This window comes from Bufo bufo, chromosome 9 (genome assembly GCF_905171765.1).
Source record: "Bufo bufo chromosome 9, aBufBuf1.1, whole genome shotgun sequence".
NCBI lineage: Eukaryota > Metazoa > Chordata > Amphibia > Anura > Bufonidae > Bufo > Bufo bufo.
The window spans coordinates 68,372,896-68,444,984 of NC_053397.1; the positions used below are offsets into that span (position 1 = coordinate 68,372,896).

General features: G+C 46.3%; 1 protein-coding gene across 4 annotated transcripts; it reads right to left on the minus strand.

Annotated features, from left to right (window-relative positions):
• Positions 1-23,878: 23,878 nt before the first annotated feature.
• Positions 23,879-51,686, minus strand: LOC120978716 (flavin-containing monooxygenase 5-like). 4 transcript variants are annotated; one of them, XM_040407014.1, is made up of 9 exons: positions 51,661-51,686; positions 48,968-49,116; positions 43,085-43,273; positions 38,688-38,850; positions 35,943-36,085; positions 34,220-34,419; positions 27,699-28,048; positions 26,627-26,699; positions 23,879-24,541 (listed from the first exon to the last, which is right to left on the minus strand). In XM_040407014.1, the coding sequence occupies exons 2-9, from the start codon at positions 49,097-49,099 to the stop codon at positions 24,208-24,210; spliced, it is 1,584 nt and encodes a 527-aa protein (XP_040262948.1). In that variant the 5' UTR covers positions 49,100-49,116; positions 51,661-51,686; the 3' UTR covers positions 23,879-24,207. The 4 variants fall into 4 exon arrangements, with proteins under 4 accessions (XP_040262948.1, XP_040262945.1, XP_040262947.1 ...); XM_040407011.1 differs by lacking the exon at positions 51,661-51,686 and adding an exon at positions 50,288-50,369; XM_040407013.1 differs by lacking the exon at positions 51,661-51,686 and adding an exon at positions 50,285-50,303.
• Positions 51,687-72,089: the final 20,403 nt, after the last annotated feature.

Here is a 72,089-nt window from a genome sequence, read left to right on the forward strand (position 1 = left end):
CATCAGAGAGATAGCAAAAACATTAGGCGTGGCAAAAACAACTGTTTGGAACATTCTTAAAAATAAGGAACGCACCGGTGAGCTCAGCAACACTAAAAGACCACGGAAAACAACTGTGGTGGACGACGAAGAATTCTTTCCCTAGTGAAGAAAACACCCTTCACAACAGTTGGCCAGATAAAGAACACTCTCCAGGAGGTAGGTGTATGTGTGTCAAAGTCAACAATCAAGAGAAGACTTCACCAGAGTGATTACAGAGGGTTCACCACAAGATGTAAACCATTGGTGAGCCTCAAAAACAGGAAGGCCAGATTAGAGTTTGCCAAACGACATCTAAAAAAGCTTTCACAGTTCTGGAACAACATCCTATGGACAGAGGAGACCAAGATCAACTTGTACCAGAGTGATGGGAAGAGAAGAGTATGGAGAAGGAAAGGAACTGCTCATGATCCTAAGCATACCACCTCATCAGTGAAGCATGGTGGTGGTAGTGTCATGGCGTGGGCATGTATGGCTGCCAATGGAACTGGTTCTCTTGTATTTATTGATGATGTGACTGCTGACAAAAGCAGCAGGATGAATTCTGAAGTGTTTCGGGCAATATTATCTGCTCATATTCAGCCAAATGCTTCAGAACTCATTGGACGGCGCTTCACAGTGCAACTGGACAATGACCCAAAGCATACTGCTAAAAGCAACCAAAGAGTTTTTTAAGGGAAAGAAGTTGTATGTTATGCAATGGCCAAGTCAATCACCTGACCTGAATCCGATTGAGCATGCATTTCACTTGCTGAAGACAAAACTGAAGGGAAAATGCCCCAAGAACAAACAGGAACTGAAGACAGTTGCAGTAGAGGCCTGGCAGAGCATCACCAGGGATGAAACCCAGCGTCTGGTGATGTCTATGCGTTCCAGACTTCAGGCTGTAATTGACTGCAAAGGATTTGCAACTAAGTATTAACCACCTCAGCCCCTATAGCTTAAACACCCTGAAAGACCAGGCCACTTTTTACACTTCTGACCTACACTACTTTCACCGTTTATTGCTCGGTCATGCAACTTACCACCCAAATGAATTTTACCTCCTTTTCTTCTCACTAATAGAGCTTTCATTTGGTGGTATTTCATTGCTGCTGACATCTTTACTTTTTTTGTTATTAATCGAAATTTAACGATTTTTTAGCAAAAAAATGACTTTTTTCACTTTCAGTTGTAAAATTTTGCAAAAAAAACGACATCCATATATAAATTTTGCTCTAAATTTATTGTTCTACATGTCTTTGATAAAAAAAAAAATGTTTGGGTAAAAAAAAAAATGGTTTGGGTAAAAGTTATAGCGTTTACAAACTATGGTACAAAAATGTGAATTTCCGCTTTTTGAAACAGCTCTGACTTTCTGAGCACCTGTCATGTTTCCTGAGGTTCTACAATGGCCAGACAGTACAAACACCCCACAAATGACCCCATTTCGGAAAGTAGACACCCTAAGGCATGGGTGTCAAACATGCGGCCCGCAATGAATATCTTTGCGGCCCGGCAGTCTAGTATCTCTGAACATGAGCGCGCTGCTATCGGCGCGCTCATGTTCTCTCAGCAGCACGGGGAGAAGGAAGCTGTCCTCCCTCCCCCCTGTGCTGCTGCCGCTGCTGCCACCAATGAGAAGAGAGGGGGGGAGGAGGGGCGGGCGCACTGCGCCACCAATGAGAGGGGCGGAGGAGGGGCGGGCGCACTGAGCCACCAATGATAGGACTATTCCCATTTCCCACACAGAGCGGCGCCCAGCGATGTCTCAGCACTCACCATTAGTCCTGGGCGCCGCTCCTTTCGCCCGCAGTGCCCCATTACTGTCTCCTCTCCTGCTCCACATGCTGCTGATTACTATCGGAGCGATGGGAGGAGACATCAGCTTCACTAGTGGGCGTTCCTTCCCCCTGCGCTGCGATTGGACAGCTCTACAGCCAGAAAGAAGGAATGCCCACTAGTGAAGCTGATGTCTCCTCCCATCGCTCCGATAGTAATCAGCAGCATGTGGAGCAGGAGGGGAGACAGTAATGGAGCACTGCAGGCGAACAGAGCGGCGCCCAGGACTAATGGTGAGTGCTGAGACATCGCTGGGCGCCGCTCTGTGTGGCCTGATAGTGAAAGTCAGTCTTTAACACAATACAGGAGGCGGGTGCCGGCAGCAGAATCGCATTGCCGTCACCCTGCCGCTGACAGGGAGCTGCGATCAGAGGCAGTTAACCCCTTAGGTGCCGCACCTGAGGGGTTAACTGCTGATCTGCCAGTACCAGCCTCCTGTATAAAGGGGTAATTTATCATTGGTGGTGCAGTGTGCCCCCCCCCCTCTACCCCCCATCCTATTAAAATCATTGGTGGCACAGTGCGCCAGCCCCTCTCAACCCCCCCAGTATTAAAATCATTGGTGGCAGTGGCCACAGGGACCTCTCCCCTCCCCCTCATTGGTGGTGCAGTGGCAGCTTCTGATCGGAGCCCCAGCTGTGTAAGCCTGGGGCTCCGATCAGTTACCATGGCAGCCAGGACGCTACAGAAGCCCTGGTTGCCATGGTAACATCCCTGATGCTGTGTGCACAAGGCACAGAGCAGCAGGGACAGTGTGAAGTCCTATTCACCCTGATAGAGCTGAATAGGACAAGGGATGAAAGATCCCAGGTTCTCACCCCTAAGGCTACTTTCACACTTGCGTTCAGAGCGGATCCGTCTGAGACGAATCCGCTCATATAATGCAGACGGTGGATCCGTTCAGAACGGATCCGTCTGCATTATATTGTAAAAAAAAAAAAATTTTTTTTTGATGCGGCCCACATAAACTTAAATTTTGTTTTTTTTGGCCCATGTTAGCCTTTGAGTTTGACATGCTTGCCCTAAGGTATTCGCTGATGGGCATAGTGAGTTCATAGAACTTTTTAATTTTTGTCACAAGTTAGCGGAAAATGATGATTTTTTCTTTTTTTTTCTTACAAAGTCTCATATTCCACTAACTTGTGACAAAAAATAAAAAGTTCTATGAACTCACTATGCCCATCAGCGAATACCTTGGGGTGTCTTCTTTCCAAAATGGGGTCACTTGTGGGGTAGTTATACTGCCCTGGCATTCTAGGGGCCCAAATGTGTGGTAAGGAGTTTGAAATCAAATTCTGTAAAAAATGGCCAGTGAAATCCGAAAGGTGCTCTTTGGAATGTGGGCCCCTTTGCCCACCTAGGCTGCATAAAAGTGTCACACATGTGGTATTTCCGTATTCAGGAGAAGTTGGGGAATGTGTTTTGGGGTGTCATTTTACATATACCCATGCTGGGTGAGATAAATATCTTGGTCAAATGTCAACTTTGTATAAAAAAATGGGAAAAGTTGTCTTTTGCCAAGATATTTCTCTCACCCAGCATGGGTATATGTAAAATGACACCCCAAAACACATTGCCCAACTTCTCCTGAGTACGGAGATACCAGATGTGTGACACTTTTTTGCAGCCTAGGTGGGCAAAGGGGCCCATATTCCAAAGAGCACCTTTCGGATTTCACCGGTCATTTTTTACACATTTTGATTTCAAACTTCTTACCACACATTTGGGCCCCTAGCATGCCAGGGCAATATAACTACCCCACAAGTGACCCCATTTTGGAAAGAAGACACCCCAAGGTATTTCGTGATGGGCATAGTGAGTTCATGGAAGTTTTTATTTTTTGTCACAAGTTAGTGGAATATGAGACTTTGTAAGGGAATTTTTTTTTTTAAAAAATCAGCATTTTCCGCTAACTTGTGACAAAAAATATAAAATTCTAGGAACTCGCCATGCCCCTCACGGAATACCTTGGGGTGTCTTCTTTCCAAAATGGGGTCACTTGTGGGGTAGTTATACTGCCCTGGCATTTTCCAGGGGCCCTAATGTGTGGTAAGTAGGTAAATGACCTGTGAAATCCTAAAGGTGCTCTTTGGAATGTGGGCCCCTTTGCCCACCTAGGCTGCAAAAAAGTGTCACACATGTGGTATCACCGTATTCAGGAGAAGTTGGGGAATGTGTTTTGGGGTGTCTTTTTACATATACTCATGCTGGGTGAGAGAAATATCTCGGCAAAAGACAACTTTTCCCATTTTTTTATACAAAGTTGGCATTTGACCAAGATATTTATCTCACCCAGCATGGGTATATGTAAAATGACACCCCAAAACACATTGCCCAACTTCTCCTGAGTACGTCGATACCACATGTGTGACACTTTTTTGCAGCCTAGATGCGCAAAGGGGCCCACATTCATTTTATGAGGGCATTTTTAGACATTTGGATACCAGACTTCTTCTCACGCTTTAGGGCCCCTAGAATGCCAGGGCAGTATAAATACCCCACATGTGACCCCATTTTGGAAAGAAGACACCCCAAGGTATTCAATGAGGGGCATGGCGAGTTCATAGAAATTTTTTTTTTTTGGCACAAGTTAGCAGAAATTGATATATATATTTTTTTTCTCACAAAGTCTCCCTTTCCGCTAACTTGGGACAAAAATTTCAATCTTTCATGGACTCAATATGCCCCTCACGGAATACCTTGGGGTGTCTTCTTTCCGAAATGGGGTCACATGTGGGGTATTTATACTGCCCTGGCATTCTAGGGGCCCTAAAGCGTGAGAAGAAGTCTGGAATATAAATGTCTAAAAAATTTTACGCATTTGGATTCCGTGAGGGGTATGGTGAGTTCATGTGAGATTTTATTTTTTGACACAAGTTAGTGGAATATGAGACTTTCTAAGAAAAAAAAATAAAAATTCCGCTAACTTGGACCAAAAAAAATTCTGAATGGAGCCTTACAGGGGGGTGATCAATGACAGGGGGGTGATCAATGACAGGGGGGTGATCAGAGAGTCTATATGGGGTGATCACCACAGTCATTGATTACCCCCCTGTCATTGATCACACCCCTGTAAAGCTCCATTCAGACGTCCGCATGATTTTTACGGATCCACTGATAGATGGATCGGATCCGCAAAACGCATACGGACGTCTGAATGGAGCCTTACAGGGGCGTGATCAATGACTGTGGTGATCACCCCATATAGACTCCCTGATCACCCCCCTGTCATTGATCACCCCCCTATAAGGCTCCATTCAGACGTCCGTATGCGTTTTGCGGATCCGATCCATCTATCAGTGGATCCGTAAAAATCATGCGGACGTCTGAATGGAGCTTTACAGGGGTGTGATCAATGACAGGGGGGTAATCAATGACAGGGGGGTGATCAGGGAGTCTATATGGGGTGATCACCACAGTCATTGATCACGCCCCTGTAAGGCTCCATTCAGACGTCCGTATGCGTTTTGCGGATCCGATCCATCTATCAGTGGATCCGTAAAAATCATGCGGACGTCTGAATGGAGCTTTACAGGGGTGTGATCAATGACAGGGGGGTAATCAATGACAGGGGGGTGATCAGGGAGTCTATATGGGGTGATCACCACAGTCATTGATCACGCCCCTGTAAGGCTCCATTCAGACGTCCGTATGCGTTTTGCGGATCCGATCCATCTATCAGTGGATCCGTAAAAATCATGCGGACGTCTAAATGGAGCTTTACAGGGGGGTGATCAATGACAGGGGGGTAATCAGGGAGTCTATATGGGGTGATCAGGGGTTATCAGGGGCTAATAAGGGGTTAATAAGTGACAGGGGGGGTGTAGTGTAGTGTGGTGCTTGGTGCTACATATTGATGAGCTATCTGTGTCCTCTGGTGGTCGATCCAAACAAAAGGGACCACCAGAGGACCAGGTAGCAGGTATATTAGACGCTGTTATCAAAACAGCGTCTAATATACCTGTTAGGGGTTAAAAAAATCACATCTCCAGCCTGCCAGCGAACTATCGCCGCTGGCAGGCTGGAGATCCACTCTCTTACCTTCCGTTCCTGTGAGCGCGCGCGCCTGTGTTCGCGCATTCACAGGAAATCTCGCGTCTCGCGAGAGGACGCGCCGGCGCGTCCAGGCGGAATCAATCAACCACCTCCAGGACGCGTCGCTGCATACGGCGGTCCGGAGGTGGTTAAAAAGTGAAAGTTTAGGGCGTGGCCTGGACGTCGTCAGGAATGGCCGCGTGAAGACAGAGCTCCGCCGCCATTAGCTGCTAAAGGAGACTCTCCTACCGCGCCATCGCAGCACATGGGGAAAAAATTGTTGGGCAAGCCCTCCACCTCGTCCCGATCATCCGCCTGGGGGAATAAGACGCTCGATTCCTACCTCAGCCGTCCACTCCGCGCGGTTCCGTCCGGTTGCGGCCTGCTTCCATCTCAGGCCTCCGGCGCGTGTGAGGGTGAAGAGACGAGCGCACAGCCGCCGACAGGTACGAGCAGTAATCCAGCCTTACGGCTTCCTACCTCCTACCTGTCCCCACTAGCAAGGACTTTCCTACCCACTAACGCTGTAGGGACACAGCTAAATCCCACAGGGGCAGGAGAGGGGCTACATCTAGCAGGAGGCACAGCCGCCATTATGCCGCCAAAATCGGCAGCTAAACAAGCCAAACAAATGGCCACTCCGTCCCAGAGGCGGCGAGATTGGGCCGAATCCTCTGAAGATCCCCCTAACCAGCAGCATCATAGAAGAAGAGAGGGGGGAGAAGCTGTTACTTGGGAGCAGGGGAGTGAATATGAGGACGAGGGAGAGGGAGATCTTCTGCAACCGTCCCAGGGCCCTACAATACTTCAGCAGACATTACAACATTTGCCTACTAAGGATGATTTTAAAATGCTGGTCTCAGAAGTCAGAAATGCCTGTAAATCGGAAATCTCATCTTTAAGGCAGGATCTGAAGCACTTAGCAGACCGCATGGACACTATTGAAATAGACCATGATGACACCCGTAGAAGTGTGGCACATTTACAATCTGTTATTGCTTCTCAATCCCAAGTTATCAGGGACAATGCACGTCATCTGGAAGACCTAGATAACAGAGGGCGCAGAAATAACATCCGTGTACGGGGTTTGCCTGAAGCTAATGCGGAAGAAAATCTGCAGGAAATATTATCTGAACTTTTTAATGCTTTATTAGGCACACAGCCACCCCAGTTTATCAAGCTTGATCGAGCTCATAGAGCGCTGCGGCCTAAGTCCTCATCCACGCAGCCCAGAGACGTAATTTGCTGCGTACATGATTTCCAGGTGAAGGAAAGCATTATGTCCAAAGCCAGGGAAGCACGCTCCATTGATTTCCATGGCGCTTCTGTTCATTTATATCAGGACTTATCTTGGTGCACACTCCAAAAAAGAAGAGTATTACAGCCTTTATTGCAACTGCTGAAGGAAAAGAAGATCCCTTATAGATGGGGGTTCCCGTTTGCATTAATAGTCACGAAAAATGGCAGATCCTCCATCTTGCGTCAGCATTCAGACCTCCCTGATTTTTGTGCTGCTTTGGGCATTGAGATTCCATCCATCACGGACTGGGAACTACCGGATCCACAGCCTGCCCTGGGTCCAATTTGGCAACCTGCCAGACAAAAGAGAAGAAGATCTTCCCCCGCTGGAGGGACCCCTCTACGTGAGCCACAAGATGAACCCCCATGATTGCTGCATGGACTTCATTAGCTTAATTTGTATCTCCTACTGTTCTTATTCGCCAGGAGGCGACGGCCTTATGGTTCTCTGTTAAGATCCTATGTTAGTAGAATTGGTTTATTGTTCAATTCTCTGGTTATTTCATGTTCTAATAAGCTTTGAAACCTGGCCCATCCTGTGCCAGTCCAGTCATGCTTCCAATAAGCAGACCAGTAGTTTCGCCCTCCCCCCCCCAGCTTCTGTTGGTTGGGCTGGAGGGGCGGCAGTTTACTGATATTAATATCACTAGTTGCTGCTCACTGATCTGTATCTGGGTGGCAACACCCAATGTTCTGATACTAAATGGTGTATTCTTTATGTTTGTATGGTCTTGTGTCTCCCCCCCTTCCCTTTTGTGTCTCTTTTTATTGTTTCTTATACTCAGGTCTCCAGAACCCAAATCACAATCGACTGAATGCCTTAAGGTGTTTTCATCTGTGACAGTGTCCTTGAGAAGGATCCATAGCAGCCACATAGCAAGTACATATATTCCATGCTTTGAAAATGATTAAATATGTCTCGCTTAATGTAAAAGGTCTTAACTCTAATGTGAAGAGACGCCTGGCACTTACTGAGTGCAAGTCTCAGAAAGCTGACATAGTCTTTCTTCAGGAGACCCACTTTGATCACCAGGGCTCTTTCAAGTTTGCGCAATATTTATTCCCTCGTATATATTCTGCTTCCTCTGGGAGAAAGAGAGCAGGTGTTGCCATTCTCATGTCTGCTGATTGCCCTTTACAGGTGGAAGATGCTATTATTGATCCAGCTGGCAGGTATATTATACTGAAAGCCACACTCAATGGTAGCCCACACGTACTGTGCAATTTATACGCTCCGAATACTGCTCAAATCCCTTTTCTTAATAAGGTGTTTTTGAAATTATCGAAGTTGCTCCCAGCTGCATTGCTAGTAGGAGGAGACTTTAATCTCTCCTTCTCCGAGCGTCTAGATAGATTAACCCTTCAGAATAGACCGCCTACTAAGGATCAGTGTCGAAACTCACGTCTTTTTAGGCGTCTTATTAGAAAATTCGAATTATATGACCTCTGGAGAATTAACTATCCCACTGCAAAAACGTTTTCTTTCTTCTCACATCCACATAATACACATTCCCGTATAGATTACTTTTTTGGTAATATCCCAATTTTAAGGATGCTTGCAGATGCCGACATAGGACCAATTTCCTGGTCGGACCATGCTCCAGTGTCAATTAACATTAAAACATCAGGTTACTACCCTAGAGTATGTCATTGGCGCCTTAATGAATCCTTCCTACACCAGCTGCCGCTTAGGCAGGAGTTACGTGAGGGCCTTACAGAATACTTCACCTTAAATCAGTCCTCAGGACCCCCTATATCTATGATATGGGAAGCCCACAAGGCAGTCTTTAGAGGTACATGTATAGCTATGGGGTCTCGACTGAAAAAAGACCGTACTATGCAACAACACAATATCACCTCACAGCTGAAGGATTTAGAAAAGATGCTAGAGTCCCGTTGCTCGCGGCCTCTGCTTAGGCGCATTATAACCCTGCGTGCTAGATTGAAGGAATTGTTGTTTTATAAAACTGAGAAAAAATTACTATATTCGCGTCAAAGATTTTATATGTGGGTAAACAAACCGCATACCCTTCTGGCTCGACAGCTTCGGGACTCTGGCACTATAAACACTCCGACTGCAATGAGGCGAGGGGATGGGGCAATAGTGTATGACCCAGAGGTCATTTCCAACTTATTTCAAGATTATTATAAGGCACTTTACTCTATCCCTCAACAACTCCCATCTGACCCAGGGCGCAGTAGACTCCTCCTGGATTCCTTTCTTTCTAAGTGTGATCTTCCTCAGTTGTCAGGAGAAGCTCTTGCCTCATTAAACGCTCCCATTACTGTGGAGGAACTACAGGAAGTACTGAAACAGCTGCCCAATAATAAAGCCCCTGGGCCAGATGGTCTACCATACATCTATTACGCAACATTTTCTGATATTCTTTTGCCACATATGACGCTGTTGTTCAACTCCTTCCTACAAGGGTCACCAATACCCACTTCAATGTCACACTCCTATATAACTTTAATACCTAAACCGGGTAAATCCCCTAGAATGTGGAAATTATAGGCCCATTGCACTTCTTAATTCGGATCTGAAAATTTTCACGAAAACTCTGGCTAACCGACTTTCAGACTGGCTACCCCAACTGATCCATAAAGATCAAGTGGGCTTTGTTCGAAACCGACAGGGCGGAGATAATACAAGGCGCACCATTGACTTAATTGATATCACAAATAAACGCAGAGACTCGGCGTTGTTGCTAAGTCTTGACGCAGAGAAAGCGTTTGATCGCTTAGGGTGGCCTTTTATGTTCTCTACCATGGAGGCCTTCGGTCTGAAAGGCCCTTTCCTTACAGCCCTCCATGTTCTATATGCCCAACCCACAGCGATAGTGAAAATGAAGCATGCTCATTCTTTGCCTTTTCCTATAAAAAATGGTACGCGACAGGCATGTCCACTGTCCCCCCTGCTCTTCGTTCTATGCATAGAACCCCTAGCGGCGGCCATTAGGTCTCATCCTGATATTCATGGGATTAAAGTGAATGCAGTAGAATTCAAACTTTCACTATTCGCAGATGATATCCTGCTAACATTAACTGACTTACATATTTCGCTTCCCAACCTCTTTAAATTACTAGAGACTTATGGTAGGTTGTCCGGTTATAAAATTAATACCACAAAAACTGAGGCTCTCCCTCTTAACCTAGCCCCTGATATTTTGACCACCTTAAAATCCAGCTTTAATTTTCAATGGACGGAAACGTCCTTGAGGTATTTGGGGGTCAACTTAACCCCTACAAATTCCTCGTTATACGCTCAAAATTTTCCATCTATGTTCCGAGAACTCAAGGCCTTATTGATTAAATGGATGCCTTTTCCCATTTCCCTTTTGGGCCGTATAGCTTCAGTTAAGATGAATATTTTGCCTAAATTACTGTATTTGTTTGAAACTCTCCCAATTCCTGTCCCTGAGAAGGAGCTGCATGATTTTCAGTCATCCATATTCAGGTTCATCTGGAATGGAAAGAGGCATCGTATAGCTTGCTCAATTTTAATGTCACCCAAAACTCAAGGTGGATTAGCAGTTCCAAATATTAAAAAATATTACTGGGCTACACACCTTAGAAGACTGCCAGCCTGGTCCAATATGTACGCGTACTCCAGGTGGATGGAAATAGAGAAGTTGTGGATAGCCCCTGTACATCCGAACTCACTCATTTGGTACTCTCTACAACCCTCACTTAGACCTGAGCTACTGGGCCCTATGTCTTTTACATGTAACATATGGTCGAGATGTAACAGACTGTTTTCACTTGCATCGGAAAAATCTTCTATGGTCTCCTTTCTGTATAACCCACTATTTAAGTTGGGAATGAGCACAGCTTTTCTTAAAACATGGTTTCCCAGGAAGTTGTTCAGATTTGCGGATGTTGTAAACTATAGGACTCTGGGCTTTTTCTCATTTGACGAGGTACGATCCTTGCATCAATTGCCGGAGTCCTCTGGGTATCAATATCTGCAGATTTGCCATTTTTTTTCGGACCTCTTTCACTCAACGAAGGTGTCAACCCCCACGCCGTTTGAGAAACTTTGTAAATTGACTGTTACAACGAAGGGTCTCATTTCAGACATTTATCTTATCCTATCATCCTCCTCTGTCACTCACTCCTACATGTCTAAATGGGAAGTAATTCTAGGCCATCCTATAACGTATGCAGAATGGAAACAGATATGGGAGCGAGCAGCGAAGTCGTCCTCATGTATCACATATAGGGAAAACACATATAAAGTGCTTATGTTTTGGTATCATACCCCACAGCTATTAAAACACTTTAGCCAAGATATCTCTGATAGATGTTGGAGGTGTATGATAGGTGAGGGGACCCACCTTCACATTTTCTGGGAATGTCCTGTGATTGTGCCCTTTTGGAGAATGGTGGAGTCTGTCTTTTTTCAACTCCTCGCAATTCGTTTTCCTTTTACACCTTTTTTTTACTTATTGAATATGCCAAAAATGTCATTAAAAAAACAATTCCTCCTACTAGTCCTTCAGGTGTTAACGGCGGCCAGACGCCTAATTGCGAGGTTTTGGTTGAGGGCAGACGCGCCTACCCGAATGGACCTTATACATAGTGTAAGGGAAGTTAGGAAAATGGAATACTTAACTGCATATATTACTAACTCAGTCGATAGATTTACAAAGATCTGGCAAACATGGGATGACGCTTTTGATCACTTACAATAAAAGACCTTTGATTACCAGTTAGATTATTATTTTTCCCCCTTCCTCTAATTTCCCCCATGTGTCGTGTCATTGTAATTGTCTTATGTCCTTTTGTGGTTTCAGCCCTTAGTGCGTTTATTGGCCTCAGATGCAAAATGTATGTTTTGTATACTAATGTACATTTGTTGGTATTGACGTTATGCAACATAGTAATGTACCTGTATTGCCTCTTACGATTGTGCAATGAGACAATGTACCTGTACTATTTTTTCATTGATAAAAAAATCAATAAAATAAACAAAAACAAAAAAAAGTGAAAGTTTGATTTATGATTATTATTCTGTCCCATTACTTTTGGTCCCTTAACAAGTGGGAGGCACATATGCAAACTGTTGTAATTCCTACACCGTTCACCTGATTTGGATGTAAATACCCTCAAATTAAAGCTGACAGTCTGCAGTTAAAGCACATCTTGTTCGTTTCATTTCAAATCCATTATGGTGGTGTATAGAGCCAAAAATGTTAGAATTTAAAGAATTATTAGGAACACCATACTAATACGGTGTTGGACCCCCTTTTGCCTTCAGAACTGCCTTAATTCTACGTGGCATTGATTCAACAAGGTGCTGATAGCATTCTTTAGAAAGGTTGGCCCATATTGATAGGATAGCATCTTGCAGTTGATGGAGATTTGAGGGATGCAAATCCAGGGCACGAAGCTCCCGTTCCACCACATCCCAAAGATGCTCTATTGGGTTGAGATCTGGTGACTGTGGGGGCCATTTTAGTACAGTGAACTCATTGTCATGTTCAAGAAAACAATTTGAAATGATTCGAGCTTTGTGACATGGTGCATTATCCTGCTGGAAGTAGCCATCAGAGGATGGATACATGTTCTCATTCTGTTTACGCCAAATTCGGACTCTACCATTTGAATGTCTCAACAGAAATCGAGACTCATTAGACCAGGCAACATTTTTCCAGTCTTCAACAGTCCAATTTTGGTGAGCTTGTGCAAATTGTAGCCTCTTTTTCCTAATTGTAGTGGAGATGAGTGGTACCCGGTGGGGTCTTCTGCTGTTGTAGCCTATCCGCCTCAAGGTTGTGCGTGTTGTGGCTTCACAAATGCTTTGTTGCAAACCTCGGTTGTAACGAGTGGTTATTTCAGTCAACGTTGCTCTACTATCAGCTTGAATCAGTCGGCCCATTCTCCTCTGACCTCTAGCATCCACAAGGCATTTTTGCCCACAGGACTGCCGCATACTGGATGTTTTTCCCTTTTCACACCATTCTTTGCAAACCCTAGAAATGGTTGTGCGTGAAAATCCCAGTAACTGAGCAGATTGTGAAATACTCAGACCGGCCCGTCTGGCACCAACAACCATGCCACGCTCAAAATTGCTTAAATCACCTTTCTTTCCCATTCTGACATTCAGTTTGGAGTTCAGGAGATTGTCTTGACCAGGACCACCCCCCTAAATGCATTGAAGCAACTGCCATGTGATTGGTTGACTAGATAATTGCATTAATGAGAAATAGAACAGGTGTTCCTAATAATTCTTTAGGTTAGTGTAATATATATATATATATATATACACACACACACACTGCTCAAAAAAATAAAGGGAACACATAAACAACACAATGTAACTCCAAGTCAATCACACTTCTGTGAAATCAAACTGTCCACTTAGGAAGCAACACTGAGTGACAATCAATTTCACATGCTGTTGTGCAAATGGGATAGACAACAGGTGGAAATCATAGGCAATTAGCAAGACACCCCCAATAAAGGAGTGGTTCCACAGGTGGTGACCACAGACCACTTCTCAGTTCCTATGCTTCCTGGCTGATGTTTTGGTCACTTTTGAATGCTGGCGGTGCTTTCACTCTAGTGGTAGCATGAGACGGAGTCTACAACCCACACAAGTGGCTCAGGTAGTGCAGCTTATCCAGGATGGCACATCAATGCGAGCTGTGGCAAGAAGGTTTGCTGTGTCTGTCAGCGTAGTGTCCAGAGCATGGAGGCACTACCAGGAGACAGGCCAGTACATCAGGAGACGTGGAGGAGGCCTTAGGAGGGCAACAACCCAGCAGCAGGACCGCTACCTCCGCCTTTGTGCAATGAGGAACAGGAGGCGCACTGCCAGAGCCCTGCAAAATGACCTCCAGCAGGCCACAAATGTGCATGTGTCTGCTCAAACGGTCAGAAACAGACTCCATGAGGGTGATATGAGGGCCCGACGTCCACAGCTGGGGGTTGTGCTTATAGCCCAACACCGTGCAGGAAGTTTGGCATTTGCCAGAGAACACCAAGATTGGCAAATTCGCCACTGGCGCCCTGTGCTCTTCACAGATGAAAGCAGGTTCACACTGAGCACATATGACAGACGTGACAGAGTCTGGAGACGCCGTGGAGAACGTTCTGCTGCCTGCAACATCCTCCAGCATGACCGGTTTGGTATTGGGTCATTAATGGTGTGGGGGGGAATTTCTTTGGAGGGCCACACAGCCCTCCATGTGCTCGCCAGAGGTAGCCTGACTGCCATTAGGTACTGAGATGAGATCCTCAGACCCGTTGTGAGACCATATGCTGGTGCGGTTGGCCCTGGGTTCCTCCTAATGCAAGACAATGCTAGACCTCATGTGGCTGAAGTGTGTCAGCAGTTCCTGCAAGACAAAGTCATTGATGCAATGGACTGGCCCACCCGTTCCCCAGACCTGAATCCAATTGAGCACATCTGGGACATCATGTCTCGCTCTATCCACCAACGTCACGTTGCACCACAGACTGTCCAGGAGTTGGCAGATGCTTTAGTCCAGGTCTGGGAGGAGATCCCTCAGGAGACCGTCCGCCACCTCATCAGGAGCATGCACAGGCGTTGTAGGGAGGTCATACAGGCACGTGGATGCCACACACACTACTGAGCCTCATTTTGACTTTTTTTTTAAGGACATTACATCAAAGTTGGATCAGCCTGTAGTGTGTTTTTCCACTTTAGTTTTGAGTGTGACTCCAAATTCAGACCTCCATGGGTTGAAAAATTTGATTTCCATTTTTTAATTTTTGTGTGATTTTGTTGTCAGCACATTCAACTATGTAAAGAACAAAGTATTTCAGAAGAATATTTAATTAATTCAGATCTAGGATGTGTTATTTTTGTGTTCCCTTTGTTTTTGAGAATATATTATATATATATATATATATATTTGTGTAAGGGGCTTACGGTAGTACAGTGAAGAGCCCTGGGAAAGCAGGGAATGAGTGCAGTCGGTTGTGGTGTGCCGAAACCGAGGATGAGGTAGGCCTGAGAAAGAAGAGGGCCTACCCAAGGAAAAGATATGGAAGAAATGAGTTGTAAATGAGTGGAGTGGTGGGAGGGTCAAAAGCTCAGACCTCAATGATGCAGGAGCCAGGTAAGGGGAGTGCCCTAAATAGGCTGGAGGCGGACCTCAGCCCCTCCCACAAATCCAGGCAATCTGCCTTAATACTTGTGTAAGGGGCTTACGGTAGTACAGTGAAGAGCCCTGGGAAAGCAGGGAATGAGTGCAGTCGGTTGTGGTGTGCCGAAACCGAGGATGAGGTAGGCCTGAGAAAGAAGAGGGCAAAAATGGAAATAAACCAGTTTATTGTAGCCAATTGATGTATCAATAGCTTAACCCGACATGTTTTGGAAAGCCACTCTTAAACTCTTGTGTTGGATTGGGGAATGTATTGCGCGTAAGCGGATGACTCCCAGCGCCCCAATCCCCTGATGCCATGAGTGAGGATGTTGGCACTGGAGGCCGTGGACGTGGCTCCAATGCGAAAGGAGTGCCCTGAGTAGTTGGCTGCGTTGAGGCCTAGTTGTGTGAGGGATGACCCGACATGGGTCATGAAGGTGGTGGTGGTGAGTACCGAACCATGTAGTTGAAGTAGCGGTTGAGAGGGTAGAACTTGTGACGCTGATTGTGAGCATCCAGGACCAGGACCCTGACTGGACACCATCTGTTGTGCGTGGGGTAATATGAAAGTGCTGACTATTCTTGGAGTGAGGTAAGGACAGGATGTAGTGACCCATGTGTTTTGACAAGTGGGAGACAAGAAGACAAGGTGAGGTTCGGGTCGTGGAGGCTGTAATGAATTTCCCGGAACTCAGGAATCCGTAGAAGGTCAAGTAAATGCCGTATTGATGATGGAGTTGGTATCTGTTTCAAGAGGCGTGGCGTCCAGTAAGTCGGATAATGCTTTGAAAATATGATTGATTATGGGTAGCCTCTGGGCTGGACGTGCGGGTTCCGTTTCCTGAATACTTCTGAGTATGGATTTGATCTGGTGCGAGGACATGAAGCTGATGTTATTGGGGTGTATGATTAGCATATGATGTTGAAATGCCAGTGAGATATGGTTTGATGGTGTTGTATGACATGAGTTTGAGGTGGCAAAAAGAAGCCAAACCCGGAAGAGACGTCATGACAAAAAGGGGTGCGTGATGTTGTGTTCCAACAGGACCTGTTGAATAGTGTGAACGCTCTGTCGTATGTTCTATGTGTATCGTCTGATAGTGCTAAGCGGGACAAAGACTGGCTATGCCGCATGATGCCTTCTAATCCAGAATGAGCTGTTTGAAATAATGGAGTGATGGAGGCCGTGGGTAACGCTGATGGGAGAGCTTGATGAAATGCCTGAAATTTGACGCGAGACAGACTGTCAGCTGCCGTATTGCCCACCCCCGGGACATGGAAACAATGCAAGAAGAAAATATTGCAAGCGGCCAACCAAGGAAGTCTCCGCAGAAACCTCACGATTGTGAGAGATTTGGAACAATCCTGTTGATGAACTGGCAGGTCGTATGGTTGTCTGAATAGCACCGGACCGACATGTTGCCCATGAATGACCCCATGCTACGGCCGCCGCCACGATGGGGTAGATCTTGAAAAGCGCTGAGGCAGTGGAGAATCCTTCCAAACCCCGGACCGCAGGAGGCCAGCTGCCCCACAGCCAATCGTTCCCAAAAATGGCCGCGAAGCCTGTGGTAGATGCCGCATCTGACCAGATAGAGGGGGAAGAGTCCGACGGCTGAGGGAGAAACAAGCTCCCGCCATTCCAGGTGGACAGAAATCTCCCCCACATGCCCAGACCTGCCTGCAGCGTGGGCATCCAGGGACAACCTGTGCGAGTCGTGTAGGAAAAGGGGAGAGGTGCAGGAGCCGTGATATAAATGAGCAACACTGAGGTGGATGCGCATAGCAAAGATCAGGGAGCCCAGCAGGGACTGCAGTTCTTTGCGGTTGCCGGTGCGGAGTTGAAGGTAGTTGCCTATGTGGGCGAGAATGTCCTGGATCTTCCCGGATGGCAAACTGGCTGAATCCAACTGGGTACCCAGGAAAGGTGATGACCGTGTCTGGCCCTTCTGTCTTCTTGGTGGCGATGGGTACCCCCGGTTCCTCCTCCGGTATTATGTGTGTCGGGCTGACTTCTTGGTCCTCCAGGCTAACGGTCGACGTGATCACTGGCAATCCGGCCGGTGACGCTGCCGGTGGTGGCCCCGCCAAGGAGAGGGTCGCAGTGACCGATTCCAGCCTCTCCAACCTGGCGTTGACTTTAGACATGGATGACATTTAGGGAGGACAGCATGGTATGTATATCCCCTGTGCTGGACTGGCTAGGTCCTCCCCTGCCTCCCTGTTATCGATTGGCGTGCGCAGCAGCCGGAAAAGCTCTGCTTCCCTCGCCGTGGCGGGCAAGGGAACATGCCGTCACCTTGACTCAATCGTTATGCGCGGGATTGCCCAGGATCTGATGGGTGCTGGACTGGCTAGACCGTCTCCCTGGGTAGCAGTGACGGATCTAGCAGGGGTGCCAGGTAGGGAGAAGTTCTCTTTCCCTTCCAGAGACATAGTAAAACAAAACAGTTGATTAGCTTGGGGAAACACAGGATCGTGCTGGCTAGCTAGGCCGGACGGCGAAAAAATTATACTTGCATGGTGACAGATGAGGCCCTGCTAATTGCCAAGCGGCTTGAGAGGCTCTACCTATGATTTGGCGCGAGGGGTTAATGAGGCCACTTGTGGTAGTGGCAGGAGCGTTGGCCTCTCGGTGACTGTAAGACAGGACTAGGGGAAGGGAGTGACAGGTGAGGCCCTCTCTATGCAACACGCGAGGCGGCTTACTAACGAGGTGGCGCGTTGGGCGGGTGCCTCTGTACGTTTGAGGCGGGGTGTCGGCCTCGCGGGACCACTAACTGCTGGCGAAGCCAAGAAGGGGGTAACCTAGTGGGATGATGGTGCCCCTAAAGCCAGCACGCTGACCCTAACGGGATCATTCGAAATGTAAGGAAGACTTTTGTTAAATGAGCAGGTGAACGTACCTGGTGGTATTTTCCGGATACACGGTAGTGCAAAATACAATATAGGTTGACCGCCTGAAAAAGAGGGGGAGGGGAGACATAAAATAGTGTAATGAAATGTGACAATGTACATGGTACATATGCATGACCCGGAGGATCATGACGGTTGTTCATGAAATGATAGCTTGCGCCTGGTGTGAGAAGAGACCAGCGCGTGGCGCCTGGCCATGCACAAGTGGAAATGCGCGTTTGCAATCCAATGGAACGTATTGGTCTGTGTCCTTTAATTCGGTTTTTTTTTTTTTTTTTTTTTCTTTATTAGTAACCAGACGATAACTCCTCCCCCCAGTTTTTTTTTTTTTTTTTTTTTTTTTAGTAACGGGACCATCCGAAATGTAAGGAGAAAATCGTTTAAGAGCAGGTGTACGTACCTGGTAACAGAAAGTAGTATGACGAGAGTGGACTGTGGTATAAACATTAGCATGACCCGAGAGGATCATAACGTGAATATGCAATAATGCAGCGCCTGTGATGTGCGAAATGAGGCCTGTGATTTATTACGTGGCGGAGCGTGTGATCGTGCGGCCTGTATGGATTTCCCGTTTTTTTTTTTTTTTTTTTTTTTTTTTTTTATGGTGGAACGTATGGCCATGGACTATATGGCGGGTTTCCCTTTATATATATATATATATATATATATATTATTTATTATTTATTTATTTATTTATTTATTTTTGGCCCTGGGGCAAAGTGGTGGGTTTATGTTTATGTGTGGGGGCTGTTTGACCTGATGGCGGTGGGGTGTTTTAACAAGGAGGGTTTGTGTGCAAGGCAAAACAGGCTGGATGCCCCCTGGACTGTGCAGCCTGTGTGGGTGGGGGCATGACGCTGAACTACTGGCCCAGGGCTCCGCCGGCCAGTCAGGAGGTCGGACAGACCCGGCGGCGGCACCCTGCAACAGCCACAACAGCGGACGGCCGCCGGGACACAGCGCATGCGCCGACGGCACCGCCGCGCATGCGCAGTACCCCGGCCGCGCGTGCGCAGACCAAACGCAGAGACGCGGCCGGCCGCCATCGGCAGCACGGCAGGAGGATCGGCGGAATGGGACCGGATGCAGCGGGGGGGGTCGCCTTGAAGCAGCGTGCGTGCCCGGCGGTGCTGACCATGAGGGAGGGTGTGAGCAGTGTGGCCTTTTCAGCTGCGCAAGGTCATGTGAGCAAGTGTGTGATTTTTTGGCCCTGCTGTGACATGAAACGGGGGGGGGGGGGGGGCATGAATGTAAGTGAGTGCAGGGTGGTTTGTTGAACTGGAATGGGAGGAAAACCCAGGAACAATAACCTGGGCTGGCTTGAATGAATGTTGGATGTTGAGTGGTGAACTGAAATAAACCAGAAATGGGGAATGGGGCTGGAACCATCAGGGAGCTGACCGGAGTGACGGTCCTGTGGGGAGACGCCAGAATAGGCATGAGCAATGAGCTGCCGGTGATTGCTGCGAGCAGCCGTGACATGGGTGCAGTGTGTGAAAGAACAACAGAAAAGGGGGATTTAATCCAGGAACCATTGGTCGCATGCTGCCAGAGCTGTTGACCGGAATGGTGGTGCGGTTTGTGAATAAATACGCATGAAACAGGTGTGACAGAAATGAATGCTGGTGACTTGTATGAACCTGTGATATTGGTGCGCATTGATGACATGAAATGAACCGGTACAGGGGCAACCGTGAGGCCCTGCTGTACCGTATGAATGACTCATACGCATTTGTGCTCCTGCAGCCGTGCACATGAACATGAGGAGGGGGGGGCATGAATGTGGGTGATTGTGGGGTGATATGGACTGAAAAAGAAATGGGGAACGAGCCTGGACCCCAGGGGTGCTGACCGCAGTGTTGTTTCTGTGGGATTGCTTGAACGAGACATGACAAAATGAGATGCTGGTGACTGAGAAATCCGTGATATTGGCGCAGCGTCCATGAATGAAATGAAACAGAAATGGCGGATTAGGCCAGAAACCATGCCGCATGTTGCAGAGGTGTTGACCGGAATCGTAGTACGGTGTGGACAAATTGCGCATGAACAAGGCGTGACAGAAATGAAAACTGGTGACTTGTATGAGAAACCGTGACATTGGTGCAGCGTATGATGAAATGAATGAACCGGTACAGGGGCAACCGTGAGGCCCTGGCTGTACCGTATGGATGACTCGGAAACCACTGCCTGCATGGCGCAGGGGTGTTGACCGGAGTGGCGATACGGTGCAGATAAATTTATGTGTGAACGAGACATGACAGAAATGAAATGCTGGTGACCTGGGCGAGAAAGCTGTGACATTAGTGCAGCGTTTGGTGAAATGAAAAGAAATGGGGATTTCCCAGGAACGACTGCATGCCTGCCGCAGGGGTGCTGACCGGAATAGTGGTACGGTGTAGACAAATTTGTACATGAACAAGGCGTGACAGAAATGAAATACTGGTGACTTGTACGAGAAAACAGTGACATTGGTGCAGCGTTTGGTGAAATGAATTGAACCGGTACAGGGGCAACCGTGAGGCCCCGGCTGCACCGTATGGATGACTCGCAGTTTAACGGGCAAACGTGACCCACAGTGAACCTGAGTGAAGCTGGAAAAATAGAACCGAAATGCTCCAAATCCAGAACTGATGGCAACGAAAAACTCCCAGAACTTCTAGCGATTCGCAGGCAACTCTCCAGACACTCCACACGCGACCTCCTCTCTCAAAAGCTCAGACCTCAATGATGCAGGAGCCAGGTAAGGGGAGTGCCCTAAATAGGCTGGAGGCGGACCTCAGCCCCTCCCACAAATCCAGGCAATCTGCCTTAATACATATATATATACACACACACACACACACACACTGCCAGACAGCCCTGACTGACTTTCTTCATATTAAACCTTTTGTCAATCATGTTGATATCCAGCGGACCTAGCCATTTCTCCCCTAACATCTGTTGTTTGGGGGTCCCTATAAACTTTAGATTAGTGATGGCTAACTTCCAGCACTCCTCCAGCTGTGGTGAAACTATGACTGGGAGTTGTAGTTTTACCACAGCTGGAGTGCCAGAGGTGAGCCATCACAGCTTTAGATGATCAGCCCATCTTACTAATAGTAAGGTGTTCAGCCAACATAAATTTAACAGATATGGCCAGCTTTAGTATGGGCGTATACTTCAGCTCATCGGAGCCAATACATTTTAAGGCTACTTTCACCCTGGCGTTCTGGCTTTCCGTTTGAGAGATCCGTTCAGGGCTCTCACAAGCGGTCCAAAACGGATCAGCTTTGCCCTAATGCATTCTGAATGGAAAAGGATCCGCTCAGAATGCATCAGTTTGCCTCAGTTCCACAAGTGTGAAAGTAGTCTAATAGTGTATGGCGCTCCTGCTCTGTACAGTATTAAAACAAAAGGTTTCTGTGAAACGACTTTGGATGAAGCATCCGAAGTCAATTCGCTCATCCCTACAAATAATCACACCCAAAATGTTTGTCTTTACGCTGCTATCAGGATGCAGTTCAGGACAGACCCCATCCGGCCTGTGTCCCGAGTTGTATGCTACTGGATTCAAGTGGTGCTATGATGAGGTCAATGGCCTGAGGTCTATCAGAGGGAATGGCAGGGCAACCTCACTACACCACTATCCTGACGACTGATCCAGTTGATAAGCCAGAAGTTAGTGCTTTCACAAGTATCTGCCCAATGCCCCCCCCCCCCCTTGAGGTGGCCCCCCATGCAGTCACACCCCTCGAAGAAATAGCCCTGATCTGATGTAGTGTCTTTGGATGTCCAATTTTATTCTCTTGATCGGTCATCAACATATAAGGGTACCTTCACACTAGCGTTATTCTTTTCCGGCATAGAGTTCCGTCAAAAGGGCTCTATGCCGGAAAATAACTGATCAGGCATATATCCCGATGCATTCTGAATGGATAGAAATCCGTTTAGTTTGCATTAGTATGCCTTCCGCTCAGTCACTGTCGGGCATTAATTCCCATTGACTTGCATTAGTGCCGGATCCGGCATTGCAAAACAACTGAAGGACGGATCCGTCCTTCCGGTCTGCGCATGCGGAAAACTGAAAAAAAGACTGCAAGACTGATCCGTCCATCTACATTACAAGCGGAGAGACGGATCTGTTCTTGCAATGCATTTGTAGACAGATCCACAACCGGATCCATCTACAAATGCGGTCAGTTGTCACATTGATTGGCGGATCCGACAGGCAGCTCCCACGACTGAACTGCATGCCGGATCACACTAACGCTAGTGTGAAAGTACCCCAATTAGTAGGGTTCCAACACCAAGGACCCCTGCGATCAGCTTTTTTTTTTTTAAGATGGCCCAGCACTCCTGTGAGTACCGCAGCCTTCTTTCTTCTGAGCCTAGGCCAGTGACGTCACAGCTCAGCCCTATTCTAGTGAACACCGGGCCTTCTCAAACAGCTGATCAGTGGTGCTCCGACACCTGGGACTTTGCGGACCAGAGTCAATGATCTATCCAGAGAATAGGTCAGTTACAAATAGTTGGCTAAGCACTTTAAGTATGACATAAGACACAAAATAAACTCTGTAATTTGAAACTTTAATATATTTCAAAAGTACATATTTTTTGTAGATTACAATTGCAACTCAGCATTGTACTGCATCAATTCTCATACTAATACAGGATTTACACTGGGAGCAGCATCATGGCTCTATTACATCCCATAGAAAACATTTGCTGCTAATAAGTCCAATCTACAGGCTTCCTGTGCAGTACCATTTAGTACACAGTACTGAGTATGTATTACATATGCATCACAAGTTCACCCTGGCCGTGATGAAATGTTCAAAAAAAAAAACAAAAACAAACTATAAGCATATGACCAACATGGTAGACCAGGCACATGTGCGTTGCACAGATGAAGCGGAGGACAATACCCCTCTCATGCATAGTGAAGGGAGAAAGGGATGCAACTGAGCTCCTACAAGCTCTGCCTCTGATGCCACCAGATGTAAGGCAGCTGTCCTACAAGTCAATGCTCGACCCTTTAAATATCAGAGTCATGTCTGAAGGCCTATTTAAATAAGCCAGCAGCTTATATGAAGGGAGATGTACGGTCTTTGGCTTCATCTGTGCAATGTGTCCTATGTTGCTCGACTCTTCTTGGCTAGTTTAGAAGTTTGCTTACTACTCAAAAGGAAAAGGAGTCATAGTACATGAATAATCCAAACCAAAAGATGATGATATAGCTCAGTTCTGAATATATCTTGGACTGCTCTCTATTATTCCTGATGTGACATTTAGGCTAGCAAAACTTTCTCCAAGGTATGACTGACAAAGGCTTTGGTAGCTCAAATGTTGCATCTGGAATAAAATAACAGTTCTACACATCTATTGGAGTGCTGGCCTCCATCTTCTTTGGTTTGGATTATCTGTTACTATGGGGATTTTGGACCCATCCCCATCGAGGCATGCACCGGTATTACTTGGAGTGGTCTGAGTTATTAGATTGTATCATACACATGATAACAAAGAACCAGCCCTGTACCTCACATGAAACCAGAGACCTCCCCATTTATCTAATTGTGTTATCTACATTTGAAGATTTAAGCTAAGGGCATGCAACCACCTCAGCGATCCAGGTTTAAAACCTGTAGGATAGGACAATTTATTTATTTTTTTGCATTGGTTACACGCTAGGACCATTGGGGCTATGGACAACTCCTTTAACTACTCTTTTCAAAATGCAAACGAAATCAAGTTATGATTGATGGATTTTTTTTATATGCATTTTTTTGTATTACAGGAAAAAAAATATATATATTTTTTTTTATCAGAGACTGCTTTAATTCTGTGAATAGGCAAGTAAAACACCCTTTATTTCTCTGGCTTTGACACTGGTGGTAAAGCGAACCCATCAGTAGGTTCAGGGCCATTAATCTACAGGCATGTAATTACACATGGACAATGCATTTCATTTCTACATAGGGAGGTACAGGACTGTCCTCAATCATTAATAACAGAATATTGCAGTCAAAAGTACCAATAGCCCCATGAATACATGCAAGAGAGAAAAGTGTGAGGTTTGTTCTACATATCGAGTTTTCATTGGTTTCATAACTCGATCCCATTGATTTAAGATGGCTGGCCTAGCTTTAACCCACTTCCCAGGTCCAGATAGCCGATACTGATATGGTGTACAAGGCCCAAAATAAACATTCCAGGCAAGCGTGGGATCAGTTACGAGGAGACTCAACAGGTTTGGCTTCACCCCTAACAATTCTGCCAGTTCATCCATATATTCCATGTAGTCGACTTGTATAGTGTGCCGCTGACTGCAAACGTAGCTGAGGATGAGAAAATAGACATTAAAATCATATATACGTATTCCAGATATTCATGTTATACATTACATGAATAGACTAAAGCTGTCAATATAAGGATTAATAATGCTCATGGAATCTACTGTAATACACCGACAGCATTATGTCAGTGTAATTCAGTAGATTCCAGGACACTCAGGGTCACACAGCATTATAAGTCATAATGTTGTGTGGTTCTGTCAGTAGCAGTCATGACAGGACCTCACACTGACACACGCAGCAGGTTTCTTGTATTGAGCTCACTCGTGTGTGTCTGGCCTAAAACAAGCTGATAACAAAGGGTCCTCCTGCTGGGGCCAAAAGTGACCAGCTGTAATCTGTGGAAAATCCTGCCGTAAGCGTTCAGTTTCCCTGCAGCACCACAAAAAGGGCACACACTGCATTACATACCCCCATGCACACCAAATGTTATTGTAGGTCATTAGTGCACAGGTAGTGTAAGGAGCCGAGCCCGCTCCATAAGCAAACAGGTGTCAGCTGTGTAACACAGCTGACACTGTCTGCAATGGCTGGGATGAGAGATAACTCTGATCCCAGTCACTTAACACCTCAGATGTCGCAGTCAGTAGTGACTGACTTCTGAGCAGTTATACAGAGAGTGTACTTCCTGTCCCATAATCAACCCCCTCTCCCCCAGAATGCATTTGTGGGCTTCTGATTGATTGTGATGGCAGCTAGGGGCCTTGTGCAGGCTCCCAGGCCTGCCAAGTTACAACTCCTCTGACAAGGTATAGCAGAAGGTTGGTAAAAAAATAATAATACAACAGAAGTATTGCAGTGTGCAGGCAACTGCATGTTCAAGAAAATAAAAACAGGTTCATAAAGTCTTTAATAATGCAAACCTTAAAAAAAGTAAACCTTTGATATGATGGAGCATCTTTTCAAAGTGCTGTGCCAGGCTGAGGCCAGTCAGCAAGCTGAGGGCTCCCGCCTCACCCAGGTTTAGGCCTACCTATACTCAGTCCCTGACCCCATGGATTTCTGCCCAGCCTCATCTCAGAGAGGGTTTTCAATGCCACAGGGGGTATGGTGACACAAATGGACCAAGTTGCTCTCCTCCAGTGTCCAAAACATCAGTTATTAAAATTAACTGATGGATTGGGGAGGATTGTCACTCTCCTCCGACTGAGGCCGATGAATAAATCTGGCCTTGCTGATGGTGCTCCATCTTGCTACTGTTGCTGTTAGGGATGAGCGAATAGACTTGATGAAACATTCAAAGTCGATTCGCATAATACACACACCTGGCCCTACAAAAGAGACCTCCCTCTACTGAAAATTTTAAAGACGTTGGCAAAATAGAGTAAGACAAAAAAAAATATATTTTTAAAAGGTTTATACATTTTGTAAGTATAGTAAACCTGCAAAATATTATACAAAGAAAATGAAAGCTGTAATGGCACCGGACGGGGTTACAAGCAAAGTGTACTTGGCTTGCATGCTGACCTGCATTCCCTGGATTTTATGTGGCTGTCATGGCCCATGAACAGGTAGGAACAAGAGTTAGGGACCACTCATGAGACAGCCTTGACGCGGTGAGTGGCTTACTATGCTTTGGCCAAAATATAAACCAATGTCTCATCCAGCATGGAGGGCAGAGTGCTGGATGTAGTGTGCGATCACATTTGCATTTTCCGTCTGCAAAATATTATGCCAAACAAAACATGAAGAAACAAGGTGTAGTTGTGTTTGTATTCCATTCCACCTAACAATTTCTTTTTTTTACAATTTTGCAATACATTATACGAAACATTAAATGGTCCTATTGAATATAAGGCTTCCAGAAGTGAAACTCACACCCAGAAATTTATGGTACCGTATATACTGATCAAATGTCCTATAGGGCTCATTGCAGCCCCTGGGAGTGGTACTGTCAGACAATATGGCACTTTGGGGGGAAAAAAAGGGTGCCATAGAGCAGGGCATGGCCTTTTCTGGTCTAAGAGGGTTTCATAAAACCTGCAGTTTTCTGGAACCCACTTAGGGATCCCCTGCAGAAAACTCTTTAAAATGCAGAGAAATTCACTGATGTAGAATGTTGTTAATTACCGTTTCGCCATTTCTTCTCTCTTTTTTCTGACATCTTCTTTCATGTCACTAGCAGATGGCAGCAATTTTTCTCCTGAAGCATAAGGTACAACATTTAAATGCATTAACATGACCTAGGGTGTTAATATGTACATCACATTTCTATTTCCTATAGACGTCTTGTTTTAAATGAAAAGTGTGGGTGCCCTTGATATGATGTGTTGTACGGGTGCAAGGCTGGAGCTGTAGGTCCTGTGGCTAGCGAATAGTGCTGGAGTCAGTAACCCGGCCAGTTGTTGAATATAAACAGGTGTTATTACTAAAGTGCAGAATGGGAGGTGTAGTACATCCAACAGGATCAAAAAAGTTCTAAACAATTCACAATGCATATTTTCGCCCAGACAGATATGTATGGATATGAGCAAGGATGGGAGTTGTAGAACTCCCTCCATCTTTCCAAGGAGTCTCTCTATGCAGAATCTAAGGCTGGAAATAAGGTGCTTGCAAACTTGTCTGTAATTCCCACCTGAGGTATAAGAATTTACTAGGATTAAGATATGGCAGGCCAGGTCTGAGTCAGTGTGGAAGCCTGTATTAGCAATGTTCACTGCAATAAAGTCTCTGCCTTAAACAGCAAATAACTTACTGACCGACTCCACTGCTCAACCTTGCAGTTTTTGACATTGTTTTTCTCCCCCCCCCCCCCTTCTTAATGCAAAGGAGTGTCCACATGTACTTCCTCTTACAGTAGGTTCACACCTCCATTTAACTGATGCAACAGCCTACCAGAGTTCACCAGATCCGGCTCCGATTATAAGGGGATCCAGCCAGTTTCCAGCATGAATGCAGCAGTTTGTCTAGCTGAAACCCAGCACTCATGGGGTCCAGGCTTGAGTGCTAGAACCTGGTGAACTGCAGCAGGCCATTTTCTGCTTGAACGGTCTGTCGGATAAATTAAACCAAGGTGTGAACCTATTCAAACTTCCTCAGCCAACACTAGAATCACACCTCACCAGGCAAGTTGTGGGGAGTTTTATGGACGATGTGTGGATATGAAATCTAAAATTTGAGTAACTGAACTCGGTTTCCTTACCGGCAAAGATTCTTGTGGCAAGTCGGCATTGTAGTTCTGAAATGGGCATAATTGCCCCAAGTGGTTGTATCAAGCCAATGACGGCGAGTGTTTGCTTCTCGAGCTCTGGTAGGAAGGTGTATTTGTATAACGAGACCTTGTTGTTCTGGACTTTAAGCTCCTCACAAAAAGGAAAGCTGAAGCTATAACCCGTGGCAAATATAACAACATCAATATTTTTTTCCACCGACTCATCATCAAAAATGGCATCATTTTCCTTAAACTTTGCCACGTTGGACTTCACGAGTACAGTGCCAGCAATAATTCGGTTTGGGAGGTCATCATTCACCATAGGATGTTGGCTAAAAAGACTGGTAAGGATCAAAATATTAATGCACATGGAAAAGGATACAAGAACTAAAATCAAAATAAAACCTACAACATATTGTATTAAGTGCGACCACTACTAAGCAGTTTATGGAAATTTTAGCACAAACCTACGTTTGGGCATAATAGAGGTAGATTTGGTTTCCAAGTTCGTCATATGTATTAAAGGGGTATTCTGGTTACATCCTGTGGATAGGTGATAACCATTAGATTGTGGGGTCCTACCATGGGGACCGCCACCAATCACAAGAACAGGGGCCCTGTTCTTCCTGAAGTTAACGGAGTGGCCGGTTGCGCATGTGTGCAGCCGCTCAATTCATTTCTATGGGAGTTCTGGAGACAGCCGAGCGGCGTACTAAGGTATCTCCAGATCTCCCATAAAAATGAATGGAGCAATGCCCATGCCCAACTGGCCGCTCCGTTCATTTCAGGGGTACGGAGCCCACGTTCTTATGACTCCTTGTCATAAATTAAGCACATCCTCTGAGCTAGTAGCTGGCATAGATTACATGTCATAAATGATAATTGTGCCAAGGCTGGTGGCTACACCCACGCTCCATCCCCACCATGTACCCTTTTTGGAAAGTAGCGTGGGCAGTGTTGAAACACCACTTGGTCCTCTGTTTAGATGTAATGGTATTTTAAAAAAGTCAGTTACGCCAGAAAACTGACATGAGAGGGATGATAAATTCCTCCATATGTGCTCTGCTGTATGGTTCCACCATATACACTGCGTGCAGAATTATTAGGCAAATGAGTATTTTGACCACATCATCCTCTTTATGCATGTTGTCTTACTCCAAGCTGTATAGGCTCGAAAGCCTACTACCAATTAAGCATATTAGGTGATGTGCATCTCTGTAATGAGAAGGGGTGTGGTCTAATGACATCAACACCCTATATCAGGTGTGCATAATTATTAGGCAACTTCCTTTCCTGGGTCAAAATGGGTCAAAAGAAGGACTTGACAGGCTCAGAAAAGTCAAAAATACTGAGATATCTTGTAGAGGGATGCAGCACTCTTCAAATTGCAAAGCTTCTGAAGCGTGATCGAACAATCAAGCGTTTCATTCAAAATAGTCAACAGGGTCGCAAGAAGCGTGTGGAAAAACCAAGGCGCAAAATAACTGCCCATGAACTGAGAAAAGTCAAGCGTACAGCTGCCAAGATGCCACTTGCCACCAGTTTGGCCATATTTAAGAGATGCAACATCACTGGAGTGCCCAAAAGCACAAGGTGTGCAATACTCAGACATGGCCAAGGTAAGAAAGGCTGAAAGACGACCACCACTGAACAAGACACACAAGCTGAAACGTCAAGACTGGGCCAAGAAATATCTCAAGACTGATTTTTCAAAGGTTTTATGGACTGATGAAATGAGAGTGAGTCTTGATGGGCCAGATGGATGGGCCCGTGGCTGGATTGGTAAAGGGCAGAGAGCTCCATTCCGACTCAGACGCCAGCAAGGTGGAGGTGGAGTACTGGTTTGGGCTGGTATCATCAAAGATGAGCTTGTGGGGCCTTTTCGGGTTGAGGATGGAGTCAAGCTCAACTCCCAGTCCTACTGCCAGTTTCTGGAAGACACCTTCTTCAAGCAGTGGTACAGTAAGAAGTCTGCATCCTTCAAGAAAAACATGATTTTCATGCAGGACAATGCTCCATCACACGCGTCCAAGTACTCCACAGCGTGGCTGGCAAGAAAGGGTATAAAAGAAGAAAATCTAATGACATGGCCTCCTTGTTCACCTGATCTGAACCCCATTGAGAACCTGTGGTCCATCATCAAATGTGAGATTTACAAGGAGGGAAAACAGTACACCTCTCTGAACAGTGTCTGGGAGGATGTGGTTGCTGCTGCACGCAATGTTGATGGTGAACAGATCAAAACACTGACATAATCCATGGATGGCAGGCTTTTGAGTGTCCTTGCAAAGAAAGGTGGCTATATTGGTCACTGATTTGTTTTTGTTTTTGAATGTCAGAAATGTATATTTGTGAATGTTGAGATGTTATATTGGTTTCACTGGTAAAAATAAATAATTGAAATGGGTATATATTTTTTTTATGTTAAGTTGCCTAATAATTATGCACAGTAATAGTCACCTGCACACACAGATATCCCCTTAAAATAGCTAAAACTAAAAACAAACTAAAAACTACTTCCAAAAATATTCAGCTTTGATATTAATGAGTTTTTTGGGTTCATTGAGAACATGGTTGTTCAATAATAAAATGAATCCTCAAAAATACAACTTGCCTAATAATTCTGCACTCCCTGTATTATACATACTGGTCATCTTTTAGAAGGCCACACCCTAAACTACTTTTTAATACAAATTTTGGGTATGTCTTGTGCTGTATGTCACTGCTGCTGACCCCCTCCACACCGTCATGTGGCCACTATTGTCCCTGTTGTAACTGCCACTGCTGTTGGCCCCTGCATGTATTTTTATTTTATTTTTGTTTTTTTGCTTTACTGAAGGGTGCTGTACGCTTTTCTTTTTGTTGAACAGAAGCGATTAGCTATGAATCTTGGTGCACGTGCAGGCGATAAATTACACCTCCGTGCAGTTTAAGTTCAAAGCCTTCAAATAGATTGGGCCACCAAGTGGGAAGAATATGATTAGGCAGAGTGGCCTGGGTATACCAGAGTTATCGCGATTCATGACGAATATAGTTATGAATCAAATTTCTTGTTGAAGTTCAGTGAAATCTGCTGAATCATGTTTTTCAAAAACATTGCTCATCTCTATAGGTCTTGTAAATTGACATTACCTTCAATCTGTACCATGCCGTGCTTAGCTGTATACGGTAGATATGAGGTTTCTATAGTTACCAGCATTTACAGCTGGACTATTGTATTTTATGACTCATTTACAGGCAACCTTTCACCACAAAATGCAATATAATCTGCAGGCAGCATGCTATAGAGCAGATTGATGTATTATTTTGTGGTAAACACTAATAAATTCACTAAATACCTGTAATTGTATACATTTAAAGGGGTGTATGGGAATGAGATATTGATGGCTTCTCCTAAAGATAGTTCATCAATATCAGACTGGTGAGGGTCCAACTCCCAGCACCTATTAGAAGAGGGCCAGGCACCCTGTAAGGTTAGAGTCACAACTCGGGTGTGAATTCCGGCAGACAATTCTCCGCATTGTCTGCCGGATCTCTGCTTGACCGCATTATACTTAAATGGGTTCTGCAGTTTTAAACTGATGATCTATCCTCTGGATAGATCGGCGGGGGGAGTCTGACACCCAGGACACCTGCCGATCAGCACAGCCTTCTCTCGGTTTCCCTCAGGCCCAGTGAAGTCACGACTACCATCACTGGCCTGGGCGGGGCTAAGCTCTCTTCACTTGAATGGAGCTTAGCCATGCCAAGGCCAGTGATACTAGTCGTGACTTCACTGGGCCAGCGGTAAACAGTGAGAAGGCCGTGGCGCTGCTGGAGCGCCGCTGCCTTCTCAAACAGCTGATCGGTGGGGTTACCGGGTGTCAGACCACCGTCGATCAGATGCGGATGATCTATCCAGAGGATAGATCAGTTTAAAAGAACTGCAGAACCCCTTTAATGGAGCTGCCGGATGCAGTGAATACTCTGCTGGAACAGCCTGCCAGAATTCACACCGCAGGTGTCAAACTAGCCTAAGAACTGCCGCCTTCTCACAGCTGACCAACCATCAGAGCACTGCGGCCTCTGCCAGCTGCTGATTGGCAGGGTGCCAGGAGTCTGACCCCTACCAGTCAGATATTGATAACATATTACCAACACATTTTCCACATACGCCCTAATAGTGGCCAATTTTTTTACAGACTGTTTAGAAGATTGGCAACCCAGGACAGCATCCTCTGTGTAAGGGTCTATTCACACGTCCGTTTTTTCTTTCCTGATCTGTTCCGTTTTTTTGCTGAACAGATCTGGACCCATTCATTTTCAATGGGTCCTGGAAAAAAAAAAACGGACAGCTCAATGTCAGATTTTTTTTCAGGACCCATTGAAAATGAATGGGTCCAGATCTGGTCCAGATCTGTTCAGCAAAAAACGGAACAGATCAGGAAAGAAAAAACAGACGTGTGAATAGACCCCAAGTCTGTATACAGAGATAGCTGTCAGTTACTGACAAGACAACGCCAGGGTACAACTTCAGTAAGAAAAAGCAGAGATAAGCATTCTGTATATTACAAGTTCTGGTGAATATTCCTACAAAAACAAAAAATCTGTTTGCTCAGCTCCTTTTGCCCCGCAACCTGAAGATTGCACTGGATTTTACAGTTAACCAATTCTCTTGAACAACCCAGGACTAGCAAGAAGTTAGCTCATGTTCGTGAGCAGGGGCGTAGCTATAGGGGGTGCAGAGGTGTCAGTCGCTGCCGGGCCCAAAGACCCTTGTGCCACATAAGACACTGGTGTTTTAGAAAGTGCATGCAGGTCAAGGGTAACCCCTTCCCTCCAGCCAGAGGTGTAAGTCAAAACTTGTGGTATGGGAGGGGGTGCAGTTTAAATTTTTGCCTCAGGCAGGACAAAGGACATGAGCCTCCATGGCCACAAAGCACTGAGGGAAGGGGGGGGGGGGGGGCTTATTTAGGAATCAATAAAAGTTGCTTATGATATAGATCCCCAGAGCAATGTTAGTTCTATTATGGTACTTTTATGTAGAAAACAATTGACGCGTGCTCTATTTAACCTTATACCAAGAAGGGTCAGCAACACAGCAAGCTGCAGGGGAGGCAAGAGCAGCATGGAGGACAGAAGTGGTAGCAGTGGCTATGATGGGGGAACTGTCCCTGATCCACTGTACACTCCTCATGAATACCCCAACCTCATAACTACAAGCCCAATATTATATTCCTGGATAGCCTTTATTAAACAGGTAGCACAATTTGTGTCATTTGCGTCAGTAGCAGTGTCTAAAACACAAAAGTGCAGCATCCTGCTCTAAGAATAGTGTATACTGCAAAAATATACACTGTATTTTATTATTATGTGTGCAAATTGTAATTAGAGGCCATATCTTAGTCACCACTAGATGGGGCTGTTGTCACCCTCTAAAAAGAGGGGTTAGGATCATCCTAGAGTAGGGATCAGCAACCATTGGCACTCCAGCTGTAGTGAAACTACGACTCCCAGCAAGCACACTAGTGGCTGTTCTCAGAACTCCATTAGAAGTGAATGGAGCATGCTGGGAGCTCTAGTTTCAGAACAGCTGGAGTGCCGGAGGTTGCTGCCCACCAATTTAGAGTCAGCCTGAGTCTATTCCAGTTCATTACAAACTAGTACAACCTAGCCTAGGACTAGAGAAAAGAAGCACAACTATTGAAGCTGACAGGCGAGCTATTCCTGGACCTGGCACCACCCAGGATAGAGCCAAAACATTCCAGAAAGCAAACCAGTTGCTAAAGGTGTAGAGAAAGACCTCTAGAGGCGAGCAGTCTTACAAAGGGCTTATTTGACTCTACAGCACCGGTGCCGGAGCACATGCTACACAGATTGGCCCACCTGTGTATACCTCCACATCCTAAGGTGGAAACGTGGATAAGCAACTTGTCACACAAGTGGTTGCCTGCTGTGAAGGGGAGGCAGTTATGGTTTGCGACGAGATATTGCCTAAACTACCGTATTTATACCCTACATCTGAAAGCGAACGTACAAGGCAGTTACCAAAGTGCAGAGTAACAAAGACTGCGTCAACTACTCTAAAGTGACACCTTTTTGGCTTAAGATTATTTGTGCAGCTGTGAGAAAAAACATCCGAGGCTATTGTATGTCTGTGTAACATCATCCAGTCCATTAAGAGCTGTCCTGAACGGTTTGCATTTGAATCCTCCCTTAAATAAACCATTTTTGCTGCACAACTTTCTCGTCATCATTGCTTCCTGCACTACAAGGTGCTGACGTCCAACCCAATATTGAGGGCACCTCAACCACCATCAGGCAAGAGGATCCCAAGAACCGGAGTGTACGCTGAAAAGAAGAACCAGTGCACCCTTCCCATCACTGTACTGTGGCCTAGGGAAGCTTCACGTGCGCCCCTGCAACCCAGTCACTGCAGCAGACACCAAGCAGGAGGTTCCACCTGCTCTAGCTGGGATTTTATTAGCGACCATCATAAAAAGTTACCATCACAAAAAAAATAAAAAGCTTACCGATGTTGTGGTTTTAGGCCAAAATTTGCATGGTCAAACCGTTTATTTAACTTGGACTCAGCAATGGTATTCAAAAGGGAACTGGGTATGACATGCTTCATTGTATTGTAAAAACGTGTAAGGAACAACATGTCCGCGGGATAACCATAATCTGATACTCTGTTCAAAATCCATGATCCTCTTCTGGTACTAAGAAACACCTGCAAGCAAGAAGAAAACCCCCAAAAAAATATTGCTGTATATTTGAAAGGTGTCCTCCAGCTCCTTGATCACTATATTATGTAAAACAGTTGTATGCTCCTGGGTCACTAGAGGGCCCTTCATTATCACTGACCATTACAGAGGGCCTTATCACTACTTGTGGCTCTATAGGGGCCTTACACAGGGATGGTAATACTATTAGGGCATTATCCCTACTGCATTTTTATTATTGGTGCAATATGAAGGGCATTACTACTAATAGGGACACGGTGGTATTACCATTGGTGGGACATTTAGGAGCTCTATTTATTTGAAGGGGGGGGGGGGGGGGGGGAAGAGAGAGAGAGACACTATCTGTATGGTGCTATTATTTCTGCAGTATAGTACTTGGGGCATCCAGAGGGAGATAATGGAAAATTGAGGAACCCAAGATGACAAACTCTGCAGAGATGGGACGTGGCGGAAAGTAGTGGTTATGGCAGTCTGGACCAGATGGAGAAGATTAGGAAAGCACATGCATAATCAGGAGAGATGACACTGGATGTAATATACAGACAGTGCTGTATACTCCTGCACGATTGGTAACACTGCATGTAATATCCATTGAAATATATCTTTATATATCCTTAGCACTAGGGCTGGGGGGAGGGGTTGTTGGACTGAACTCCGCACACTGGAGCTTTGACCCTAGATCATTTGAGGGCATCTGTCAGCAGATTTGTACCTATGACACTGGCTGACCTGTTACATGTGCGCTTGGCAGCTGAAGGCATCCGTTTTGGTCCCATGTTCATATGTCCCCCGTATTGCAGAGGAAAAAAATGCAAATGCGCCTCTAAGAGCAATGGGGGCATGCCATTATACCTAGAGGCTCTGCTCTCTCTACAACTGCCGCACCCTCTGCACTTTGACGGGGACAGGAGAGATGACCTTTTCACTACCTGGCCCTATCAAAGTGAGAAGGTACAGCGGTTGCAGAAAGTAGAGTCTCTAGGTAGAACTGCAACCCCCCTGTTGATATCAAACACTTATTTATACATCTTAAATCAATGTTTTTCTCAGCAATGCAGGCTCATACGAACATGGGACCAACACAGATGCCAAGTGCACATTAACAGGTCAGCCAGTGTCATAGGTACAAATCTGATATCTGCTACTTGTATTACAAATGTTATGTGGGTGGAAACTCTACAGCATATTAGTGGCAGCAGACTGGATGAGATTTTACCCGTGTGGTTTTTAAACCCACATCATGTCAAAACTTGCTATGGATTTTCACAGTAGATTTTACCCTTTGCGATGCGTAGTGTGAAATCCATGGCAAATCGGCACCAAAATTGATGCCTCAAATTCTGCAGTGACTCTACTACAAGTTTTTCCCATCCAATTTCTACTCCATGTTCAGGAATCCTATGGTGCGAGTGACAATTATACTGTAGTATAAATTGTATAATTGTTATTATGGACTGTAAATTGTTGGTCTTGTATTGCAGTTTACCATTTAGGACTACGTGTGACCAACCTGTGAAGCCGTCCTGCTCAGTTCCACAGCAATGTCTCCACCAGAGTTTCCAATCCCAATGACGATGACTCTTTTGCCTTGAAATTCTTCTGGGTTTTTATAATCTCGACTGTGAAGGTACCGTCCTTTAAACTTCTCAATACCTGTTACAGATGAGATTTCAGTCACATTTCCTGCCTTACAAGTGAAATGTAGAGATTATGACCGCTCTAGTGATGCCCCAGGACATATATTGTAGGAAACCCGATTTCCAGTGCTAGAGGGCTTTGGGCCATGGGAAAAAAAAAAAAAAAAAAAACACCCACACACACTAAAAAGTGACTCCATGTTGTAGACCGATCCAGAGCAACACAAGTAGGTGTGGTCAGCAATACCAAAATAACCAAATACCGCAATATACTGCCCCAAAAGTTGTCCCTCTGTGGTTGCCATCAATAGGTGCCATTTTCTGTTCTCCTCCAGTTGTCCCTTAAGATATGAAGCAGGGGGCTTAGGAGGAGAGATGCGGTCCACAGCAGTTGTATTCAGGAAGGCATGTGCCGTCACTGGCCAGGTACCCGAGTAGCTGATTCTCACAGCATTAATTACCGTTGAGAGCTCATTGTGTACCCAGTCAGCTGCAGAGAGGAGGACTTGGGTGACCACCTGGACATCGGCCCACTGGGAAGTTTCCCTGTAGGGTCTATGGCCTGGCAGCCTGATTAGTAAAGGGTCTAGTACAACTGCATACATATATTTCTCATACTAAGGGCCCATGCACACGACCGCATGCCCTCCGAAACATACGGTCCGTGAGCGGGCCATATGTCCTGGAGCAGCATACATCGTGCGCACAGCATCATGGGTTACTATGATGCTGTACGCATCGGGCCGCCCGTGGGGCTATTGTCCCGCACTCATAAGATCATATAGTAACCTATGATGCTGTGTGCTCCTGATGTAGGCCGCTCTGGGACATATGGCCCACTCATGGACCGTGTGTCTGAGGGCTTACGGTCATGTGCATTAGCCCTAATACTATAAGCAGGATCTCCATTTCTCTTCTGGCTTCCCGACAACCACTTCCAGTAGTGTATGGGTAGTAATTGAAGATATATTGTATAACCTGTATTTCATTCATTTAAAGGGGTATTGCCTTTAAAAAAAAATTAATGAAACTCGTTATCCACAGAGGATGAGGTCCCCATTTTCGGAATCATTGAGGGTCCTACAGCTGGGACCCCCACTGATCCACAGAATAGGGATCCAGTATCAATTGGAGCTGCCCAAAAAGAATGAAGTGGTAGGGCGGGCATGCACAATGCTGCTTCATTCATCTCTATGGTAGTTTCATCTATAACTGAGCATTATAGTCAGCTGTCTTCAGAACTCCCATAGGAAAGGACTGGAGCCACAAGCCACCACCTTATTTTCTTGGCTCCCCAAGATTTGGGGGGGGGGGGGGGCGAGCAGTAGCCCTCCCCCACCCCAATCTGTTATCCTCTGTCCACAGGATAGGAGATGACAACAGGTCTCTGTTGGAATACCATTTATACATCTCTGCTCATTCTGGGTGTAGTAGTCCAGAGGGCGGTCCCATTTAGTGATTGACAGCCTTTTCTGTACACGTGCAAAGAAAGAAAGCCAGTCAGTGACTGACTAGAGATGAGCGAATTTCCGCTTATGAAATTTGTTCACACTTAGTTTGTTGGTAAAAGGCGAATTGCGTTATGGATTCCGTTACCATAGGCCATAACGCGATTCTATGACAATGCCTTTTAAAGGCATTCCGTCATAATAGAAGTCTATGGGCTGCAAAACAGGACGGATCCGTTTTGCAGCCCATAGACTTCTATTATGACAGAATGAATAACGGAATGCCTCTAAAGTTATTCAGTTATGCATTCCGTCAGCGTTGCGTTATGGCCCGTGGTAACGAATCCATAACGCAATTTGCCTTTTGCCAACAAACGAAGTGTGAACGAATTTCAAAATATGAAATTCGCTCATCTCAGTGACTACCTACTGGACTCCTAAATAAGAATAAAATATTAAAATAAAAAAAAGTGTGCAGGAATTCAAATTATTGTATTTTGTGCCATATAAGACACACCTACGTAGGTTTTAGAGGATATAAAAATATTTTTCATTAGACCTCAGCTCAGACCCAGGCAGCCCCTCCTTTACATTAGTATTGGAGCATTTCACGCGCCGACGATGGGCGATTCAGCCCAGAGCAAAGGAGATCATTGGAGCATGAAATGACCCAATACTCATATCAGGGGGGCTGCCTGGGTGGAAAAAAAAATAAAAAAATCAGACCTCAGAGTAGACAACAAACAAAAAAAAAAAACACACACATTTCCATTCAACTCTCCTTCTCTAGACACCACTTCTGAGATCTGACATCACACAGCGTGAGGTCCCAGAGAGCGCCAATGTTCTCGCACTGTGTGCAGGTCATGGCACAGCATACGGAGCCCTGCAGGAGAAGACCAGGAGGCAGTAAGTACAGAACCCACATGGGGAGTGCTGCATTCACTGCCCCATAGGGTGCACCGCCATTTTCACCCCACTTTGGGGAAGGGGGGGTTAACACTGTACAATCTGTGGTCAGCTCCTTCCGCTCTGTAACATGCTGATGAGGCAAGTATTTTCCCTGAAACTCACTCAAGTTTTAATATAATTTAATGGTTTTGCACGACCACGTGTCCATTCCACCATACACAGAAGACATAAGAGAAGTCATGACAATAATGGAGTCACCTGGAAATGTTTTCAGAGGGAGATGAGCTTCTGTGTGATGACCGCTGCAGACAAGTACAGCATCAAAAATGTCCGTCTCCTGTTTACCGTCCTTTTCAGTGATGACCTCCCACTGTCCACTTGTAGCAAAATCTGGCTGCTTCTTAACACTACACACTGTGGTCTAAAATAAGGTCAGAAACGTGCACCATTAACCACAAAAGGTCTTTTGCATTGCATGAAATAATTCAATTACAATCAGAAGGACTAGAAAAAAAAAAACGAAAAAAAAAGTCCCCATTTTAGAAACCACGCACCTCAAGTTTTTCTAAACTGATTTACAAACTGTTAGGCCTCTTTCAGACAGGAGTTGCGGGAAAATGTGCGGGTGCGTTGCGGGAACACGCGCGATTTTTCCGTGCGAGTGCAAAACATTGTAATGAGTTTTGCACTCGCGTGAGAAAAATCACGCATGTTTTGGGACAGAAGTTCGGGCTTGGGATCGGTGTTCTGTAGATTATAAGGGAAAATAGCATTCTGAATACATAGTAAAATAGCGCTGGAGGGGTTAAAAAAATAAATAAATTTAACTCACCTTAATCCACTTGATCGAAGCCCGGCATCTCCTTCTGTCTTCATCTTAGCTGTGTGCAGCAACAGGACCTGTGGTGACGTCACTCCGGTCATCACATGATCGATGGATCATGCGATGGATCATGCGATGACCGGAGTGACATCACCACAGGTCCTGTTGCTGCACACAGCCAAGATGAAGACAGAAGGAGATGCCGGGCTTCGCGATCAAGTGGATTAAGGAGAGTTAAATTATTTTTTATTTTATTTTTTAACCCCTCAAGCACTATTTTACTATGCATTCTGTACTCCGAATGCTATTATTTTCCCTTATAACCATGTTATAAGGGAAAATAATAATGATCGGGTCTCCATCTCGATAGTCTCCTAGCAACCGTGCGTGAAAATCGCACCGCATCCGCACTGGCTTGCGGATGCTTGCGATTTTCACGCAACCCCATTCACTTCTATGGGGCCTGCGTTGCGTGAAAAACGCTGAATATAGAGCATGCTGCGATTTTCACGTAACGCACAAGTGATGCGTGAAAATCACCGCTCATGTGCACAGCCCCATAGAAATGAATGGGTTGGGATTCAGTGTGGGTGCAGTACGTTCAACTCACGCATCGCATCCGCGCCGAATACTCGCCCGTGTAAAAGGGGCCTTAACGCTTTAGGCATCTCACAAGAATTAAAGCTAAATGGAGGTGAATTTTCAAAACTTCTAATTTCAATCCTTTTTTCCTGTCACATAGCAAGGGTTAACAGCAAAACAAACCAATACTTATTAGGCCCCTTTCACACGGGCGAGTATTCCGCGCGGATACGATGCGCGAGTTGAACACATTGCACCCGCACTGAATCCTGACCCATTAATTTCTATGGGGCTGTGCACACGAGCGGTGATTTTCACGCATCACTTGTGCGTTGCGTGAAAATCGCAGCATGCTCCTCTTCGTGCGTTTTTCACGTAACGCAGGCCCCATAGAAATGAATGGGGTTGCGTGAAAATCGCAAGCAGGTGCGGATGCGGTGCGATTTTTTTTTACGCACGGTTGCTAGGTGGCGATCGGGATGGGGACTCGATCATTATTATTTCCCCTTATAACATGGTTATAAGGGAAAATAATAACATTCTGAATACAGAATGCTAAGTAAAATAGGGCTTGAGGGGTTAAAAAAATTTTTTTGAACTCACCTTAATCCACTTGTTCGCGCAGCCGGCATCTCTTCTGTCTTTAACTGTGAGCAATAGGACCTTTGATGACGTCACTACGCTCATCACATGATCCAACACCATGATGATGGATCATGTGATGGACCATGTGATGAACGCAGTGACGTCATCAAAAGGTCCTATTGCTCACAGATGAAGACAGAAGAGATGCCGGCTGCATGAACAAGTGGACTAAGGAGAGTTAAATTATAAAAAAAATAAAAAAAAATTAACCCCTCCAGCCCTATTGTACTATGCATTCTGTATTCATAATGCTATTGTTTTCCCTTATAACCATGTTATAAGGGGAAATAATACAATCTACACTACAACTAACCCAAACCTGAACTTCTGTAAAGAAGTTCGGGTCTGGGTACCAGTCGGTTTTTTTATCACGAGCGTGCAAAACACATTGCACCCGCGCAATAAAAAAAAAAAAAAAAAAAAAAAATGAACATCGGAACGCAATCAGTCAAAACTGACTGCAATTGCGTTCCTACTCGCGCGGGTTTGCCGCAATGCACCGGGACGCATCCGGACACGCCCGTGTGAAAGAGGCCTTAGGGTCCATTCACACATCCGTAGTGCATTGCTGATCCGCAATACACCCGGCTGGCACCCCCATAGAACTGCCTATTCTTGTCCACAATTGCAGACAAGAATAGGACATGTTCTATTCTTTTCCGGAGCTGTGGACCGGAAGATAGGGGCCGCGCTCTGGAAATGAGGAGAGCACATAGTGTCCATTCCTGCCCCATTGAGAATGAATGGGCCAGCATCCTTTCCGGATATTGCGGAACGGATGCGGACACATTCCACGCTGGTGAATGGACCCTTATGGTAACTCTACAGTTTACAAGAACACTCCATATGTGGTTGTACACTGATGTATGGGCACACTGTGGGGCTCAGAAGGCAAGGAGCGCCATATGGTTTTTGAAGGGAAGATTTTGCTAGAATGGATTTCAGGCAACATGTTGCATTTGACAAGACTCTGAGGTAACCTTACAGTGGAAACCCCCCAAAACTGGCCTTTGGAAACTACACCTCAAGTAATTTATTGAGGAGTGTAGCGAGTCCCACCAGGAGTTTTTTTTAGAATACTTGGCTGTGAAATTTAAAAAATTATTATTTAGTTTTTTTTAAAGAAAATGTTGCTTTAGACTCATTTTTCCCTTTCACAAGGGGTAAAAAAAAAAAAAAAAAAAAAAAAAAAAAGCGCTCCCCATGTTCCACAAATATGGCAACACCCCATATGCGCTAGAATTCTGCTGTATGGACAGAAGGAGCACCATATGGCTTTTTAAGAGGATGTATTGCTAGAATGGTTTTTGGGTGTCATATCACATTTGAAGACAATCCAAGGTACCCCTACAGTGGAAATCCCCAAAAAGTAACCACATTTTAGAAACATCAGCCCCCAATGAACTTTTCAAGAGGCTTATCGAGCACTTTGACCCAATAGGCGCTTCATAGAATTAGGATACAGTTGGCTTAGAAACTTACAGTTAGAATGGTGGCATGCAGAGGGATTCTTTTCGTTCCATCTGCTGCTGTAGTGCTGCTATTGGCTGGAGCCAAACACTAGTCTCCCCTGCCTGACCTCAGCAGCACCAATCACCCCCTCCTGAGGTCATCTGCAGCTCCCTCACTGGCTTACCGTGCGGGAGCTGCGATTTGGCTGGTCAGTGCAGACTGACCAATCACAGCAATTGGGGCTTCAGGGGGCTGGTAAAACCCTCCCTTGGCCCTGGGCAGCCATCTTACCCTGGTCACCATGTGATTAGGCAGTGGTTGGGTTTCAGTTGCAGCGTACATTTACGTCCAGTGTCGGGAAGTCACTTCCCACTGTACATGCATCTTTGTCAAGACCTAGCACAGTTTCCAAATAACCAGGTCAAAGCATAGTGACCTGTTGGTGCCACACAGTACTCTGTGAACCCAGAGATAAATAGTACCCATGTTTGGGACACCTGCAGCCTCTGGGCAAACGGTGATGTCCATGGTGACAACACCCAATGCAAACTCTTCATGTAACAGGTTATATTTACTGTGGATTTGAGGCAGCATTCTCAGTGGAGAAACTTGTGGCCTTACCACAAGAGTTTTTTTTTTCTCAAGCAACCATCTGGTTTAATGGAAAAAAAAAAAAAAATAAATAAATAAATTGTATTAACGAAACAGAAGACTAAACATTGTGACCTTTTCATTTTTTCAGCTGCAGATTCTCAGGCTGCATTTCTGTCATCCAAGATGTCCACATGCTTCTCAGACCACACTGTGCTTTGGTAGCCCAAGCCACTTCATACTTGCCCAGCTCTGCTCTTAGATTATATGAGCAGTGCTGAACAAGGAGTTCTGGCCAATCTGAGGGCAGTAGGAATGGTCTTGGGCCATTAAATCCTTCAGGCTGTCTCAGAAGAAGTGCAGTCAACTTGAATGGCAGAAAAGGAGCCTGGGGAATTGATGGATCTTCAAAAAATGGTCACCATGTAAGTGTGTTCCAAACCCAGTTAGTGTGAATTTTTTGTCCCTTAAAGGGTTGCGTTGAAGTTTTTCAGAGATGCAAGAATCTTTATAGTGTGCCAAAACTATAGATTTATTAGTTGAACCCATCACCCCAGCTTACCTTAAAGCGGATATATTGAGTTAGCTGGAAGTGTTCAGTGTAGAGTCTGAAATACCTCAAAATCTTAGAATTATGCATAAAATTTGGGAACTCATCTGGTATAGGGAAATCACTGTAAGACATCATCTCCTTGGAAGTGTTAATGATAACAGAACTGTAAATACTTGCTCTGCTCGCCTCAGGTTTTTCCTAAAATATAAAAAAATTAAGATATAAATATTCTGCAGGGAAAGAATGGTAAAAGGGGTTGTCTCAATTCGGCAAATAGCATTTATTATGTAGAGGAAGTTAATACAAGCCATTTACTAATATATTGTGATTGTCCATGTTGCCTCCTTTGCTGACTGGCTTGATATTTCCATCAAATTCTACACGAATAGCTTCCATGGTTACAGCCACCCTGCAATCAGTGGTGGTCGTGCCTGCACACTAAAGGAAAATGTGCTGGCCTCTGTTGACTAGGACTGCGGGACCACACATAGGATGGACTGTAGGGTGGTCGCAACCATGGAAAAGAGTATTACACTCACCGGTAATCCGGTTTCCTGGAAGTCTCCATGACACCAAGTCCTGAGATTGACTTCCTTCTGATTGGACAGGAAAAACACAGAGAGGTTAAAACCCCCACCCCCTCCTCACATCACCAGTGTATTTTAACGAAGAACCCCAGGATGAAAGGATAATAGCTAATAGCAGAAAAAAAGGGTGGGATATATGTGGTGTCATGGAGACTTCCAGGAAACCGGATTACCGGTGAGTGTAATACTCATTTCCCCAGTCGTCTCCATGACACCAAGTCCTGAGACAATATCAAAGATACAATTAGGGGGGGGGGGGGGGGACGACTGCCGACAGGACCTTACGTCCAAATCTTAGGTCGTCATTAGCAGCTACATCTAGTCTGTAGTGCTTAGTGAAAGTATGAACTCTTTTCCATGTTGCTGCCCTGCAAATCTGTTGTAAGGAGGCTGAGGCTTTTTCCGCCCAGGAGGCAGCCATGCCTCTCGTAGAATGTGCTTTTAGGGAAGCAGGGACGTCTTTTCCCTGAGCTTTATGCTTCGGAGATTGCCATCTTAATCCATCTGGAGATGGAACTTTTTGCCGCTCTCTTCCCTTTGTTAGGACCTGAAAATTGGACAAACAGATTTTTGTCTTTTCTCCAAAGGCTGGTAGCTTCCAGGTACTTTAAGACCGCTCTCCGGACATCTAATGTGTGGTAAGTGATTTCTTGATCGTTTTTCGGATCGTCACAGAACGAGGGGAGAACAATGTCCTGAGACCTATGGAAGGTCGAGACTACCTTGGGGAGGAAAGTCGGATCTAATTTGAAAATTAATTTGTCCTCAAATATTGCAAGGAATGGTTCTTGGATGGACAAGGCCTGCAGCTCACAGACCCTTCTGGCTGAGGTTATTGCCACCAGAAAAATCGTTTTAATGGTAAGCCATCTGATGTGGATAGAGTCCAGAGGTTCGAATGGATCGGAGGTTAGACCCCCTAGTACCGTATTAAGGTTCCATGGTGGCACCATGTTTCTAATTGTAGGTCTGATCCTATCTGCTGCCTTAAGGAATCTGGATATCCAGGGATGTTCCGTTAGCTTGGTATTATATAGTGCTCCTAAAGCCGATACCTGGACCCTAAGGGTATTGGGGGATAGACCTAAATCTAGCCCTTCTTGAAGAAAATCCAGGATTAGTGAGATGTTGGCTCTAAACTGGTTGAAGGAGGTCCCAGACCAATCAGCAAATTTCTTCCATATTTTTTGGTACTTGTCGTTGGTACTCGGTTTCCTGCTAAGGAGTAAGGTGTTCACTACTTTTTTTGATAGACCAAAGTTTAATAAGTTGGATTCTTCAGAATCCAGGCTGTTAACTTTAGTATTTTCAGGTCTGGGTGAGAAATGGGCCCCTGACTTAGAAGGTCCGGCCTCTGAGGTAGAAGGAGAGGAGCTTCCACGCTGAGGGCTTTCAAGAGGGAGAACCAACTTCTCTTGGGCCAGAAGGGGGTTATCAGGATTAGTGTACACTTTTCTTTTAGGAACTTCTGTAACACTCTGGGGATAAGCGGAAATGGGGGGGGAAGGCGTAGACTAAGTTTGTTGTCCAACTCTGGTTGAGGGCGTCTACTGCCCGAGGATGATCCCTGGGGTTGAGGGAGAAGAACTGGTTTAGCTGATGATTTCTACTGGATGCAAACAGGTCTATCGTCGGCCTGCCCCATTTCTTTGTGATTAAATGGAAGGCTTCTGGAGCTAACATCCATTCCCCTGGGTCTAGTCTGTGCTGGCTTAGGTAATCGGCCTGAATGTTTAAAACTCCCTTCAAATGAACCGCTGAAAGAGATTGAATGTTGCCTTCTGCCCAGGAAAAGATTTTGTTTGCCAGGTTCTGTAGCAGGCGATGCCTTGTGCCTCCCTGGTGTTGGATAAAGGCCACGGCTGTAGCGTTGTCCGAGTAGACTAGGACGTGACGACCCTTTGCCAGCTGACTTGTGTGTTTCAGTGCTTCCCACACTGCCCTCAGCTCCTTGAAATTTGAGGATTGCTGGCTCACGTAATTCCCCCATGTTCCCTGGTAGGAGTTCCCCTGGACGACCGCTCCCCACCCGTGGAGGCTGGCATCTGTTGTGATGACTAGAGGGAGATCTTGTGCCCAGAAAATCCCGTTTTCTAGGTTCGAATTGCTGAGCCACCAAGTTAGTGATTTTTTGGTCTCTGCATCTAAGAATATTTTCCTCTCTAGGGTTAATTGCGATCTGTTCCATTTGTCTAAGATGAATTTCTGGAGTGGTCTTAGATGGAACTGTGCCCAGGCAACTGCTGGAATGCAAGCGGACAGACTTCCTAGTACCTTCATGGCCTGTCTTATTGAACAGAATTTCTCCTTCTTGAACTTCCTCAAAGCTGTCTGAAGTTTTACTATCTTTTGAGGTGGTAGAAAAGATCTTTGGGAGACTGTGTCTAGAGTAATGCCCAGAAAAACTTTCCGTTTGGATGGGATTAAATCCGATTTTTTCCAATTGATGAGCCAACCTAGGCTCTGTAGATGATCCAGGACTAACCCGAGATGGATTCCCATGGTCTCTATGTTGTCCGCCACTACCAGTAGGTCGTCCAGATAGGGGATCACACAAATTGCCTTTTCTCTCAAGGTTGTCAAGGCTTCCGCCATTATTTTAGTAAAAACTCTTGGGGCAGAAGAGATCCCGAAGGGGAGACACCTGAACTGGAAATGCTGAATGTTTCCCTCCAATTCTATTGCGAACCTTAGGAATTCCCTTGATGACCTGTGAATTGGGACGTGCTAATAGGCGTCGCTTAAATCTATTGTGGCCATCACTGCATCCTTTTTTTAAGAGTTTCACTGCTGACTTCAGGGTCTCCATTTTGAATTTTTGATATCTTACGTATTTGTTTAGATGTTTCAGATTTATAATTACCCTGGATTTCCCGTTTGGTTTCTTTATAATGAAGAGGCGGGAATAGAATCCCAGTCCTGTCTGATTTTTCGGGACGGGCTCTATGGCGTCCAAGGTTAATAGGTTTTTTATGTCGTTTTTTAAGGTCGCAGTTTGAGATGGGGGAAGGGTAGTGATCACATATTTCTGTGGAGGGGAAGAGAGAAGATCTATCAGATAACCCTCTTGTATAATACTTAAGATCCACCGGCTGTTTGTTACATGCTCCCAAGATCTTAGAAAGGAGCTGAGTCTTCCCCCCACTGGTATGGCGTCATTGTTTGTTGTTGGATGAGGAGGCTTCGGCCCGATTTGGGTTGAAGAGGAAGCTTCTCCCCCTGCCTCCCTTCGCATAGCTCCACCTCCCAGTCTTCCCTTTATCTTTTTTATTTTCGGGTTGAAAAAAAAAATCGGTCACGAAAGGGCTGCCTTTTTTGTTTATATCTTTCCTCTGGAAACTCTTTTTTTATTTGTCGCGTTGTCTAGGATTTTATCTAGATCTTCTCCGAAAACGTACTGACCGTGGAAGGGGAGTGCGATTAATTTATTTTTAGATGTGATATCTCCTGACCACGCTTTAAGCCATAGTGCCCTTCTCGCTGTATTTGAGAGAACAGCTATACGGGCGGACAGTTTAACTGATTCAGCAGCTGCGTCTGCTAGAAAGGAGGTTGCCATCTTTAATAGAGGCAAGCTCTCTAGAATTTGATCCCGTGGTGTCTTATTGACCAGATGTATCTCTAGCTGGTCTAGCCAAAGGTTCAGTGTTCTGGCCACACATGTGGAGGCAACGCCCGGTTTGAGAAGGGCCGCCGTAGTCTCCCAGGTCTTTCGCAAGAGACTCTCCGCTTTCCTGTCTAGAGGATCTTTCAATTGTGCTGAGTCTTCAAACGGTAGGGCCGTATGTTTTGCTACCTTGGCCACTGGCGCGTCTACTTTGGGAATGGTCTCCCAATCCGTACAGTCCTCTTGGCTAAAGGGGTAGCGCCTCTTAATTCCTCTTGGGATAAAGGATCCTTTATCCGGTTTTTCCCATTCAGACCTAATTAATTTTTGGACACTATCAGGGACTGGAAAAACGGCCTTCTTCCTTTCACCTAGACCCCCAAAAATTTCTTGCTGGGTAGACCTAGGGGTTTTAGGCATCTCCATCTGAATGGTGGCCCTGATAAGTTCATCAATATCTTCAGGATTGAACAGGAAGCGCTTATATTCGCCCTCTTCATCTGAAGATGCCGGGTGTTTTTGGACAGATTCGGAGTCTGAGACCGCCAGCCCCTCAGAGTCGGAATCCAGGATAAGTGATTTAACACTACGGGCGCCCTGAGTGGGGGGGAACTTTGGGGGGAGTAGGTTCTCTGGTAGTTAAGGCTAGCTGAACCTCTTCTTTTACCACTTTCCTAATGTCTTCAATTAGACTAGAAGACTCAGACTTGATGACACTGGCAGTACATTCTTTACACAGGGGCTTGGATCCAGGGTTAGACAATCTTTTGCAGCAAATACCACATTTTCTAGTTTTTTTGGCTGCAGAAGCCGAATCCTTTTCTCCCTGAAATGGTAAGGGAGGAAAGGATGAGCAGACTGAACCCACCATACAAAGCATGTACCTGAGAACAGGTTACTCACTGTCCCAGGGTTTGATGCAGGCTCGGTTCCAGAGCCCGGCGTGAGGGGGGTGCTCATCTTGACTCCCGACCGCTTCAGAGATGCTTCACCAAAATATGTGAGCCGCGCTATGCAGGGCGCCGTTACACAGGTCCTGAGCGTTTTTATAGTGTCTCCATGTGCTTCTCATGCTGCAGGACCTGTGGCGCATGTTGATGACGTCAGCGCGCTTAGCTCCGCCCCCGGCGTCTGACGTCATCCGCCTGCCGGCCTGAAAGGGACACATCACAGTGCCGATCCGCCGTGTTCCTCCTTCCCTCTGCATCAAGCCCTCCGGGACCGCCGCAGAGGGAATCTTTGCAGGGGCACTACCTATGTGCCCGAGCCCAGGCCTAACCAAACGGAGGAGGGAGAGCTGCACTGCAGATCCGACCTCGGCCCAGATGAAAAAAAAAAAAAAACTCCAGGTGAGCCCAAACGAGCTCCGTGCACCTCTCCTGCTTCCTATCCTGATGGGACAGGAAAAACACTGGTGATGTGAGGAGGGGGTGGGGGTTTTAACCTCTCTGTGTTTTTCCTGTCCAATCAGAAGGAAGTCAGTCAATCTCAGGACTTGGTGTCATGGAGACGACTGGGGAAATAAGCAGTGTACAATGTGATAGAAAAATGAATCCAGCCAGCAAAGGAGGCAATATGGATAATTTCATTAGTAAATGGACTGTATTAACTTTGTCTACATAATAAATACCATTCGCTGAAGTGAGACAACCCCTGGGGGGGGGGGGAAGCACACACAACTCAATAACATTGACTAACATCAAATCTCCATAGTCCACCAATGTCATCTGTTCTCTCAAAACACGTAGGTTCCAGACCCTCCTCCAAGCAACATTTTATAGCTACCAGACCGCTGGCTCCAGCTCCTATCACAGCAACCTTCTTCCTCATGGTGGTGGCCTACAAAACTAATGCACACAAAAGATAAAGAATGGTTAAACTGCTGCCAAGGTTTTCTAGATTTAGATGCTCCAGTTTAGCAGTGTTGTGAAGCAGAGTCAACAATGCAGATATACAAAACCATTACTATGCCATGAATAGAGCATATTAAATATTATATTGAAATGTACATGCAATAAATATACATTACATTCTTCCCCCTGGTAATGTGGACAAAAATAGGACATGTTCTATATTTGTGTCTAATACACCCTTAAGGGCTCTTGGGATCTATTGTGTATTCACATGATGCGAGTAAAGTACAATAGACACAGTCTGATAGAATAGTATCAAAACACTGATGCAGTAATTTTGCGTCAGGGCAGCCACGGTTGATCTAGGAGATGTGGCCAACACATGGATTCGTGTGAATCAGCCCTGAAACTCTTTCCTGTGCACCAAGAGACCCTTCAACCAACAAGTGCAGTATTTCAATTTGCAATGAAAAATCTGTGCAACATTTTAGGCTTTTTTGTGCATGGCCCAAAATGTAGAACTACCACCAAAATTACTGCAACAACCTGATGAATTTTGACCCATGTCACTCTACACAAATAAAAGACACCCCCCAAACAGTTCAATAGGCAGTCAAATTCAGGTCCGCTACATTTCTTAAGTAGAGCTAAACATTAATACTAAAGAGGAGCGAATTTCATATATTGAAATTCATTCACACTTCGTTTGTTGGTTAAAGGTGAATTGCGTTATGGATTCCATTCCCACGGACCATAACGCAATTCTACGATGGAATGCCTTTAGAGGCATTTCGTTATTCATTCCGTCATAATAGAAGTCTATGGGCTGCAAAACGGATCCGTCCCGTTTCCGTCATGCAGTGGAGTCCTCTCCTGCATAACGGAAACAGGACGGATCCGTTTTGCAGCCCATAGACTTCTATTATGACGGAATGAATAACGAAATGCCTCTAAAGGCATTCCATCGTAGAATTGCGTTATGGTCCGTGGTAATGGAATCCATAACGCAATTCACCTTTAACCAACAAACGAAGTGTGAACGAATTTCATAAGTGGAAATTCACTCATCTCTAATTAAGACCATAGAAATATATGTTCCTGTACAAAAATTGACAGTTTCTGTACCAAATACGACAGGGATTCGTTGCTGTACTGCTCTTACTTGCCTGGTTTCAGTAGTAGAACAGCAGGCGCTTCCTGCTTCTGTGCACTGAGGCGTTGACTTATTTAACCCTATATTATCCGAGCTGCACACACAATTCTCAGATAAAGTGTGCACTGAGCTTTCAGCCTTCGAACTGTTAAGAAATAGTGACGAGCTGAAAGGGAGTGTTTAACCCTAAGAGGGCCAACCATAAGCAAGCACTCCACAGGGGGAATCTCCTCCCTTCCCCTTCTAAGGAAAGGGCTGCAGAATAACCTTTCACACACAGAACAGAAAACAACCTAATAAACGGTGAAGAGTTTACTGTAGAACAAACCAGCCACAGTCACACAGGCAAGTGTTGCCAAACTAATTTACACATTTGGTATTGCATTATCATAGTGACTGGTAGAGCAACCCTATTGATACTGCACAATGAGCGAATAGAATATATACAAGTTTAGGCAGGTTAGCGGATGCAGTATAGAGGCAACAACAAAGTCTTTTCAATTAAAAATAGTTCAGTGTTTAGGAACACACAATTTAAATGACAAAACAAAAAATCAGCTTCCAGGAAAACCGTCACCTTGCGATTCTGGTGTTCGTTCACACCATGCGGCAAAGAAGTCCTTGGACAAAGCAGAATCCACCTGCTTTCACACCAACAAGGTAGCAGGCCTTAATCCAGGCCCCAACACAGAGACTGACAGAGGAGTAATCCACACACAGCCGACACTGCTGGCTTTTTTTATTTTATTTTATTTTTTATAGACCAGTCAAGACCCGGCCTGGAACATGGGGAGTAGTCACTCACCCATCACTTTGCCTACTCCCAGATCAGCTATACAGCCATACTAAAATGGCAAAAAGTGTCAATCAGCATTAGCTGCCGCTGACACCTGAAAATACCGGCTCTTACTTCACCGAGGACAGGAACCTCGGTGACACATACCTTCCGTCAACGACGGACCCTTGCGCTAATAAATATATATTTTTTTTTTCTCCACATACACACTTAACATTTTTCCCCATTCCCAACAGCTAAAAATTATTAAAGGTTGAGCAATAAAAGTTACCCCGAATGGTGGAAAAATAAAAATAAAAATTAATAAGTCTGTCACCGGGAAAATAAAGGCTTAAAAATTAACAGCCAATATTTTCATATAAATTTAAGGTGGGCCTCCAGGGTGTTTAGTTCCCCAGTCCGACATGGTGGACAGGGGTTGAAAATTTGCAATAGCGACAGGTATACTGCATGTCCATGCTTAGAGCGTGCTGCTAGCAATCACCAGATAGAATAGCGCAGTATTGTGCCAATGAGAACATTTTTCCATTTCTGGATCTACCCAGCAGCAAGTCCACCGCTATATATCCCTGAGCCATACCTTACTTACCTCTTTCGTTGCCATTTTCTACCTGTAATAAATACAATGATCTTTGTCTTTATAGAACATTTATCTGCTGTCTAAAGTCTAAAGCAAATAACCCTCAGTGGCAGAGATTACTGGCCTGTTTATCTCAGGATATAATTTCAGCCTTTTTTAACAATTAGGTTCAAGCAAGTAAACTCCAATAACCCTACATGTTGTGGCATATGGAGATGGAGGACTTTGGCATTATAAGTCACTAGGAGACAGATCAGGACTTTGCAGATGGATGAGGCTTGTAAGAGCTAAAAGGGTTCTCCGAGAATAAAATCGAAATACTTAGATATTAATTTATTATAAATATTTTCCCCACATACCTTTCATTAGTTATAATGGCTTGTTTGTCTGGGGAGCAATCATTATAAAAAAAGGCTGCCATCCTATTAGTACAGAACCTGCCCTAATCACACAGGATGACAAGTTACTGCCGCCGCCTTATAACAGCTACCTGCAATGCCATCTAATTTTTTGTTGTTGCCATTTTAACACCTTCAAGAGCCTTGACATACTAGTACATCATGCTGATCGGACAGGCACCAGAGCTGTGCGTTCCCAATCAGTGCAGGGCCCCTGCTGTATCCGTCGGCATCGCTGTAAAAGCGGATGCTGGCAGATTAATCCCTTATATGCTGCTATCATTACTGCCCGCAGCATATAAGAGGATCGCACCCTCTGCCTCTCAATCAGCCCCCCTTTGCTGTGGTTACAGGGAGCTGAGGGATCTGAATACTTGCCCCAGGTGCAGGAAAGCCTAGCTACACCTCGGGATACCCAGGTCTGGATAACCCCCCCACCCGCCGAACCCATGTATGGAGTCATTGTGCTTTTTTCAGAGGCGTTATCAGGATTGAAGAGAAAAGTTCTCTATTGGAACCTCCATTGGCTGTGGAGGACTAAGGTGCACGTAAGCTAGCCCTTTAAGAGCCAGAGAGCGTGTGCTCGAAGGCAGTATTACTCCAGCAGAAGGAAGCAGGATGACGCTGGCATGTACAAGCCGTCAGGGGGACAGACATAAGTGACCTGGTGAGTGCGCCCACAGCCGTGACTTAAGTAGGTTGTCCTACATTAGAGAAACAGCACCTCACCTGTCCACAGGTTATGTCTGATATTACTGCTCAGCTCCATTGAAGCAAATGGGCTGAGCTGCAATACCACATACAAGCTGCGGACGGGTGTGGTGCCGTTTTATTTGGAAGAAACCAGCTATTTATTTCTACCCTCAGATAACCCCTTTAAAAACAAGACAGAAGAGATGCCGGCTGCGCAAACAAGTGGATTAAGGGGAGCTAAAAAAAAAATATATAATATAAAAAATTTTTTTTAACCCCTCAAGCCCTATTGTATTATGCATTCTGTATTCAGAATGCCATTTTCCCTTATAACCATGTTATAAGGGAAAATAATACAATTTACACAACACCTAACCCAAACCCAAACTTCTGTGAAGTTCAGGTCTGGGTACCACATTCAGTTTATCACGCGCGTGCAAAACGCATTGCACCCACGCGATAAAAAAAAAACTGAACGCAACGCAATCGCAGTCAAAACTGACTGCAATTGCGTACCTACTCGCGCAGGTTTGCTGCAATGCATCCGGACACGCTCGTGTGAAAGAGGCCTTATTGTCCAAATTGCTTCCTTTGATGGCTGGATTCACTTTTCTATCACATTATACACTACTCGTTTCCATGGTTACAGACCACCCTGCAATCCATCAGTGGTGCTTGCACACTATAGGAAAAAGCACCAGCCTATGTGAGCTCCTGCGGTCCCGGCCATCAGAGAGGCTGAAGCTTTTCCCTATAGTATGCAAGCACGACCACCACTGCTGGATTGCAGGGTCGTCTATAACCATGTATAAGGTGATGGAAAAATGAATCCAGCCAGCAAAGGAAGTAATATGGAGAATAATAATAATACATTAGTAAGTGCCTTGTATTAACTTTCTCTACATGATAAATGCCATCTGCTGAAGTGAGACAACCCCTTTAAACACAAGTGGGGGAGTGGGCGGGAGGTGAAGGCTTTTGGCAGGCGAGTTACTGGCCGGGTGGCAACCCTACTCCCAGTATGTCTTGGCCATTATTCTGTAATATCTGAGGACATTACAGGAGGAGGTATAAGAGAAGAGCACTACAACTCCCAGCATGTCCATGACATTTTTATGTAATATCAGAACAATACAGGGAGGAGGCACAAGAGGAGATAACTACAACTCCCAGCATTTCCCTGGCTCTTACATTGAACCCATGCCTCTTCCCTTCTCTCATACTGCCATCACAGCTCTTCAGCAGGACTCCTCTGCTTAGCTCCGCCCCCTGAACAGGTCACATGACAGTGACATCCTCACAGGTCCTTCAGCTCTGAAGGTGCTGCTGGTGTCCGGCTTGTATACAGACTGCAGAGCGCAGCTCTGAGGTAGTGACTGATGTCAGCAGTGTCCTGTGTGAGGGACAGGGGATACCACAGAATATACCGCCAATTGTAATTACAGGTAAAAGAAAATACTGGCACCGGCTTTCAGAACAAATTACTGGCTGTGACAATAGCGGCCGGGTGGCAGCCCTACTCTACTACTAGTGATTTGCACTTTATTCAGGGAATTTAGAATTCTGTATTAGAAAAACAGATATCCATTTAAAGGAAACGGGTCACCAAAAATCTCATCTGCCAGTTAAAAATCCGATAGCGAGCGTGCCGTGTTTTGCGGTCAACATCTTTTGAAGTGAATGGGTCCACATCCGAGCCGCAAGAAATGCAACTGAGATGCGGAACCAAACAACGTTCATGTGAATGCATCCTAACACATTTTTAGTCTATTTCCTGAACACTATTATGGGGGCGGCCATCTTTCCCGAGCTGTACTTAAAGAGGACCTTTCATTACAATAAAAAATCTAAACTAAGCATACAGAGATGGAGAGCGGCACCCAGGGATCCCCCTGCACTTACTATTATCCCTGGGCACCGCTCCGTTCTCCCGGGTATCTTCAGCTCAACTGGGAGGAGCCTGCTCTTGTTCTTCTAGGTGTTTTTTCTCTCCCAAAAACTCAGGCTATGAGCTGAGCGCCACGATTGGCCAGCGCTACAGCCTGGGAGAAGGAGACGCCCAGGAGAACAAGAGCAGGCTCCTCCCAGTTGAGCCAAAAATCTGAGGATACCGGAGCCTATACCGGGAGAATGAAGCGGCGCCCGGGGATAATAGTAAGTGCAGGGAGATCCCTGAGCGCCGCTCTCCATGTCTGTATGCTTAGTTTACATTTTTTTATCGTAATGAAAGGTCCTCTTTAACAGCATTTAGAAAGCTTTAAGAAAATTACTTCACGGCAGCCACATAGGCCATAGACAATGGTCAGGAGGGGACCTCGCTGACTCCTATGGGAGAGTTTTCTAGGCATGCTCTGTGACCTGTGCTGAGGTCATTGTATAAGGAAAGGATAGAGGAGCCCAGACAATCACCTATTGTTAATGGTGGATCCTGGCTTATCTATACACAGAGGTGATATCATTACAGGCAGGATTAGAATGTCAGATAAGCAGATAACTGTAGTAAAAAGTGATCTTTACAGACCAAGAAGTGGGCCATATTATTTGGCTTAGTGGCCAGAGAAAACTGCAGGATTATGTTTTTTGTTTAAATATAGATATTGGCATTGAAAATTAAAAATATCAAAAATGCTTTAAAAACATGCAAATTTTTGCATCAGAACAGGGAGGCGACTGCCCTGTTTCTCAATGAATTTAACCGGGGCCACAGTGGGCGAACAGAGCGTCGCCCAGAAAAAAATTAAAATAAAATAGTAAGTTCTATTAGATCCCCGCTGTATGCCCTACATACCCTGATACTTAGTTTATAAAGTCTGGACCCATGAAAGGTCCTCTTTAAAACAAAAACGTGATTTAAACAATAGGTATTTTTCTGATGACACATCCCCCTTTAACCTGTTGGGGACACAGGGCGTACCTGTACGCCCTGTGTATTTACGTGCGGTGATCGAAACTGGGTGCCTGCTGAAATCAATCAGCAGGCACCCTGGGACAATGCCAAAGGGGGGGTCCTGTGATAATACACCACCAATCACCATCCTGCGATCCTAAGAGGCGATGGTGACATCACCTTTCAGGATCGCTTCCGATTGGCTGCAGGGCGGGCGGGCGTTTAACTTACTGCAGCTCTGCTCTCCTCCTCCCTTCTGTGTCCCGAGCCGTGGAGAGAGGAGCAGCATCCAGCTCCGTAGCCCAGCACCCCCACTGAGCCACCATAGTGCCATCTGGCACTAAAAAAAAAAAAGTACAATAGGGACAGGTTAGGGAGAGCTTATATAGATAGGGATAGCCAGGGAACGTTTGGGGGGGGGGGGGGGAATTCGGGTGTCTGGGGTCCACAGCACACTCAGCTGTGTGACCCTAAATAACCCCCCCCCCCCGGGTGCTGCAGGTTGCCCCCTCCCACATATTTTTTGGGGGGCACAAGCACTTATTTTTTCTTGTTAGGTTTAGGGATAAGTACGCGATGATGATGAGCCCTCAAGGCGGCGGAGACGCCGCCAGACGAAGCAAGGGGTCCACCATGCCAGGGACCCTGTGGCCCACGCTAGTACGAGCAGCTCTGGGGCTCATACTAGTTTTCTGGCCCACCAGATAAGTCCACCTGAGCCCCCTATCGGTGAACTTGCATGGTGTACCCCAGAGGATTTTAAGCCAGAGATTCCTGATTTTGTTGGCCAACCAGGAATCCAGATTCCCACAGTGGGCTTCGCTGAATATGACCATTTTTGTCTTTTTTTCAGTGACCACTTTGCGAATCTGATGGAGCAAACAAACTTGTTCGCCCAACAGTTCATTGCTCAACACCCAGGCTCCTTTTTGGCTAGGTCCGGTGGCTGGACTCCGGTCAGTGCAGCCGAGATGGACATTTTGGGGCCTTGTGCTGCACATGGGCCTAGTCAAAAAACCTAGTGTCAGGCATTACTGGAGTGGGGACGTCCTCTACCAGACCCCACTTTACAGTACGGCCATGACACGCTCCCGTTTTGAGGCCATTCGGAAATGCCTGCAATATGCAGATAATGCAGCATGTTCCCCCCCCCCCCCCCCCAAGGTGATCCTGCCTATGACCGCCTGTACAAAATCAGGCTGGTCATCGATCGATTCAGGGCCAAATTTTTGGAGGCCTATGTACCTGGAAGGGAGGTCGCGGTTGATGAGTCTCTCGCTGCTTTCAAGGGGAGACTCATTTTCCGCCAGTATGTTCCCTCTAAGCGGGCGAGGTATGGCGTGAAGCTGTACAAGCTTTGTGAGAGTACCTCAGGGTACACTTACAAGTTTCATGTGTACGAGGGGCGAGATTCCCGTATTCAACCCCCAGAATGTCCCCCCACTCTGGGTGTTAGCGGGAAACTTGTGTGGGACCTTATGCACCCATGGCTAGATAAGTGTTACCACCTGTACGTGGATAACTTTTATACTAGTATCCTCTTGTTCCAGTCCCTCGCTGCCAGTTCCACGTCCGCTTGTGGGACTGTGCGGAAAAATCAATGCGGCCTCCCTACCCACCCCCTCCAGGTACCTATCCCCAGGGGTGAGACCCGTGCCCTTACCAGTGGAAACCTGTTGCTGGTCACACACAGGGCCGCTGATAGAAATCATGGGGCCCCCGTACAGCATACATGACGGGGCCCCCTTCAGCTCCACCCCCTGATCCCTCCTTCAGCCACACCCCTGGCCCCGCCCTTGGCCCCTCCCCAGACGCCGCCTTGAAACAACATGCAGATTTGTCTACAAGTGATATTTATGGCGCTGGGGGGTCGTCTGTGAATGGCGCTGTTATGGAGGGGATCTGTGAATGGCACTGTTATGGAGGGGATCTGTGAATGGCACTGTTATGGAGGGGATCTGTGAATGGCACTGTTATGGAGGGGATCTGTGGATGGCACTGTTATGGAGGGGATCTGTGGATGGCACTGTTATGGAGGGATCTGTGGATGGCACTGTTATGGAGGGGATCTGTGGATGGCACTGTTATGGAGGGGATCTGTGGATGGCACTGTTATGGAGGGGATCTGTGGATGGCACTGTTATGGAGGGGATCTGTGGATGGCACTGTTATGGAGGGGATCTGTGAATGGCACTGTTATGGAGGGGATCTGTGAATGGCACTGTTATGGAGGGGATCTGTGAATGGCACTTTTATGGAGGGGATCTGTGAATGGCACTTTTATGGAGGGGATCTGTGGATGGCACTGTTATGGAGGGGATCTGTGGATGGCACTGTTATGGGGGGATCTGTGGATGGCACTGTTATGGAGGGGATCTGTGGATGGCACTGTTATGGAGGGGATCTGTGGATGGCACTGTTATAGAGGGGGATCTGTGGATGACACATACCGTATATAGCATCTTATGCTATGTGTCATCCACAGATACCCCTCCATAACAGTGCCATTCACAGATACCCTCCATAACAGTGCCATCCACAGATCCCCCCCATAACAGTCATCCACAGATCCCCCCATAACAGTGTCATCCACAGATCCCCCTCCATAATGGTGCCATCCACAGATCCCCCCCATAAGTGTCATCCACAGACCCCCCGGCCCCCCCCATAAGTGTCATCCACATGACAGACCCCCCCCCCCATAACAGTGCCATCCACGGATCCCCCGCCCTCCCTATAACAGTGCCGTCATGACGTCATCCATATAGATCCCCCCCCCGCCACTCACAGTAGTATACATTAATAAATCGGTGCAGCCGTGCAGGCTGCAGACAGTAACTTTAATTTTAGCACAGGCACAGCGCTCATCTCTTTACTAAAATACTACCTTACATTCAGCTCCTGCCTCCTCCCTCCACCCTCCAGTAACAAGTGCGGGCGGCAGCGCTCACTCACTGACGTCACGCGCCAGTGGGAGGAGCAGGCGTGTGACGTCAGTGAGTGAGCGCCGCCCCCACACTGCCTGCTGTTACTGGAGCCAGCCCACTGACAGCAAAAAAATTAAAATGGCTCGGGAGTAGGGTTGCCACCTTTTCTTCAAGCCAAACCCGAACAGAAGGGAGGGAGGGCCCCCTTCCAGGCCCTGCCTCCAGCCACGCCCATGTCCCGCCTCCAACCATGTCCCGTCTCCACCCTTGGTCGCTGTCGCACCGCGATAGTTACGCCCCTGATCCCACGCCTGCGCCGTCCCGTTTAGTATTCGGCGCAGGCGCGGGATTTACGGGACGAAGAGGAGAACTCGGACGTCAATCAACTGGACATGGGCATGCCACTGCCAAAGGGTGAATAGACGGAGCCTCTAGGTGCTGCAGGAACGCCCTCATAGCACCTAGAGGCTCATTAGCATATGATAAGTCTTTATTTTAAGAGAACGGCGGCAGCGGCAGGCAGGGAGTTATGTACTGCTGACATCAGCACATCGCTAATGTCAGTCAGCTACATAACATAACGTTTTTTCTGATGATTGACAGATTCAGAAACCTGTTTAAAGGGCTTCTGTCACCCCACTAAACTCTTTTTTTTTTTTTTCGGCTTCTTATAATCCCTATACTGCGATATATGAATACATAATGTTATTAGTCATTTTGGTTCAGTAGATAATGAATAAAACAGATTTTTATAATATGTAAATTACCTCTCTACCAGCAGGCAGGGCGGTTACTTGCTGGTAGCATCCGCATCCTCCTATCATAATGACGCCCCCTCCTCATGTTGATTGACAGGGCCAGCGAACGCGATAGTCCTCTGGCTGGCCCTGTCTGCTATCAGGTTATTGCGCCTGCGCCGTAGCGGTCTTCAGTCGGCACAGGCGCACTGAGAGGAGGACGCTCGCTCGGCCGCTCCTTTCTCAGTGCGCCTACACCAATGACGTCACATCTACACCCGGCGCAGGCGCACTGAGGAAGGAGCGGCCGAGCGAGCGTCCTCCTCTCAGTGCGCCTGTGCCGACTGAAGACCGCTACGGCGCAGGCGCAATAACTTGATAGCAGACAGGGCCAGCCAGAGGACGATCGCGTTCGCTGGCCCTGTCAATCAACATGAGGAGGGGGCGTCTTTATGATAGGAGGATGCGGATGCTAACAGCAAGTAACCGGGTGACAGTGGGGTGACAGAAGCCCACACTGTTACATACAATTACACAATTCAAATGTTTTATATTTCTACCTTTTTAGAAGTGAGTGACAGACTAGGACAGGTGTCAGGACTCAGGAGTCAGGACTGTCTTGGTCAGGTTGTCTGCAGGCAGGGCACAGTGGGCACTACATGGGCAGGCTGCTGGAGCTGGACTGGAGAGGAGAAGAAGAATGATTTCTCCCACGGAGCTCCCTCTGCCTCTCTCTCTGATGTCATCACTTCCTTATCAGAGAGAGGGAGGGAGGGACTAGGAGGCAGGGGAGGAGCGAGGGGAGGAGCCTGAACAGTGAGTGAACACAGCGCTGCCTGGCATCACTGTACTGTAGTGTGTAGACTGGAGGAGGGAGGAGGGAGGAGGGGAGGCTCGGGAGCGCTGCGCTCAGCTGATCACCCGGAGTGACAGCTTAAATATGCGATCGGAGTCTCGGTCGGACCACACTGCAGTTTGAATGAATAATCCTGTGCCCGGGTCTAAGAAAGGCTTGTACCCGGGCACAGGATTACAAACCCGGACTGTCCGGGTGAATCCCGGACGGGTGGCAACCCTATGAGTCGGGAGTCGGCAGCCCGGGCCCCCCTGCCAGCCGGGCCCGGTACAACTGGGCCAGCTGTACTGGCCTATCAGCGGCCCTGGTCACACATATAAAGGACAAGAGGGATGTCCTTGTACTGTCCACAATTCACGGTAACGGCATCACCCCTGTCCGAGGTACCGCGGCAAGGGTCCTCAAGCCCGATTGTATCGTCGACTACAATCGGTATATGGGAGGGGTTGATCTCTCTGATCAAGTCCTCAAGCCATATAATGCCATGCGCAAAACCCGGGCATGGTACAAAAAAGTTGCGGTCTACTTGGTACAGGTTGCCTTGTACAACTCTTTTGTGCTGTCCCGGAGCGCAGGCAACACAGAGACATTCCTTCAGTTCTATGAGGCAGTCCTCAAGGCCCTGATCTTTTCTGACCAGGAAAGAGCAGGCCGGAGTACCTCGGGAACTGGAGGCGCCAGGATCGTCCCTGGCCAACACTTTCCAGGTGTGGTCCCCCATACTGGAAAGAAGGGACGAACCCAAAAAAGGTGCAGAGTGTGTCACAGGAGGGGGATACGGAAGAACACCACCACTCAGTGTGACACGTGACACGTGCCCCGATCATCCCGGGCCTCTGCATTAACGGTTGCTTCAGGGGAGTACCACACTTCCATGGAGTACTAAATTTATAATTCCCTTCCCCAATTTTAATTCTATTTAGCCACTGACAATAGCCCAGAAAAAAAATAAAAATTATATATGGCTCTCATGGCCTAACCCCTCAGATGAACACAGTAAGGCTACTTTCACACCTGCGTTAGGTGCGGGTCCGTCTGGTATCTGCACAGACGGATCCGCACCTATAATGCAAATGCTTAGATCCGTTCGCATTAGCATGAACAAAAAACTTTTTTTTTTTTGTTCATGATAATGCAAACTGATCAGTTTTGACTTTACATTGAAAGTCAATGGGGGACGGATCCGTTTGAAAATTGAGCCATATAGTGTCAACTTCAAATGGATCCGTCCCCATTGACTTACATTGTAAGTCTGGACGGATCCGTTTGCCTCCGCACGGCCAGGCGGACACCCGAACGCTGCAAGCTGCGTTCGGGTGTCCGCTTGCTGAGCGGAACGGAGGACAAACTGTGCCAGACAGAATGCATTAGGACTGGACGGATCCGTTCGGGGCCGCTTGTGAGAGCCTTCAAACGGAACTCACAAGCGGAGCCCTGAACGCAAGTGTGAAAGTAGCCTAAATAATAAACTTTTTTTTTTTACAGTTTGTATTTTATTTTTTTGACTGTGTTCATCTGAGGGGTTAGGTCACTTGTTATTTTTTATAGAGCAGATTCCTACGGACGTGGCAATACCTAATATGTCTACTTTTTAAAATTTATTTAGGTTTTACACTAGAATATACTTTTTTTAAACAAAAAAATAAATAAAAAAAACATTTTAGTATCTCCATAGTCTGAGAGTCCGTTTATTTTTAGACAATTATCTTAAGTAGGGGCTCATTTTTTTTGCGGGATGAGAGGACGGTTTTATTAGCACTATTTTGGGGTGCATATCATTTTTTGATCGCTTGCTATTACACTTTTTGTGATATAAAGGTGACAAAAAAAATGGCTTTGCAGAGAACATATCCACTAACTCCTAGCTGCCATCTAGTGGTACATGCAGAGAACATATCCACTAAGCTCCCAGCTGCCCTCTAGTGGTAGATGCAGAGAACATATCCAGTAAAATGTAAGTCTATGCAGCAAATTTTTAAAGTGCTTCTGTCACCCCACTAAACTCATTTTCTTTTTTTTTTGTGTACTTATAATCCCTATCCTGCGATATATCTATACATTATGTTAATCATTTTCGTTCAGTAGATATGTCAAAAAACGTACTGGCCCTGTCAATCAACAGGAGGAGGGGGCGTTTTTTTTGCGGCTGCTACCAGCAAGTAGACGCCCTACTTGCTGGTAGACAGGTAATTAGCATATCATAAAAGTACGTTTTTTGACATATCTACTGAACGAAAATGATTAACAACATAATGTATAGATATATCGCAGGATAGGGATTATAAGTACACAAAAAAAATATATAATTAGTTTAGTGGGGTGACAGAAGCCTTAAAGTTTTTAGTTTTTTTTTGGTTTGTTTTTTTAAAATACAGCCAAAAATAATTTTTGTCTGAAAACAAGAGCGGTACACGTATATGGACTTAAAACAGGTCTATAAAATTGGAGGATTGGATTATTATTTAAAGGGGTATTCTGGTTATGTAACATTATCCCCTATTCACAGGATAGGAGAATATTAGATTGGTGGGTGTTCCTACTGCTGGGACCCCACCAGTCACAAGAACCGGGACTCAGTACCCCATGGAGCGCTCTGAAATAACAGAGCAGCCCGTCAGGCATGCACGTGGCTGCGCAGTTCATTTCTACCGGAGCCCTGGGGATAGCCGAACGCTGTACTCTGCGGTCTCCGGAACTTCCAAACAAATGAAGGGAGCAGCCACACACGCATGCCCGACCAGCATCTCCCCGCCGCCCCCTTCCGTACATTTCAGGAGGCACGGGATATAGGGTTCCCATGGTCATGGTAGGATTCCCACTGAACTAATAGTTATCTCCTAGCCACAGGATGGGGGATAACTTTACACGACTGGAATACCCCTTTAAGGCAGCCATAAACATTCAACCACTTGGCTTAGCTAAAAATCCATTTGTATTTAAAGGGCTTATCCTAGAATTCATATTGATTAACTATCAGTGGGGGTCAGTTGCTAAAAGAGGCCAGCACTCCGTGAGCGCTGCCGCCTCTTCTTAGGCCATGTGACATCACTGTACATCGGTCACATGGCCTAATGGCAGCTCAGCTCTGCAGAGTTTACCAGTGCGCCCCATCGGGACTCCTACAACAGCTGACCTGATAGCGATGATTAGAGAGGAGTCAAGTATTCAAAAAATTTGATTCGGCTGCTGCACCAAATTTGACAAAAAAAACATTTTAATTTACTTTGTCACAAACTAATTTCTTTGTAATTAGTGCGTACAATAACCGGGAACGGCGATTGCGCCGCCCCCTTTCATTCTCCCCCCCCCCCCCCCCCCCCCTCAGATTACAGTATCTGACAGTATTAAAAAGTGTAAAAAAAATAAATAAATAAAAAAATTTAACTCTTACTTACCTTATCAATTTGATTGCGACGAGCTGTCCGCCACCAGCTTGATAGAAGCTCTAGCGTGCAATCTCACGTGGTCCCTGCTGATGTCATCACGTCAGCCAGTGTGGTGACATCATACATCACAACGCACAGGAGTTCGTGCAAGATCTTTTAAATCAAGATGGCGACGGTAGGCTCGTTGCCATCAAACGGGTGAAGCAAGTATGATTTTTATTTTTTCCCCCCAAACGCCATTCAGGGAAAAAAACAAAACAAAACAAAACAAAAACCACACACACACAAAGCACTAGGAAATTCAGCTTCGTGGCAAATCAAATTGTCCCTGAAATTCACTCAACACTAGCGAGGACCTTTCCTGAGGAAACACCACCATTATCTATTACTGGATAACCTCTTTGTACAGAAAAATGTAGGCGGCACTCAATACATAGTCCATACAGCAGGATTTTGGGTGTAACTGATCATAGCCAGTTTTAACAGAAAAAAATAAAAATAACCCCAAAAAAAACCCAACCTATTTTTCTGGCACTAACTAGCTGACAGGGTGAAGATCTACTACTTTGCACCACACACACAACACAGTCCATACAACCTGATACGCACAGATCACTTGTCACACAGTCGAAGATCCTCTGCTGCTTTCCCCAGGCTGGAGACTGTCTGAAAGGCTCACACTTTTCTTATAGAGCTCGACCAGGTGCCTCCTAATAAGTCAGCACAGAATGATGAGTGGAGTAGGTGGAGTTTGGAGCCTGTCCTTCTCTCCCCCAAATCCAGCAATCCAGGCCTTATTACTATTTTATATATATTTTTTTAACCAGAACCTAATGCAGAGACCTATCTCTGTCTCTTTATATCAGGCATCCTCAAACTGCGACCCTCCAGCTGTTGCAAAACTACAACTCCCAGCATGCCCGAACAGCCTACAGCTATCAGCCTACAGCAGGGCATTGTGGGAGTTGTAGTTTTACAACAGCTGGAGGGCCGCAGTTTGAGAATGCCTTAGGCTAGGTCTACACGACGACATGTGTCGCGCGACAGATAGGGCGCAACTACACTGTAACATGTGTCGCGCGACAATTTTTATAATGGTAGTCTATGGTGTCCCACTCCGACATGCTGCGACGTGACAGTCGCAGAAAAATACATCTTGAATGTTTTTTTGGCGACTGTCCTGTCGCAGTCGCAGCATGTCGCAGTGCGACACCATAGACTACCATTATAAAAATTGTCGTGCGGCAAATGTCGTCGTGTAGACCTAGCCTAATACTGATGACCTATCCTCTGGACAGGTCATCAATATGTGATTGGTGGGGATCCATCACCCGGGACCTCCGCTGATCACCTGTTTTGAGAAGGCACCTGCGCTCCCGTGTGCACCGCTGCCTTCTCGCAGCTCACCAAGCACAGCGCCGTACATTGTACAGCGGCTCTGCCTGGTTTTGCACTCAGCCCCATTCACTTGAATGCGGATGAGCTGCTCCCAAGCCACGTGACAGATGAACGTGTAGACCTGTTACCTGTTACGCTAACCTCCGACACCCCCTCGCTGTGGAAAAAATACGACTCCCAAGATGCACACTTGCTTGGCTGTTCTCATAACTCCATAGAAATGAATGGAGCATGCTGGGAGTCGTAGTTTCACCACAGCTGGATTCTCAGAGGTCAGCCATCACTGGTGTAGACAGCCTAGGAAAAGCTGTGAGAAGGCAGCGGCGCTCACAGGAGCGTCGCTGCCTTCGCAAACAGCTGATTGGTGGGAGTCCCAGGTGTCGGACCACCACTGATCAGATACTGCTGACCTATCTTGAGGATAGGTCATTAATATGAAAATCCTGGAAAACCCCTTTAAGGCCTCATGCAAAACTGGGTTCCGTGATCCGTTTCCGTGTGTCTTCCTTGATTTTCGGAGGATCACCAGACATGAAATGTGAAAAAAAAATCTAAGTCAAGTTTGCCTTGCAAATGATAGGAAAAAAAACGGACACGGACGCGGATGACAATCTTGTGTGCCTACGTGTTTTTCACGGACCCATTGACTTGAATGGGTCCGCGAACCGTTGTCCGTGAAAAAAATAGGACAGGTCATATTTTTTTGACAGACTGGAAACACGGATGCGGATGACAAACGGTGCATTTTTCGAGTTTTCAACTGACCCATTGAAAGTCAAAGGGTCCGCAGAAAGTCACGGAAAACGGAACAACGGACACGGAACACAACAATGGTCGTGTGCATGAGGCCTAACTCCTTAGTTGCCTCAGATACATGAAGCTATAAGGTTATGGCTACACAGCGATTTTGGCCACTGCAAATGTCATGCAACCAAAGATCGCAGTGTCGCAAGATAGCAGGAATTAATAGGACCCAACTTGCACTTTTACTGTGAATCACAAAATATCCATCAGTGTGTCGCGGTGGCAGCAAACGAACGAGTTGCTCTGCAACCCCATTCATTCCTATTGCTGCCCTGCGACGCAGAGATCTTTGGTCACGTGGCCAAAATTGCTGTGTAGATGTACCCTGAATTTAGGAGAAAAGTAAACTCCATCCACAGCTTTTCCACTTGGTCTCTCACAGTGGAGAGAGGAGGAAGCAGCTGAAAGACACTTCTGGTGGTGGTTCATCTCCTGGGAGAACAAAAGGATCAGGTGGAAATATTAATTTCACCCAATCCTTCTCTCCTCCAACATCATCTGTGGGGTAGTCAGGAGCTCCTCAGAGACATTAAACTTCTCGGCTTACAAAACACTAATGTGTGAAGGAAATGAAACCTCCCGCTGCCCCAGGACCAACAGGTGCCCTCCACCGCGCTGCAATGGTGAGGTCATATCAACACACATTACTGCCAATTAATGGCCTAAAGAACATTAGTCTCTACTAAAGGACATAGGGGCACATTTATTTAGGCTAAGTTCACACGAACGTGTGTGATCCGTGGCCGTATTGCGGGCCGCAATACACGGCCACAGTTCCGTGTGCATTCCGCATCACGGATGCGGACCCATTCTCTTCAATGGGTCCGCAAATCCGGAATGGCCGCACGGGACGGGACCCCTCGGAAGCACCCGTACTTCCGTTCCGCAAAAAGATAGAACATGTCCTATCTTTTTGCGGAACAGGCGGATCGTGGACCCATTAAAGTGAATAGGTCCGCGATCCGATGCGGCTGACCTACGGCCTGCGATCGTGCATTGCGGCCCGCTATTTGGGGGCCGCAGCACGGGCACGGGTCACAATGTGAAGTTGCATGTAGTGCGAAAAAATATTCTAGTCACTGCCGATTAGCGCAATCGCGAATATATTGGAGCACTTGACTCTATCTGAATATAAAGCTATTGTAATGTTCTGCCGTGCCAACCATTTTCTCCAGTCTCAGGAGAAACTCACTTATAGCAGCTTGAAAAATGTAGCCAAAGTGACCCATGCCTGTATTTCGCGTTAAGAATTTGCATTACGCGATTTTTACATTGCCGATTTTTCACATTCAATAAAATAATCTCGAATTTGCGAATATATGACGAATATTCTACAAAGTATTTGTGAAATATCGCGAATTCGAATATAGCCCCTGCCACTCATCACTATTGATGACTTATCCTGAAGACAGGTCATCAATATTGATAACCCCTTTAAACGAGTGCGTCCTGCCTCCTCATGATTCGGTTGAATACTGTGGCAGAGCAGTGAGCCTTTGGCTTCCCTCCATTGGCCCTCATAGATCACAGAGCAGTTCATACCAGGCTCTAGACCAGGGGTAGGCAGCCTCCGGCACGCCAGCCGTTGTGAAACTACACCTACCAGCATGCATACTTGCTCTGCTCTTCTCAGACCTCCCATAGAAATGAATGGAGCATGCTGGGAGTTATAGTTCCACAATAGCTGGTGTGCCAAAGGTTGCGGACCCCTGCTAGACTCAGGCTGTCGCCATGCAGTGATGTCCTTGCACCTGCCTGCATCTTGCCACTGACAGTGCAGGCTACAGGAGGCCTATAGTCGAAGTTGTACAGTTGTGGGAACAGTCCTAGCTGAGTAATAATTTTACTACTTTTACTGGCTTAGGCCACTTTCACACCAGCTGGATCTGTCATGGATCACCAAAAATGCTTCCACCATGATAATACAATCGTCTGCATCCGTTATGAACGGATCCGGTTGTATTATCTGTAACATAGCCAAGACGGAACCGTCATGAACTCCATTGAAAGTCAATGGGGGACGGATCCGTTTTCTATTGTGTCAGAGAAGACGGATCCGTCCCCATTGACTTACATTGTCTTTCATGCTGGATCCGTCTTGCTCCGCACCACATCGCGGGCAAAAAAGACACTGCTTGCTGCGTTATTCTGTCCGTGATGGGGACGCAACCAAACAGAACGGAATGCATTCTGGTGCTCTCCGTTCCCTTCAGTTCAGTTTTGTCTCTATTGACAATGAATGGGGACAAAACGGAAGCGTTTTCTTCCGCTATTGAGATCCTATGACGGATCTCAATAGCGGAAAGGGAAAGCGCAAGTGTGAAAGTGGTCTTACTTAGGGTACTTTCACACTAGCGTTATTCTTTTCAGGTATTAAAATCCAGTAAAGGGTCTCAATATCGGGAAAAAAAACGCATCAGTTTTGTTCTAATGCATTCTGAATGGAAAGCAATCAGGATGTCTTCAGTTCCATCCTTTGTACGAAATTTGACCAGACAAAATACCGCAGTTGCTGCGATATTTTTTCCGGCCAAAATGCCGGAACAATACCGCACTTGCCGGATTCGGCATTAATTTCCATAGAGATGTATTAACTCCGGATCCAGTACCAAGTGTTTCGGAAATTGCTGCATCGTCGGGTCCGGTTTTCCGGTCTGCGCATGCGCCGGGATATAGGAGGAGCTAGTTTCTTTCTTGATCTTTGAAAAATTTTAAATACCGGATCTGTTATTACGGATTATACCGGATGAGACGGTATAGTGTGAAAGTACCCTAAGTCGATGCTATTATTATGTGAGGGACAGTCGCACTATAGGGACACTTACTATATTCTGGCTTTATTTCGACTACTTCACTAATAATATGCGGAGCGCACTAAGGTAGGGCGACCATGCGTGCTCTTTTTCTCGGATATGTCCTAGTTCTGGGATCTAAAATAAATCTGGTGAGCTGGGCCCGGGGCTGCCGACCCGAATATCCCTATTGTAATGCGCCACTGCTTGCACGATCGCATGATGGTGACATCATCACAGGTCCTTCAGCTCTTGCACTGTAGCAGATTATATGCCCCCACCCCCCAAGAATCCTGGACATTTTTGGTAATTTATAAATCCCAGCTCACCAGATTTATTTTAGATCCCAGAACTAGGACATATCCGAGAAAAAGAGCACGCATGGTCGCCCTACCTTAGCATGAAGTAGCGCATAGTTCCCTGTCCCATCGCCTATCACCGCCATAGGCTTCAGGCCTAGTAGGCCTGAGGCCTATGCGGTAGTGAAATCCCGGCGCAGGGCGTGATGACGTCATCGCGTGCCTGTGCCAGGACGCAGCACTGTGACATGTGCACGCCTGCCTCATCCCGCCTTCCTCTGCGAGGAAGCGCCTGGCCCTGGACATAGGTGAGTATTTAGCTTTACTTTTTTTTTTATTTTTCATTTTTTTATTTCATGTGCCTTACTTTGGGGGACATGTGGGTGGGGGACACACAGGAGGACATATTAGTGAAGAGACATTGAGTACATCGGGGGGGAAATGTGGAGGCTGTGTGGGGCCAAATTATTATGGGAGGGACTACTATGTGGGGGCAAATTACTATATGGGGCAGTGTGGGGGCAAATTACTATGTGGGGGCAGTGTGGGGGAAATTACTGTATGGGGGAAATTACTATGTGGGGGCAGTGTGGGGGAAATTACTGTATGGGGGAAATTACTATGTGGGGGCAGTGTGGGGGAAATTACTATGTGGGGCAGTATGAGGTAAATTACTGTGTGGGGGCAGTATGGGGGAAATTGCTATGTGGGGGGAAATTGCTGTATGGGGCAGTGTAGAAGAAATTGCTATGTGGGGTTGCCCATAGCAGCCAATCAGGTTCCACCACTCATTTTTGACAGCTCTTTTGGAAATCCAGTTCTACTTTACACCAGTTTGATAAATTACCCCAATTATGTCTATTAGGGTCACTATTTTTTCAGCAGTATAGTACCTTGGACATTGGGGAGCACAACGGGCACAGTATTGAGAGTGGCAGCAGGATGACACACTGGGGACACCAGGATGGGGAGGTTGATGGAAAAATTGAGAAATCTAACGTGTCTGTGTTACAAACTGTAGAGATGAGATGTGGCTGAAAGAATTTGCCATGGCGGTCTGGGTCAAGAGGAGGAGAAGAGAAAAGAGAAGGTCTACATGACAGGAGATGTCACTGGATGTAAGAGGTATGTGGTGCTGTATTCTCCTCCATGTCTTTTTTATTATAATTATATGTATTTTAAATTTGGCGACCAAATTTTTACGTTTAGGACCCAATTTGGGGTATTTTTTTTAGTCTGAAGATGTCATATGGCCTAAGAAGAGACTGTAGCGCTCATGAAGCACCGCAGCCTCTTCATACAATTTTTTTTTAACTAAAATGGAGGGAGGGGCCCAAGTTGGGTAGACAGCCCCGGGCCTATCATGCACTTAATCCGCCCCTGCCAAGGTTAGGGTGAAAAGAGCGACTGCTGAAGTGGGAACAGCCACTGAAGACGCAGAAGACTCTGAAGCTGGCTCCAAACCCAAAGAAACCCCTGCTGAGAATAATGGAAAAAGGGCCCAGATGCGTGGAAAAGGAGCGAGACATAAGAAACCTGCTCCGCTGAAGGAGCCCCGCAAGGCAAAAGAGAAAGGGTCTGGAAACGACCATGACTGGGAACAGTTCAGTCAAGACTTGCCACAGTCCAAGAAAGGACGTGAGGGGCCTGTGCAGAAGCCAGAAAATATAAAAAGACAGTACCTGCTCATGAGATGGGCAAGAAAATCCCAGAGGCCTTGTTAGCTCTGTAATAAACTCATGAGGGTGACAAACCAAGCGCTGTTGTCCTGGGTCTGGCAGAATAAGGGGAAGACTGTAGGCCAGGTCGATGCCCGTTCACGAGCATCTGGATTTGATGCTAGTGTTCACCCCTACGGGCTTGAACGAAAGAGGGGGGTATGTGAGGCAGTGACAGGCCTCATGGTTGTTAGGGGAGATATATGGCAGGATTTGCTGTGTCTTCCCCAGAATCACCAGGTCTGAAGAAAGACCAGGTGCAGTAATCACCTGGGGATAAAGGAATCCTCAGAGTGAGAGGGGGTGGGGACTTGCACACAGAAGGCTGGAGTGGCTTTGTGTGGTCTGAGCCGGGAGGGCTGAGAGACCACTATCCCACAAGAGACCATGGTGTGGGAGCAGCCTGGAGGCTGCTGGAGGTTGGGCTGGGAAAGCCGCATCTCATCACGGGTGTGAACTGTGGTACGTTTTAGGTGAGTCAGGGAAACCTATGTGTTTAGATAGGGCCCTGACGGGCAAGGTATTTTATTTTGGCTTTGTGTGTTTTTCTTTATGCCGTGTGCCACAATAAAGCACAGTTTGGCCCCTAAATCCTGGTGTCTGTGAAGAAGTGTGTGATTGCAACCCCGGAAAAGAGCTAATCCCCCACACCGGGTAGCGAGTGGCGTAGTCTAGAATGACTAAGATGTGTTGATGCCCTCTGGCGGACTTCGGTACTGGGTCTGTGAGGTCCATAGCTATTCGGTCAAACAGTACTTCGATAATCGGGAGAGGTACTAGGGGACTACGGAAATGTGGCTGGGGGGTGGTTATCTAGCAGGTCGGGTAAGACTTACAAAACTCCTCAACTTCTTTGAATATGCTGCGCCAGTAAAACCGCTGTAGAATACGATCCTGAGTTTTCTGCAGCCCCAGGTGACCCCTGAGAACATGTTGGTGGGCTAGATCTAACACAAGCTTGCGAAATGCGATAAGCCTTGGGGACCACCAACTGTTCAATAGGCTCACCCCGTAGTTGTTTACACGATACAACATACCCTGATGAACCACAAAACGGGGAAACACTGACTCTGCCCCAGGTTGTTGTGGTTCACAATCTACTATTAACACATTTTCCCAGGCGCAGGATAGGGTTGGGTCCCGACGTTGGGCGGTACCAAAATTATCCCCGGAGACATTGAGGTCTGCCAATTTAGGACCCGGCGGCAAGTCCTCCACGTCTTCCACCATCACACTTAGCGGAGTTGTCTCCCCCTCTTTCACCGAAGTGGCGGTCACCCCTACCGCTGGCCCTTCGGTCTCAGGTTCCCAGGGTTCTGGTCTCCCCCCTGAGCCAGGGCAGTCTGCTAGGGTTACCCCTGTCTCATGGGTATCGGTCACTCTCATAGCAGGCCACAGTGCCGGGAAGTCTCTCCCTATTATGAGTTCATAATGTAGATTTGTGGCGACAGCCACCTCTTGGGTCCATCTACCTGCCACCGTAGTTAGAGACACCAGCGCGGTGGGGTAGTCTTTTAAGTATCCATGGATGCATATCACCCCG

Coding starts and splice junctions, on each gene's coding strand:
- LOC120978716 (XM_040407014.1), bottom strand. CDS start 49,099: ATGAGGAAGAAGGTTGCTGTGATAGGAGCTGGAGCCAGCGGTCTGGTA. Junction 36,086..38,687: donor CCCTCTGAAAACATTTCCAG/GTGACTCCATTA, acceptor CATCTGTAACAG/GTATTGAGAAGTTTAAAGGA. Junction 34,420..35,942: donor TGAGCAGGACGGCTTCACAG/GTTGGTCACACG, acceptor TCTTGCTTGCAG/GTGTTTCTTAGTACCAGAAG.